This window comes from Glossina fuscipes, unplaced genomic scaffold, assembly GCF_014805625.2.
Source record: "Glossina fuscipes isolate IAEA_lab_2018 unplaced genomic scaffold, Yale_Gfus_2 88, whole genome shotgun sequence".
Classification (NCBI taxonomy): Eukaryota; Metazoa; Arthropoda; class Insecta; order Diptera; family Glossinidae; genus Glossina; species Glossina fuscipes.
In genome coordinates, this window is record NW_023998442.1 from 338917 (window position 1) to 407916 (window position 69000).

The following is a 69000-nucleotide window of genomic DNA, read 5'->3' on the forward strand; positions in this document are numbered from 1 at the left end:
GACCTTATAAAATTTTGCATCTTCTGAACTTTATAGGACCTTTTCTGATGCCTAATTCTCAATGCATTGCAATAATTCTGCAAAAAGAGAAGTATCTTGGATAAATACAAATTAAGATAACTTCTAAATTCCAATTTCTATGAGAGAAGGAGATTGAGAAAATAAACCTTAATAAAACATCTCAGGGACTGACTATAATCGGTCTACAAATCGTAACAGAGGTTAAAACTTCACAGCTGCTTGAAAATTAATTCCGATGGCAACGGTAGGATAAAAGTGCAAGTCACGTGTTCCGATAAGCTTGTATAGGGCTTATTTTAACCATTAGAAATGAAGAAAACAATATACTAAAATAATTAGAAAGAAAAAAAGAGAAGGGAATAGTATAACGGTGCGCCAAGAAATCTGCCTTGTAGAAAAATCTTCCCATGAAAACAATATTTTCTTGTCAAAAAATGTTAGCATTTAGTAGTTGTCCAAAGGGCAAACACAATCATATTCTTGGGCATATGGAAAACGTTTGTTGTTAGCTCAATTTTCAAGAGTTAGTCATGAAAAATTTGCCAATTTAAAACTCGAAACTTCATTAGCCAAGCTCACTTGAGAACATACACGTCATTACATATTTATCCGAGCACGTAACAATTTTTTAATTAAAGCGATAGATATGATATAATCTCTATCAATAATTTCCATTTCTTTCAAAGCTTTCAAGCCTGACTAATCTTTCTCTTTGAACGTTGTACTTATTATCATTATTATTATTGTAAATAGTTTAAAAATAACGTTGCCTATTCAGTCCCAATTCCTACTATTATATTAACTAATTAAAAGACAACCAAGTCTTCATCTGTTCTCAGCAATTGAAGCCGGTCTCGCTAAAAAGGATTCGCTAATATTAAACTTGCGGATGAATCGTCATTTTTAAATTCTATAAAGCCACAGAGATTTTGAGATATTGCATGCTCTGCCCATGAATCTTCCTTCATACACATCAGTCAAGGCCATAATTCTGTCTGGTTATCTGATGATAAAAGATTTTAAATCTCACAGCCCTATTCTGGCACTGCCCTCTGCCGACGTAAAATATGTGCTTGTGTTTGTTTCCTCGTCACTCTTTATTTTGTTTCAAATTTGTTGCTCCGAAACAAAAATAACAACGAAACTCTCTAATGTCAATATTACGCTAACGCAGAGTTGTTGGTTTATACAAATCGCAAATTGTAGTGCAGAAAAAAGCAAACCGCGGGTTTACAAAATGAAGCGAATTGAAGATAAATTATTAATACAATATATTGGTATAATAATTCTTATTCTATTGTTTAAGTGATACATTGTAATGTAATAAAACTGCCTAATATATAAGAACGTAATAAAAAAATATTGTTGTTTACGCTTACTTTTACTTATTTTCCACAAAAATGTGTATGAAACCATTGTAATTCCTTTTTCTTCTCATTTTTATACTTCCTTTAAACTTTGAAAAATTTTCCCCTTTATACCGTTGCAATACATTCTGATATGATAAAATATACTCAGTGGTCGGTCTGCTTAAGAGTAGAGCATTAAATATGTCGTATTCTTTGTAGGCTACAAATTTATGCTTAAACGTCAGCATACCAAAAACGCACTAAAAGGTGACAAAACCGATTTTAGCGTCGCTCAAAACCTATGATAATGTATCATTTTGATTGTGCACAGAATGAGGCCATATACCTTGAATGATCATGTGGCTAACCATTTTGCAGTTCATGATCATGGTAAAAATTTTTTTTAATTAACGAGAAGTGTCTGATTTACTAGTTTTCGTTTTTTTTACAAAGTTCAACTTAATATAAAATAAATATAATTGACATGATATTGAAAAAATCGCTGCAGCTAATAACGCAATTCAATTGAAAAAAATGCTAAATCGGCAACATTGGCATTTTGCAGCTGTCTTGCAATAAACAAGAGGGAATGTTTTCAATTAGTTAAAGCTAGCAAAACAATTGAAAACCAAAATATCCGGTGCATCTTTGCCACTTAACAAAGGGCAATTTCTACGTTTCTTTTTACTGGTGCATAGGTCTACGAATTTACATGCCTTAGCCATTGTGCTTTTACGAAATGAATGAATGAAAAAAAGAACAAAAATATGCAAACGGTAATAGCATAACATAAAAAAATAAAGCAGCAGAAGTAATACCATCGAGAATCGGTGTTAATAAAAGTAAATCAACATGAACGCAAATGAACGAGAGAAAATTTTCAAGTCATGGTCTGGCGTTAGCGAGGTGGCTCTTATTAAAGAAGTCGCCACCAAAGGTGAAAACATAGATCTCTGCATACAATATTGGGCTCGCAAACGTAAAATGCCTGCAACAGAATATGAATTATTCTTTCATGATGTAGTGCAAACATATGTGCAACGTTTACTAACGGAGCGATTGGTTTGTAAAGCTGAGAGTGTGTTAAGTAATGTTCAACGTGATGTGCGTTATTTCTACTATCAATTTGCTTGCGAATGTGATGACCCAGAATTAAAGGAAATCGTGTTAGATCACTTGAAAAAGAGGGAATCTTATGATTACAACAAGCTAATTCAAAATCTAGAATATTACTGGCAATTGTTACTGCAACTAAAGCAATCGGATCATATTATGGTCAATATAAAAAAGCATATGCGACGTATTAATCTGGAAACGTTAGTGAAATTAGATACAAATACATTACAACGATTGCAGGTGGAATTATATTTTGAAACTCGGCGACACGAAATATTGGAATATATCGATAAAGGCATTCTTTGGCGTTATTTAGTTGAAATTAAAAATGTTTCCGATATTATACGCTGGTGCCTGCTGCAAAACATTCCCAAAGGTTTTTGCTCAACACCGCCAAGCACGGAATTAGAAAATAAATATGCCGAATGGTCTATAGAACCAGAAATGTTTGACTATGCTCTCGATTGTTTCCAGGATATAAACGATGATTCGCTACGTAATTGTTTTGCGGCAGCCGGTTACTTTTTCCCCGCAGAAATTTCAAATGTTGAAATAATTTTGCGACGTATTTCTGTGACCCAAAGTTTTGGACAAAATAATAATCATTGGGAAAAACTTCAGTTGGGACAATTAATATGGCAAAAAAAGCTTTATTATTTGTTGTTGCAAGATTTTATAAAACCAAATGAACTCAAAGGCTTGATAGTCGGTAACAATCCTTTGATGGAGTTTATAATAGCACTGAAAACACATTCACTAAAAGAAGCTGATGAATTTAAAAAGGTAAGTAGAAGATTTTGATACACTCTCTGGTTTTAAAACGTAAAAATGCGCATCAAAGACTTTATTATTATATATGTGCATTTGATATAATTTAATTACCATTACGAAGAAAAAACAAAAAAACTGAACACATTACATGCTTGGGATCTGTTTTTGGTATAGAAAGTCACGTGATTGATTAAATTATTTTCATCAAATTAATAATATTTTATAAATATCGGAGATACTAGCACTAGTCGAAGTAACCGTTTCATTTGGACAATTTCTACACAATTATTACGCAGTTATAGTACAATATCAAAAAATAAAACATTAATATATTTTTGAATAACCAAAACAAAGGCTCAACTTCTAAAACGCCTTCAATGCTCTCTTCTGAAGTAGATTTGATGGTCGAAAAAAGGCGGAGTCAGTAAATGGTGTTCCGGCAAAGTCAATTTTGTCTCGAGCGAAACTTTTGTATGGGTTTAAAGAAACTTCGCTTAAACCAATAATTTCCGGTTTCGTAAAGTTGATTAGAGACTGTATTCTGGAAAATCATATTATTTATTATTATTTATTATTTTAATTTTAGACTAATGAATTGAATTCTTAGACTAAAAAAAGAGACATTGAGCACTAGCAACACAGGCTATCGGCTCTAATTTAGAAAAATGGATATTAGATAATAAGCTTAGTAGTATTAATAAAGTAAAATATTGAATTGATATTCTGTTCTGAAGCTGATTGTAGAATGTTCAAAGGGTTAATCGTTCCAAATGCAATACTTCTAACCAAGGAAAAGTTGAAGCAGTCGCAGAGAATGTGCTTTATAGTAAGAGTTTGTCCACAACAGCAGATTGGGGGAGAAGACTTCTTTAGGATCCATTGGTGAGTTGCAATTGTATGACCAAGGCGAATTCTCGAAAATGTTTGGATCTTGGTTTTCTCAACATTTGTTGGATATAAAGGTGGAGTTAATTGAGGGTTAATGCAAGAGTAGTGTTGATGATGGTATTGTAAATATCCTTCTGCAATTTTCTCTTTAACTTTTCTTCCAATGTATCTTTGAAGATCCAACTTTTCCATGACATCATCCATAATTAGAGGAGCAGAAGCAGCATACTTTGCCGCTTGATCAGCCTGCTCATTTCCCAGTAAACCGATGTGACTTGGTACCCATAACATTTTAATTTTTCCGCCGGGTGTAGTAATTATATTCCTTAATTTGTTGATGGTGCTCCATCTCGAAGTCGAAGGGTTCCGGGTAGCTTGTAATACAGACAAACTGTCAGTAACAATCACGGTTTTGAGTTTGTTTTTATGGGCAAGGTTGGCAGCGTGAAGGATAGCTCTGGCTTCGGTTATGAAAGTTGAAGTGCTTTCGTGAAATATATGGTTGAACCCGTCCTGTAGCATCTACCACCGCACAAGCAGGAGGCAAACCAGGAGATTTTGAGCCGTCTGTGTACAAAAGACTCCAACCAGTATTGTCCAATTGGGTTTTCTCAGCTATTAGATTCCTGAAGACGTAATTTGGAGTACCTTCTTTCTTGTGCATAGACAGTGAGAGCAGTCTTTCAAAATCCAGGGAGGTTTAACACCAAAAGAGCGGGAAATTTTTTAAGGGAATGTTCAATTCCTTTGCGATGCACAAACAATGGTCAATTGCAGATGGTGACTTTGGAACTTTCTTTGCAATAATAATCTTTCTTACGTCATCAGCGAGAATGGATTTGTTTGAATTAAGAAGATTAGGGACTATTTTAGCTTTTAACTCATACAGTCTATTTTCTAAGGTTGGGAGACCAGTTTCAATTATAATATTATTTATGGGCGTCGTCCGAAAAGCATAACAACTTGCTCTAACGGCTTGGTGATAGACCGGGTTAAGGATGTTGATATTAGATTTGCAGCTATTGCCATAAATTATCAAAGCATAGTCAATCTTGCTTAACACAAGCATTTTGGTAAGATAAGCGATAGTGTTAATATGCGCATGGCTTCTCCAAGCAACGTACTGTATGAAATTTACCCTTGTTAAAAGGGAGTTTTTTAAACGAAGGCAGTGTGCTTTCCAACGATAATTGTTTGAAAACGTGAGCCCGAGAACATGGAGCGTCTGCACATTTAGTACTGGTAAGCCGTTAATATGCATCAGTAGTTTTCCTGCATCGCACATTTGTTTTCGACAAATGTGCATTTTTTTTGATTTTTGTATAGAGATTATAGCTCCTGACGAGTTTGCCCATGTGGAGATCTCACATGCAATAGATTCGAGGATGTTGATTGCTTTCGTGTTGTCTTTTTCTTTTGTAAAAATGTATACATCGTCCGCGTAGAGACAATGTTCCACTCTTGGTACACGGCAAAGAATTTCGCTAATTTCGTTGAAAGCGATCTGGAAAAGCGTGACAGAGAGAGGAGATATTGCGGAATGCCATTCTTTAGCGGAAAGGAATCAGAAAGATGATTGTTGATTCTAACTTTGAACCGCCGATGCGACATGAATGATTTGATGTAGTTGAAGAATTTGGGTCCAACATTCCATGATTTCAAGAGTCTTAAGATAACATGAAGACCAACTCTGTCAAATGCTTTTTCGAAATCAATTGAGAGAATTGTTACGTGATTTCGTTCGGAAATTGCTTTGCTTGTGAAATAATCAATATGTAACAGAGCGTCGATGCATCCTCTACCCCGCTTGAAACCAACTTGTTGCTTTGTTATCAGGTTCTTGGATTCAAGAAACCAAGATAATCTAGATGCCATAATCTTCCCTAAAACCTTAGAGAGGCAAGATAAAAGAGAAATTGGGCGATAATCAGATGCGATGGAGACATTTTTTGAATTTGGAATTGGAACAACTGTTGCCATTTTTCACATGTAGGGTATATGGCCAGTCATAAATACCGTATTATATAGGTCCAGTAATTTCTTTTTACTAGACTTAGACATAGCACTGATCATTTGGTATGAGATGCGGTCTAGACCAGGTGTCTTCCCCTTCAAATTGGAGAGACAACTTCCAAGTTCTGAGGTAGATACGCTATTTTCCAGGAACATGGCACGTCTATCGATATTATTTGAAGGAGATATTGGAGTCCTTTTATTTTCAATGAAAGCACTGGAGAAGTAGCTGTCAGAGGAGTATTCGCACCACACTTTTCCAAAGTAATTAGAAATCTCATCTGCGTCAGTTAAAGTTTCATTGGGAGTGCAGATGGCAGAAATTTGGTTCAGGTTTGAAGTCCCATTAAGTCTGTTGATTTTGTTCCAGACAACTTTCATCGATGTATTTCTGTGAATTCGTCTCGAGAAAAGTTCGAAACTAAGTGTCTTTGATTTCCGTAATTCCTTCCTGAATAGAGCATTGGCCTTTTTGTATAATAACAAGTGATTCTGATCAGGACATCTCTTAAAGCGGTGCCATAGATCCATTTTATTTTTCCTCAAAAACGAAAGCGTGTTGTTCCACCATGGAACCCTAGCTCGTTTAAAAGAGGTGTTGGATTGAGGAATAGAAAGATGAGCAGCCGTGCGAATCGATTTAGACATAATAGCAGCATCATGGTTGCAGTTTCCGTTAAATGGCTTTGAGTTCAAAAATGACTCCACCTGTTTATAGTAATTGATCCAATCCGCTTTATCTAGGAGGAATTTGGCCTGTTTTGCTGGAGTAGCAGAGGACGTTGAAAGTTTAAGATCGATTATGATTGGAAAGTGATCACTATTATGTAGATCATCAGAAATAGACCAGGACACCAAAGGAAGAAGTGATGGAGAGCAACATGTTAAATCAATATGTGAAAAAGTATGATGAGTTGAGAAGTGCGTTGCTTTTCCATCATTTAAAACGCAAAGGTTGCTTTGAAAAAAGGCCTTTTCTAAAACAGTACCGCGAGTGTTGTTCACTGTTGAGCCCCAGATGGTATTCCAGCTGTTGAAATCGCCGCATATAATTAATGGGGGGGAAAGTACGGAGAATAAACTGTAGAGTTCTTGCTGAGAAAACGATTGCGAAGGTGGAATATAGAGCGAAAGCACTGTAAATTTTATATTTAACATTATTTGTATCGCTACGGCTTGTATATTTGAGCTTAAATTTATGCGTTTGTGAGGTATACTTGATTTTATAAAAACACCTACTCCCTGTTTGGAATATGAATTTTGATCAGCATTCGTGAAGTATCCAGTATATGATTTGGGTGGAATAGGATTAAAAGAGCTTCTACAATGGGTTTCTTGAAGCGATAAAAAGGTTGGATTAAAATCATTTATGAGTGTACGGAGTTCATCAAAATTATTAATAAGTCCCTTAATGTTCTATTGTAGAATTTTAAAAACTTTATTGAATTGTAATGACATGTAAGCAGAGTGGAGGGAGGGTTAAGTTGACATGTCAGCGTCTCCGTCGAGAAGGTCACTATAGAAATTTTTCGTGAATGATTTATTCTTACCAGCAGAATAATCTGTATTTAGGTGATTTGGTACATTTGAAGCGCAACGGGTTGGCGCACGTGAATAATTTGAAATTGAAGGTTGATTGAGGGATGAAAGAATGGATTCATTACCACTTGTGATATGTTGAGTAAAGTTGAGAGCTGGAGATTCTGGAGAATTTGGTATATTAGATTTTAGCATATGTGTTGTTGTTTTAATTTTTTCAATATTTGCAGCTGCTTTGGTTTTTTCAATATTATCTTTGGCAAGTGATGTAACTGGTTTCGCAATATAATTTTTGGTTAATGGTGGAACAGGTTTTTCATTGGAAGCAGTTGCAGTTAAAGTCTTACTAGGCTCGATTTGCGAGGCAACAGCAGCATAGGTATTACTTTTGCCAATTCCATGGGCTACAGATGGATTTCTTTCCCGGTATGTGCGTCGCGCTTCGCCCATGCTACAGTAATTTTCTGTTTTGATTTTTAATATTTCACGCATCTGTACAAAACGTGGGCATTGTTTGTCTAACGCTGAGTGTTGATCATTGCAATTTATGCAGAAACTACGGGTACAGCTTTCAGTTTGTGGAGGATGACCACAGTTAGCACAAGATTCAGCATTAGTGCATCTTTTTGCCGTATGACCCAGGCGTTGGCAATTTTTACACCTCATAGGATTTGGGATGTATAGTTCTACTTTACATTTATACCACGCCACATCAACTGTTCGCGGTAATCGATAGCGATCAAAAGTTAAAATAATCCTTCCTGTAGGAGAGCGTGTTTTTCCGTCATCATTCAGTTTGGTTAATTTATATGCTTCAGTCACTCCTCCAAAATTTTCAATCATATTTTCGGGAAATTTCCGAATTGGTTCTCTAGATGCAAAGTTATGATTTGCAAAGATACGAGAAAGCAAGAAAAGCGTTGTTGTTGTTTAAGAGCTGTAATGCCTTAAGAAAGACTTTTTTAAGAGTTTTTTCCCACAGTTGTTTCAAATAAATTTCAAAGAGCGACATAGGGTGATATTGTCTTTTATATACTCGCTTAAGATCATACATGTAAGTTTTGCTCTTAATTCTTGCTTCACTAGGTGTTTGAACGGAATGGACGAACAGATGAAACGGTAGACTGTAGGTAGGCTGTATTGATGCTTCGCGAGTTAGACAATTTAGGATGTTTTCGTTCGTAACCGAAGCGACAAAGCTGATATAAACTTTCCTTCCCTTATATAATGTGACAGATGCCAAACATTTATTCGCATTTCAAGGAGAATTTTACATGTCCAACGACTGGATTGAAAATAAGTTTTGGGAGAAAAATGAAAAAAAATGTTCCTTTGTACAATGTACATAGAGAATAACTCAAATTATCGGCAGACTTTCTTCCTGCATCCATCGGGTATCACTACGTCTTATTGGCTCTATTCGCTTATAATAGTTTTAAATAATTTAATTTTGTCTCTTACCCTCGGAAAACTGTAGAATCTAAATAGAATATCCAACTTTGAAAATTAAACATACCGTTATCAATTCCCCTCTCAAACGATATCTTCTCCTTCATTCATGCTTTCTCATAATTGTCCCATTTATCTAAAATTCAGATTGCTTATCTACCTCAATAAACTCATTCAAACCCAATCCCCACGCCCTTTTAATTGAACGAATGCATTTCTCTAAATCGAGTAGAAACTCGTTTGTCTAACTCATCTTTAGCCTTACGTTCTGAATTGAATATAAATGTGCTACACCCTTTGAAATGCTTTACAGTCTCTGGAGATAACTAAATTGATTCATTGTGATTTTGGAAATAAATAACATTAATTATTGTTTTTTTCATCACCACACTCGACGGCTTCAATGTAAGTACGCCACCAAATCTACATTGAAAAGACAGTGCAGCTTGGTTTTGAAAAACGAGTCATATCGCTCTATTTATTTTCTTTTTTTACTTTTAGAGATGGGCTTGATTGGCTCCTAAATAGTCAGAGAAAAAAAAACAGCCTTACAGCAAACTGAAGTAGATAATTTATCGTCACATTTTTTGCTTCTCAATGATTTAACCATTAAATTTAAATAATTCCTGTCATTTAACAAGGCAAAAACATGTGGGACCACGTTAAAACGACTTATGATTATATAGTCTTGTATTTGAATTCAAATCGGATATTTTTCAAGAGTTATTCTCCGTTTCCCTCTCCGTACGAGTGTTCCGACCGTATTTATGTCTTTAATTAAAAAAAAAAAAATGTTTTGAAGCCAAGTTCATATAAATTTGATGTATGTAATATGATACAATGTGGTCATCAATGAGTGAGAAATATGAGTAACATTATTGTTATCACCAGTCAGTTGACTCTTTGTTATTATTTTCTTAGTAGTTTGTTTGCTGAAATGTAATGCATTAAGCTTTCAACTTGACACAAGACGAAAGTATGCGATAAAGGCTTTGTTATTGTGATGACATTAAAAACGTAAAATCAAATATCAAATTGAAAATGTTAGTTTGCCAACACACCACCTGTATGTTGATATGTTGATATCCATTCAAATACTGTAATGTGTTAATTGTAACTACAATAGAATAATTTGTTATGAGAACAGAAGGGCCTCAAAGAATTTTTAAATTTAAGCTGACATTGAAAATCTTGTAAGAGAATCATAATGAATTTAACTCTTTTTTTCCTTTTTCACAATGAGACCTTAAAGGAATTATGATTTTCCCATGGTCTAAAGGAATTGTCTGAAGTAATCGCAAAGATATTGTCGGTGTACGTTCCCTAAAAGTCAGTTATGTTAATCACTTAAACGGAAATAGTCATGTGTAGTCCCCGAATAAGCGTTTTTTTGAATTTGTAATAAAAATTAAACGGCAAAAAATGTCAACATGAATTATTTTTTTTATTTTAGATGTTGATTCATGCCATTTTTAGTTAAAAATGAGTCGATGTAAATGACCCCCTCTGCACGTCTGTAGAAATACAAAACGGGAACATCAATCATCTCCTCTTTAGTCGCCAATATTACAAATAATGTTGATGAATATGTGATTGAGAGCCCATGTTTTATTTGAGTAAGTCAATGCCCCGATATAATCCCATACTTAACGATCCAATAGAGTTATATTGCATGATATTTATGGCAAGTTTACATCGAATTTTTCTCGTAATATATTGACGGTGGCTCGAAATCTGTCGCTTATGGCAACATTTTATTAAAACCACATATCCTTCAAGTCGAAATCATACAATTCGTGTGTAGCGTCTTTCGTTGAGATTCACTGTAGTGATAATTTCATATTGAAATATAATACTTTTCGCCCACAAACCACACCCAAGGGTTAACTTTTGTGGACGTACAACGGACGTTTTAGGAATGATTGGTTTATTCTCTATCCACTAAAGAGACAAGACATTCCTTGTTTACAAACTCGTTGATGCTTCCGCCACATACGGCTTTCACAGCACATTAATATTTTATAACTTGAATCTGCAAGCATGGCATTATAGAAACATTCAGAAACATTCAGATATAACATTATTTTTTGAAACCACAAAATGAATGATTATATATTAAGGAACTCAATTGATGGAACAGATGGAACGCTTGCATAGTTCTAGTAAATTAAAGCAAATCAAAAATGAGAATTCTTCAAATGGTAAGCAATCCTTCTGCAAGTTTTAGCCTGAATTAGTGGTGAATAGCAGTCGCGTGTAGGCATATATATGACTTTCGTTTTCAAAAATTGATATCAAAAATTTTAAAATATCTTAGGTGTTTGCAGACTTCTCCAGGTAAAAATGATAAAGAAGTGGCAAATACCAGTGTGTGTATATAACGATTAACTTCGATGATTTCGACCATCTTCCTCTACATGAAATACCAGTCTTCCATTTAATATTATTGATTTATTCAGCGTACGCCAACGCCAATCATATCGCACTTCCGACATTCATTTTGGTTGTTATTTGATTTGAAGATATCCGTTGCCGAAACCCCGCAAACACGTTCAGAAGCTTATGGTGATGCTGCGCCATCATATCTCAACTATCGATTTTGGTTTTAACGGTTCAAGTAGCAGTGATTTTGATGCCAATGACAAACAACAGCCTGGAGACCCAAAATAGTTCGAAGGCCATGAAATGCAAGACTTATTGGCCGAAAACCCAGCACAAAGTCTCGAAGGACTTTCGAACAGCTAAACAGTTGACTAATCAAGTGTTTCTAGACGTTTACATGCAATGAGAGAGGTCCAAAAGGACGGAAACGACTACCTTGCAACACTGAAAATGTCATTTTGGCCACTTGTTGCAAATGTTGTCCAGGATACGCTGTAGCAGCACGAATGAGAAGTTTTGCCACACCCAGCACATATACCAGATATAACGCCTACTGATTACCACTTGTTCAGGTTGGTGCAGCATGGTCGGCACGCTGGGAAGCAAATTTGAAGGAGTTTAAAAAAAAGGGTCTTTCAACATGACATCGCCATGTTTCGAAAATATTGTAAAATGTTATAGAAAATGCTGGAAGCTATTTTGCTTAACACACATTGTACCAATATTTCTTAATAAATGCCTTTTTCAAGTGAAACAACTGAGAAAGTTAAATTCAACGGTGCCCCAATCTCATGCTTATCGCATTCTACTCTCCAAGTTCTCTTGTTTGATACCCATGTCGCCCGCATTATTAAGAAAAAATTAAACCGCGGTGTCTACCATATTTATTTTAAAATTAACCGATTTCAAGGCAAAATAAACTCGTAACTTTGTGTGGGCATGGCCGATTATTTTGGGACATAAAGAGCAGAGTGTCTCGTAAAGTAAATGTGGACGGTTTCAGTCTTCTAACTTTAACCAATATTTGTTAAAGAAAACGTAATTGTGTTCATTTTACGCTCCACTGCGTGCTTCTGCTCTGACCAATTTAGCCCATTTTCAATACTCATTTTCAACTTACGTGCAAAAACTTGCAATGTTTCTATCAAATTTGAAGCTGACATTTCTTTTCGACCAGGAGAGTGCCGACAACACACACCACACCGAAATACAGACGGACAGATATTTTTTAAATCAACTCAGAATTGCGGGAAGATCAAGAATATTTATACTTTATAGGGTCTCTGAAACTTCCTTTTGGGTGTTACATCCATTATCGAACAAAAAAAAAACAAAGTGAGTATATCCCCATCTAACAGTGGTGGGTATAAATAAAAGTATGCAAAATCTTTGCTAACAACCAATATATTTCTTTAGTTCGTAATTATAAGATCCGTTAACAGTACAACTCAAAGAGATGAAATCTATTTTATAATTAAATTGAAATCCCAAGTGTAGTAGAGTTTTCAATAAAGCCGATAGCCTTAGATGCTAGATGCTAGGTAGTGCTTTAGGACTTTGGTGCTTGAATTTGTTTCTATGGCTAAAAAAGAAAAACAAAAAAAAAACATAATAATTAATTAATTAATTATTTTGTATTTGAATTTTTCTTTTTTTTTTGTTTTCTTTTAAATATTTATAGGTTTCCCTGTGTGCAACAAAATATTTAAAAAGTCTGGATATTGATCTGTATCAGCAGCAGCCGTTAATCCGTGTCTTCGAATTGCTTAATGAAACTCCAAGCATTACGAAATTACAACAGAGTCTAAAGGAAGATCTGTTGCCACATCTTAATTATTTGAAATTGCATTACCAACCAGAAGATGAGAATTCTACTGGGAGGACTTTACCAACGCCTTATGATCTCTTAAAAGTTTTTAAAGACTTGGATTTTAATATAATTAATAACGAGCGAATAACTTTTTTAAATACCTCGGATAATAAGCATATCAAAGAGAAGGATGATCCAACAATGCAACTCACTTATATACATTATATTAAGCAATCTCGCAGTGCATACGCCGTCTATCGTTTGATTATCGATCATTTGAAGAACTACGCGCAAATATCAAAATCACAATTTTTCATGGCATGTGAGTGTGTTTACAAACTAGCACTGCAAACAACTTTGGATACTGACTTGACTATACATTGCATTGCTTTTGCCGAAATGCTAGGTTTCGACACAAAGGAGTTACGTTGTTTGTTCAAATTAATGCATTCGTTAAAAGCAAATCAAAAACAATCGTGCACATATTCAATTTCACTTATGCAAGATGCCGAAAACAATTTAATAAAAATTTTGAAAGACAAAGAACAATTCCCATTAGATGATTTCAAAGCTATAATGGTTGTTGAAATGGGCCAACTATTCGATCAAGTGGACCAGGCTCCGCATGTATCGTTAGTATTGAAACGTTACGCGAACTCCAATCAATACTGGCAATTACTGGTGCTCTTAGATTATTTTGACATTCCATTGGATTATGTGAAACGATTAGTCAAGTCTTTCGGTATAGTAGAAATGGGAAATCATTTGTTGCGAGCCCTATCTCAAAATCAGATGTTTTCGGGCGAACGAGACCGTTTAAAAAGACGTTCAAGCGTTACGCGACGCCAGATAAAGCAAAAAGGAAAAAAAGTAAAAGATAAACCACAACATACGACGACCTCTGTAGAAACCATTACGTCATCAATGACATCGTGCAATGAATCGACAACAATTGCGAGCCAAATGCAAGCATCAGCTTTTAATAATGCTTGCGTGCTAAACGAATGCACAACCGATACTCCTTTGGATGTTTTTGCTCTTATTCTTTTGAATACGAATAGTGCTTTGACAGATGAGCGAGTCGTTGATGCTAAAACTTTCCTAGAATATATGCAAAATTCGCGTAGGGAAAAGCTTACGAGAAGTACGACGATAAATTTTCTACATTGTGCCATCGAATACCGTCTACCCATATTGGCTGTACTCGCTGCCTCTTTAGATACCGAAATGTGTGCAAATCCTAATTGGTGTTGGCTGGTATGGCTATCTGTAACAACTGGTCGATGGCTTAATACGATTGAAATTTTAACTAATAATGTTCAATATTTTCCTTGGAATTTTTTTGAAATCCTCATACAACACCGTCAGATTCAAGCTTTAGTGCGTAGCTTTCGCATTTTTTATGCAGAAAATCCGTTGAAACATCTTTTCAGTTTTTTCGAATTAACGGCAATAAAGAATGAATTTGATGAAGCAGCTGTACATGAGTTAAGATTATATTGCCTAGCTTTGAGTAACAATGAGGTAAAAGCTCCGCTTAGCCCTTTGGCAAGACGCGAGAAGCTGATGGTGCGTTCGGTTCGTTTAATTCTTTTGCATTTGCAACACAATTTTGATTCTGCCCAGGAGCAAAAAAATTTTTTAAATTGCGTTTGCAGGTCCGGCTTAAGCGACATTACGGGCCAATTGGATTTCTGTTTTTTAAAGGATTTCTGTGAAATATTACAAGCAAGTAGAACGCGATTTAATCTGAATTTCATTGAGCTACTCCAGGGAGATTGCACAAACGAGTATGAACGTGTATTGTCAAAAGTACTCGAAGCTAAAGAATATAATGTAGCGATACGTTTAGCCTCACGTTTACAAAAACCGATTAGCGATATTATCTACAATAAATGGATAAACTCCTTAGAGCTACAATTACAGGCATCTCCTCCCCTAAGTAATTTCGATAATTTCATATTACAGTTTGATCAGCACGAACAAGAAATAATTACTTATTCCTTACCGCCTGAGACACTAGTAAATTTTCTCCTTTTTGCAACGTCTCGTTTGCCAATGGAAGAAGCCTCGCGTACACGGTACCTTCTACTGCAGAAGGCTCTCAATGTTATTAAACGTCATCATTTGTTTCCCAATGAATCATTTGATCGGGATAACATTGAATACGATATGATAATCGCGTATTTATCGCTGAACGATGAAAGCAAAGAAAATATGTTGCCTTTATATCATTCCGAATACTATGAGCAAATTATGTTGCAAGAACGTTGTGTGCTCTATAAATCCTTCTTGGAATTGAAAGAGCTGGCTGGCATTGAAGATCTTAACATTGGCAAGAAAATAACTTTAAGCGAGAAACAGCGTAAATGTTTAGAGAATTTATTGAATCGGCTTTTAGACGAGGGTGATATCGTGGAAGCTTTACGCTTACAAGAGTTGTTTGAAGTGAGACCTTTAGATTTGCGTTTCATTGTATTCTGTATGGCTTTGGCTGAAGGCCTATCGAATGTGTATGTAATGTCGGCAGATGAACGACAACTCTTTGGCGAAATTGAAAAAACTGCTTTCTCCAAATTCAATAAGCGCACGTTATGCACAACACACGGCCATATGTCAGACAGTTGCTCTACGCTGGAATTTGAAGAAATACCCTCGAAAGAAAAGCAAGAAACTTTGGCCATATTGCAGGGCATTGCTTCAAAGCTTCAACACGGCGAGAATTTAGCAAAACGCATAATATGCGCTTATCGTGCTGCCATGTATCTGGATAAGGAATATATAGATATTTTACGCACTAAAGACATTCAAGTCTTATTGCGCAGCGTGGCTGACGAGGATTGCATACATCGCCTAATGGTTGTAAGTGATATACTCACAAGTACAGATATGAACTCACAGGATATCGCAGAACTATTGGCATTTGAGATAACAACAGCCGTGGTACGACCACGATTTTATATCTTTAGTCCAGATCAACAGGCAAAAACTTCATTTCGTAATGCCGATCTCTGGGGCTACAACATTGATCGGGATCTTCATTTATTTTTGGAATTAACACCTGACCGAACTAAATTAGGTGTCTGTCTATTGGAATATTGTGATGCTCTTAAAATTTACCGCAAATATCAGGATAATAAGCCTTATGCAAGCAATATTTATTTTGAACATTTAGTAGAGATGATTACACGTTATGGCATACCGTCCAATAATGCAATGGCAACGGAACGCACTACAATGATCGCAAACGAGTCTCCGCCTTCTCAAGTTCTTTCCCATAAAAAACAAAATATTATTTATGTTGAACTTTTAATAAAAGCACACCAATGCTTTGTACACGAGTGTTCTATGGAAGGTATAGCAAATGTTCTCAATCGTGCCAAGACTCTAAATACGGTACTCGCCCAGGCTAAATCCTGGTCTCTAATTGTAAGAATGCTGACTGGCATTGCCCGCTACCGTGAGATGTACTTTTGCTTTGATACTCTCATTGAAAACGAACAATTTGAATCACTTTTGGGACAATTCGACGAACACAAATCTGTCGGATTACGTCAAGCAATTTTGGCATATTTACGAGAATATTGCACTCCGCAACAATGCAAAGAATTATTTAAGCTGTCGGCTTTGCACTTCATGATGTATAAAGATTTAGCCAAATTTTGGGAACAAGATGCTCAGACCCTATTAACTCAAATTTATACAACAGCGCACGTACCCGAAGTTAATAGCTCAGAAATAACTAAACTAAACGCATCTTCAGATGTCTTGACGCAGTTAAATCAATCGCTTGAATACTATATACATGCCACAGAGAATTACTTGCTCGATAATAAGCTGTTATTGGCTCAAAGAAGCTCTTACCAAGCGGAATTGACGGCTATGCAAATCGACTTGGTCAACAAGGCTTTGGAACAATCATCCATGGGCAATCGTATCACTTGCGTCTGTGTCATCAGATTAAAATCTCGCGAACATTTTAAAAATTTAATCTGCTACGAGCTAAGGTTCGTCTTCAATGATTTCTTTGACATTTTAAATTATTATTACTTTTGAAATATGCTTTCAGCGTACCGCAGTCATTGATAATAAGTCGGGCATTTGGCTATGACATTAACTGGTCCGAAGGGCTTCTTAATCAGTTTGTCATAAAAACGAAACGTTCTTATCTCACTGAATTTTTGCAACACGTTGAAGTAAGCGATGACATCATCGAAAATGTGATTAAAGGGTAAATCAATTCACACAATGCTCATTAAGGATTATAAAATAATTATGTCCTACGCCATTTGTGGTATAAGGTACATTAAGTTAGTGCGAAATTATATAACACACAGAAGAGCTTAAGATAAATCCTCATTTTATTATACCGATCGATTTAGAATCATTTAGAATCTGAATTGATCTAAACCTGTCTGTCCGTCTAATGTCTGTCCATGCAAATTTATGTTCAAGCTTGAACTCGCAATTTTTCGAGATATTTTGATGAAAATTAGTATAGTGGCGTATTTTGAGCCAAGAAAGAACGTTATTGAAAATGGTTCCGATCGGTACGTTCTTTCGACCATTCTTCCTATAACGCCCTATTCCGAAAAGTCGTTATATGGAAAAAAATTACAAAATTTCTCGGCAAAAGTGGTTAAATAGTAGCATTTCGCCATTTTCAAATTGGTATGAAAATTTCGGACCCGCTGGGGAAATTTTCGAATTTCCTCCCATATAATGAATGACATAGGACAAAAAGATATAATTTTCAATGCTTTATCATGAAAATTATATGATAGTAAGTAATTTAACATAAAAAGAATTAAGTGTGCTAAATTTGGACCATCTCGGTCTATTTTTTCGATTTTGATGAAAATTGACCCTTTGCAGAGCAGAAAATTCTTAAGTTTCACACATAATGATGAAAATTGATCCATATTTTAATTTTATAAAAATCCCTTTACATAGAAACAATATATAATTTTTGTATTCTATGATAAAAACAATATTATGGTATTAGGATATTGTAGTGTAGGGTATTTAAAGCTTGGTCTTATCCCACTATAACGTTCTTCATTGTTTTGTTGTTTTCTTCATTCACAGCTTTCAGGTCTATAGTCAACATGCAAATAAAATCACCCATAATATGGAAGAGCACTTAACTGAGCTCATCGATCTGGTTAGATCTGTGACTCTAAAGTATAAGCTCGCTTCCGTTATAAATTTGAAATCAACAGTAATGTCATTGATCAATGACCAAACCATTCATTACCTAAGAGACATGAACTTTAGTCGGCGAGACGATAATCGCAATGCATAACAATTGAATTGAAGTGTTTAATGTTTTTATTTATTTTTTTTTTTTTATAAATGTTAATATGCATGTATAAATTACAATGAAACAATTTGTTCTAACTTTTTTAGCTACGTTATAATATTAATGGGTGAGTATGGTGTATGTATGCTTTTGAATATATTGTAAATGTTCGTAAGTCTGTTAAGTATCCAATAATGGATCTGCTTGTATGTACTTTGTATTACTTTTGATTACTTTTGATTTCGTCCGCATAGAATGACGGCAACTCCGATTGCAAACGCAACAAACGTACATAAGTAAGCAACCGCCAATCTTGCGGATCCGCAGACTGTACAAATGTTGACGTGTATGATACCAACTCCTCTGAGCCATCTTGATCCAAGTCAGCGATAAGCATTGAATTCTCTTGATTGTTTAAATCAGGTTGACAGACCACTTCAGCGCGATCGCTGCGACAAAATTGTACGATATTACTTTGCGAGGTGTTTTCGGTACGTGTTTCCGTGCCTATAAACAGCATTAGAATAACTGACTCGGTTATAATTTGCATTTGATAATTATCCATAAGCAAAGATTTTTTATTTGTTACATTATTTGAAGCGTGACTGCGCTTCAAGCGTACCGGATTCAAGCGAATATCATAAGAGTTGCACTTATGTACAACGTGATGAAACATATCGAATTCATTTATCGAGGAATCAAATGCATTAGCATGACGACGTTTACGTTTGTTCTGCTGACTTTTGAATCCTCCGTAAGAATTATTGCCCTCAATTCGATTGTGTTTGTGTGGTTTGGTATTATTTTTCGTCCAATTTGGAATGCTCTTTGCTTTCGCGTAGCTGCTCTTTTGAAATGAATCGTTGCCACGAATCTTTTTACCTTCCATTAACGTTGATTGAATATTATGCGAGTGTCCGCTATCACCGGTCCATTTCCAGAATTTCATAACGAATCCAGACATATTTGGTTTTATATTTTTAAAATGCCACTGAACTGGAGCCATACCGTACATGGCACTATTAGTAAAACTATGTAATACTTTTACTTTCCCATTGCGATTTTCACTAAGGATAACCGTAACATTGCAGTCGTCAGGACACGTTCCACTATTCTCCACTACCAATTCGCGTCCGCTAAGTGAATAAACGTCTCGCTGAGATTCAACACCTTTACGTTGACCGTAATGTCGATGTTGAGATATTTTTGCAGCGGATTTTAATTTTTGACCCATCAATGATTTATTTGTGATTAGAGCAAATAATTCTGTTAAAGTTTTTAGGCGTTGCGCTTCCGTATTATTACGTATGCAAGTGAATGTCACAGCTTTTGGACTTTCTAATTGCAATCTGCGTATGGTATCGCATTCGTGTATCTTAAAACCTTCCCCAATTGGCCGGCCATTACGGCCCGAAAGTATACGCAGGCAATTGCGTTGTTCCAACTGCGTAGTATGACTGGGGATATCACCTTGACGCATGTAATGCTTAGTACGTTGCTCCAGTGATACACTGGTTACTACCAGTATTTCCATGACCCCGTCATTATCCAAGTCTGGTAATATAACAGGAAAATCTGAAGAGTCCACCTTGCAAGCAGAACGCTCTTTAAACCGCCAATGCCACTGCCCAGATATTGGATTAATTGTGCCCAACTCTCCATACTCATCGATAATTAAGCAATCTGGCCGTCCGTTACGATCCACATCAATTAGCGTACAATCCATCGCTACGGGCTCATCAGTCATCTCATCAAACCAAGCTACCGCACCGCTGCTGCTAATTAGAGAAATTACACCATTGCGTTTAGCATTGTCAGGCCGAAATTCGGGAAAGAAGGCGTCACCACGGTACAAAAATATCAAATTAGTTTCCCAGCTGCGAAGTCCGTTGACTATATGAATACCACCTTTTAGCTCGATTTTTGTGTAATTATTTAGCCAATTGTGTGCTTTTAAGCGATCAATCGGAGCCGGACATGTTCCATCTTCATTGCACGGTATAACCCATACAAAAATGATAACGGTAAAGAAACATAACATTAGTGAAGCTACAAAACAGGAACGCCTGGCAGCCGACATAGGTTCGTGTACGTTTTCTTTTGTTAGTTCGCTGCCACCGCCTAAAATGGCAACATTATCCGCGTCGGTGTGATTACGTTCATCATATTCGCTGTTAAAACTGGAGAATGTACTACCAGCATCACAAGTACCAACACTCTCATTTGCACCCATATCAGACATCATAACCGAACGTAGATATGTATTTTGCATTGTGTTGTAATGAACGGTGTTCTGCTTATTGGAACCGTTAACTGATATAAAAATTGAAACAGTTAAAGCAACAATAAAAAGCAATTTAGACAAATTTAATATTTCCAACCTAAGATGGCTTCAATTTGGTGTAACTTTTCGAAATTACTGTTATGCTCGACTTCTAGGTTTCGCTGGTTTTCTACTTTGCTGATTTGCAAATTCAGAGTATTAGGTGGATTAGGCCGGTTTCTTCCATGTATATTCGAGCCTTGTAACCATTGATTTTGTTCACTATTATTAACTTGCTGCTGGTTTTGTTGCTGTTGTTCGTGTGACTGTTGCTGTTGTTGCTGCTGTTGTAGTTGTTGAGGATAATAGTGATAATAATGATGGAATTTTTGGTATTTTATTAAATTATGAATTTCTTCCTCGGACTCGGAATCGGTCATTATCTGACTCAATGGTGCATAAATGCCCTGATGTGGTGGCGGTTCCATTGAGAGCATTGTGCCTATATTGTGTATGTATTTTATAAAATACAGGAAATCGAAATATAGAAATGACCAAAAAAAATCGATATTTATTTCTCCACAAAAAGCTATTTACGAACCAAAAGATTTTTAAAAAAATCGCCAGTATGTAGCAGCATCAACATATTTTAATTATTATGACGTAAAACACTTTGACTTATTAATACATCAAATTATTTCAACTTAATAAAATTAAGAATGATTTTCTTTCCAAGCTTTGTTGATCTGTTGAAACGGAAATGAAGGTATTTAACAGTAATTTTCTTTCGGGGATAACGTTATGCAATCGGTAACCCTAGATAAAAATTGTCTTTACTTAAAAATGCTTAAAAATTGAGATGCAACGAAATACACAATAAAATTTTACTCTGGCAATAACTAACGCGAAAATCGATTATTTACTAAGCAAAGCAAACGGCTCGTCTGCTAAAAACAGATTTGTGGCGTGAAAGTTGTAAAAGTGAAATAAAATTAAAATGGTACGAGGTGGTATACGCGGCGGGCGTCCTATGCGAGGACCTATTAGGTCGCCATTCAAGAAAACTTTTGTACCACGACACCCTTTCGACTTAACTCTTGCTGAAGTTCTTTTTCCAAAAGTATCGCCAGCCGTAGATGACGCTGCATTAACCGCGGTAAGTTAAGTTTCCTAAAAGAACAAGCTTTTGTAAAAAGTTGTTTCTCTGAAATATCAGGCATTGCTTAAAAGAAATCAAGACTTGAGTCCGACTCCACCTGAACAAACCTCTGTCGGAAACTTGGTGAGTAAGGTACAATCAGTATTGGATAACCTTGTTGTAGCCCCCGGCGATTTTAATACATGCGTAAGTTTCTTCTTCTACAAACCAAAGGAAAACTTATTTATTGCAATTTTTGTCCCCTAGCAATTGGAAGAAGTGCGGCAAGTTGGCTCATTCAAAAAGGGGACAATGCTTACTGGGCACAATGTGGCTGATGTTGTAGTTATATTGAAAACTTTGCCGACGAAGGAGGCTTGTGATGCTTTAGCTAAAAAGGTTGAAGCTGATCTTAAAAATGCTATGAAAACTGAAGTGCTTACGAAAGCCGATCAAATCACTACCGTCACCAGTGATCGCGGTTTCGAAATATCAAATTCTCAGGCCAAAGTACGTATACTTATAACAACATTGCCACAAAACATGAGAAAGTTAGAAGCTGATATACATCTCGATTCTAAAATAATGCAAGCTCACTTGGCAGCAATCCGTCATACTCGTTGGTTTGAAGAAAATGCCCATCATTCTTCAATTAAGGTGCTTATACGCATTTTGAAAGATCTTACGAAACGTTTTGAGGCTTTCGCGCCCTTATCACCGTGGATGCTCGATCTGATGGCCCATTTAACTATTATGAATAACCCGTCTAGGCAGGCTCTTCCAATTAATCTTGCTTTCCGGAGAGTATTCCAACTTTTATCGGCCGGCTTATTTTTGCCTGGTTCAGCTGGTATTACGGATCCTTGTGAACCTGGTCACAATCGGGTACACACTGCTATGACTTTAGAGCAACAAGATGCATGCTGTTCGACTGCTCAAACTTTGTTACGCGTTTTGGCTCACGGTGGCTATAAACATATCCTCGGCATGGAGGGTAGTATAGATATTGTACGCCAAATGTCTGTATGGAACGGCGTTGTCGTGTCCCCATTGGAACCGGTTTACGAAAAACCAATCGATAAAAAAGATGAAGAAGGTGTCGAAGACATGGAATCTGTTGAGAACGATAACGTAATGGAAGATGATGAACAAGGAGAATAAAGAAAAAACATAAAGAAAATGTCTTGTTCCTTAATTAATGGATGAGTATTTATTAAATAGAATTATTCCGAATTTTTTGATTTACTTTTTTATATGCCTCCATAATAAAGGAGAATCTTGGTATATGTTCTCGTTCATCTGCGCACCGATAACATTGTAATATTCATCGGCGGAAATTCCGCTGGGCTCGCTAACTTTTATTAAAATGTCAGTTTCATCAAGTATTTCTTCAGCTGATATATACCGCGCTGCCACCAAAGATTTACCTAATTTTGAATGACATTTAAATTCGCAAGGAAACAGGCGTCTCTCCTCGATCGGATTTAAGGCAGCCATGAGCTCTTCATTATCGTGTAGATCGTTTAAAATAAATCCAGAACTTTTGCGGCTCCTTATATAATAAACAAGTTGTTCCATTTCCTGGGGTTCCAGTGAGCATTGATGATCTGAACCCTTTTGCTTTTTATTTAAAGTGAAATGTCTCTCTAGAATGCTAGCCCCCAGGTTTATAGCAGCTTTCGATATTTCGGCTCCTAGCTCATGTCCCGAATAACCAATTAATATATCCGGAAATTTTTGTTTAAATAAAGTTATCATCCGCAATCGGCAATCTTGTGGCTGAGTCGGATATGCAGAAATACAATGCAATAACGCGTAGTCGTATTTGTTATTTTCTCTCATTATTTCTACTATACGGTTAATTGTTTTCATATTTTGCATACCCGTAGAGATAATCAACGGTCGTTTTAATTGCGCCGCTTTTTTTAATAATGGAAAGTTGTTAGCGTCTCCAGAACCAATTTTTATAAACGGAACATCCAAGGCATCTAGCTGATACAATGAGATCTGTAAAACAAACTATTACATATTAACAAAATTGTGTTAAACGGCCCTTTTGTCACCTCATCCATTGCCGATGCTGTAAAATCTAAACCAATCCTCTCACACAGTTCTTTCAATGTTTGGTATTGTGCTATTGAGAATTCTAAATGCATTTTATGTTCTCCATAAGTTTTTCCCCAGGAGTGAGGATCCTCGTATTGCCGTTGCAAAGCCGCGGCAGTAAATTTTGCCTCAAGGCATGATTTTTGAAATTTAACGCAATCGCATCCAATTCTCTATAAGGTTAATATAAGAAATGAAATTTCACTAAATTTTTTCAGTCATCTGGAAATTAATCTCATTCTTATAAAGACTGCCAAAGGATTTTCGCTGCTATCTACAATTCATTAGAAGCATCATAAATTAGAATGATTGCTGATGCTGACAGAGAAAAAGAAAAAATATACAGGACGGTATATATAATAGGAGTACGCAGCATATTAACACCGTTCAATATGCTACTCGGCATATATCCCATCATAAAGTACACAAAAAGGCTCAAGATTAACATTACAATTATTAGATGATTATATTGACTTGGCGGCGGACATAGGACTCGACGTTAAAGCAGTGGTTAGCGACCGAGGCAGTCGAAACAGAAAGATGATGGAATCGTTCAATAATGGCATCTATCGGAAAAAAACCAAAGAAGGACGTATTATTAAAATCCGCCTGATGTACGATTACATCCACCTCGCAAAAAGCTTCTTTAGGCTTATGAAAGAAGGCAAGCAATTCGACTGCAATATAACAGCAAATTTAAAAAAGCGCTATTTCGAAAACATGAACAAAGAAGCATGCGAATATTGGATAAATAGAGGTGTAGTACCAACGGTCGTGCATCCTCTGGATTTCCCCGAATACATCGCCTATTACGCCGACGTGACGCCAGCGTTCATAAAAACGGCGATGAACACTGATGTAATCAAAGGTCCGATAGTGGAACGGACTTACAAATTTATAAAGGCGGCAACAAGATTTGTGAACGTCTTCCGTAGGAAGACCATCAACACGTCCACTTGGCCACACCTGAAAGGCACATTAAAAGAAGCGTACAAATACTTTAATAAGTATTTAACAGCAAATCTGTTGTCCGTCGAGACAAGATTCACGATACTCAACTTTATCAAAATTGTTGACAAATTACTACGGGCTTACCCTGAAATTTCAATTGCAGGGTACAGGGTAAGCCAAGATATAATAGAAAGATTTATCTGCAATATGGCTCCGACTTACAGGAAGAGAAGAAGAACGGAACACGAATTCGAAGTCCTGGTGCAGCGATTAATGGCGAAACAAAGAGAATATTGGAGGCAACAAGATGGAACCATCGGCGACTACGACCTCGTCGAAACATTGGATTACCGAATCCAAAAACAGGCCGAGCAAGAGTTTCGGCCACTCCACCTGGATGGCGCAAAATACAAAAATGTAACAGCTCGCCGACGAACGTTACAGCATACCAGATACTTCAGAGTGATGACAGGGTATGCTGTAGGAAAATACATAAGGGATGAAGTGTCAGGCATGCTTTAATGAATTTACAATAACAAAAAGAAGCGCATGCAAGGGAGTACGCGGCAGAATTGTGACAAAAAACAAGTACGATAACAACATATTATCGTACAAATATCTTAAAGCGGAGTTTTTGAAAGAAAACGTTCAAAAAAATCCGTTTATAAGATGGTGTACGCAATTTGCGAAGAATGCATGCCTGACAAAAATCTTGGGAAGGATATCCAAGTAACCGCCTTAAAAAAACTGCGATTCTTCAAAACGGAAGGATGCTGCCCAAATGGAGTAGAGCACCGAAGAAACCTGCTGGGTTATGCTATAAAATTGGCGCTACGCGGCGAAAACTGGCTAAAGAAGCCGGTTTGTAACGTATCATCATTCTCCAAACAACTGCCGGACAATTCATAAATATATGAAAGACTGCCATAGGCCAACGGTAAGTTCTCGATCAGCTTTATGTATAAAATTTAGTAATTATATTATTTTTCTTTTGCAGATCAAGATCAGCAGCCATCGTATTTACTTTTTATTTAGATCATATATATTTATACGTTTTATGTGTTTATGTATTATGTACGTATATTATGTATAAATGAAGATTTTGTTTATTTATCGTTAATATTGTAAATATTATTATAGTTTTATAACAAGTATATAATGGTGTAGGCCTAAAGGGGAGCCAGCCATTTGAAACAATTGGCAACGCACCTGGCACGGTACCTCAAAGGTGGTGTGGAAAACCGTGAAAAAAAAAATGAATGGATGCGTCAAATTTAGCATCTGTCCGGTTTTCTTAAGTGCTTTAAGCAAATGAAAAATCATTTTGACGTTCTTAAAGAAGATAAATTGGTACAAAAACTGATGGTTGACGAAAGGAAATGCTATTTGTTTGGACGGAATGCACAAATGAATGATTTCTGTATAGATCACGCTTCATGTTCTCGCGTGCACGCTGCTTTTGTTTACCATAAGGTTCAAGTATTTTAATGCATGAGACACGTATGAAAAATTTAATTTTCGCTTGCGAGCTAAATAGTTATCTAAAAAAAAAAGAAAAGGCTTGATTAATATCGTTGAAAAGACTCAAACAAAAAGCTATGATTTGTATGAGGACTGTTACCGAGCTATTGTTTTGTGAATATTTGGATTCGATAATTCGTATGAGTGCTGAAGAGAATTTAAACAAAATATTTCGAGTGCTGGAGCGAACGCGGGTTAATCGCATCTTAATGGATTTATATGGCGAAATTAAAAGAAATGGCAACCAAAGGTGATTTAATTTATATCTAACTTTAATCACTTTTCTCTTAAATTAATATTGCCATTATTCAAATTCAGATTCCTGCGTATATGTTTAAAAATATTTGCATATTACGCGCAAAATATACGGGAACATCATATACACGTAAATTGTTCGAGGTAATGCTTGGCGATTTGAATTTGTAACAATTGGGATAAAATTTAGATTTTCATATTTATTTGTTGGTAAACAAGCCAAAAATAGTTTAAAGATGGAAAGTGAAGATTTTGTTATTTATTGTTTGATCACACATCTTGCACAAGTGCAACTCCGTTTATTATCGTTTTTTTCGGACCATAAGACGCAATTCCGCTTTTTAAGATGATTTTTAGAAAGACATGTATTAATGTCACTTTCGGAACAACATTTTTATTTATTGTTAACATAACTCGTACTACCAATTTGACAAGAAAAATTGGCAAAAAAGCGCCATAATTAATTTTTTTTATAAATTTTTTCAATTCACAAATTTATTACCGAATTCATTTTAAATTTTATTTCAATACGTTCTACTGTTCCCATTGCATTTCCAGTCCAATTCGACCTCAAACCAAGCATGCCTTATTTATTCGTCTTTATTTACCTTTGCTTCCATTCCACCACGCAACAATTTAGTTGCACCACGGTTTTTATCAATTTAATAAAAAAACTTTTCAATACGATTGCTGATTGATAGATGAGATTATCGTTCAACAAGAGAAATGGGAATACCAGGAATCATTTCTTTTTTTCTTTTTATTCATAACGGAGCTATTTTTTTATTTTACCTTTGCTTCCAATATCATTTGCTTGGCCGTTTCCAAATTTCCTTGATGATTTTGTCCTATTTCCGCTATAATATAAACATTACCATCATTTCTTTTAATTGTAGTTTTTCCTAACTTTATTGTTGCAGACATTTTAAAGAATTTAATAAATCAAAACCTAATCCAATTCCAATCAATTTATTTGAATTGGTCATAAATTCTTATTAATTAGCTTCGAATGCTATCAACATTCTTTTTTCTGCAAAAACGCAAAAATGTAGTTAAATCCAAAACGCAACATGAGCATTGAATTTGAGGATAGGATTACGGTAAACCCGATGCACGAGAAAATCTTTTTATTAAAAGTTGGTTACACTTTACATATGCTCGTTCGTTCGTCGAAACACAAACTAGTTTATGCTTCGAATTCGCCTTATCGTGAAAAGTCTTAGAAAATATTAAAAAAAAATACGAAAAACTAGACGAACATATACAATTTTCGGAAAATATAAAAACTGTAAATCCAAAAAGCACATATTTATCGAAGGCGAATCGCGTTCGAGTGACGTAAATAAATTGCAAGTTGAATCGACAAACCCCACCATTTAATCAACCAATCGAACGACTAACCGACCAACCAACCAACAACGCTCGATATATAACGCAAACAGAACAAAAGAAAAAATATGGCTGACATAATAAATATTGACAGCATCATATCGCGGTTGCTGGAAGTACGTGGAGCCAGGCCAGGTAAAAATGTGCAATTATCAGAGAGTGAAATACGTGGCCTGTGCTTGAAGTCTCGCGAGATTTTCTTATCTCAGCCGATACTATTAGAATTGGAAGCGCCATTAAAAATCTGTGGTGACATTCATGGTCAGTACTATGATCTGCTGCGTTTATTCGAGTATGGTGGTTTTCCACCGGAATCGAATTACTTGTTTTTGGGTGATTACGTGGATCGCGGCAAACAATCGCTAGAGACGATATGTCTGCTCTTGGCCTATAAGATCAAGTATTCGGAGAATTTCTTCTTATTGCGTGGCAATCATGAATGCGCTAGCATCAATCGCATCTATGGCTTCTATGATGAATGCAAACGTCGCTACACCATTAAATTATGGAAAACATTTACAGATTGTTTCAATTGTTTGCCAGTGGCCGCAATTGTAGATGAGAAGATCTTTTGCTGTCACGGCGGCCTAAGTCCAGATCTGACATCTATGGAGCAAATACGCCGCATTATGCGCCCAACTGATGTGCCAGATCAGGGTTTGTTATGCGATTTATTATGGTCCGATCCAGATAAAGACACTATGGGCTGGGGTGAAAATGATCGCGGTGTTAGCTTTACCTTCGGCGCTGAAGTTGTTGGCAAATTTTTGCAAAAACATGAGTTCGATTTAATTTGTCGTGCTCATCAGGTCGTTGAAGACGGCTATGAATTTTTCGCCAAACGACAATTGGTTACGTTATTTTCTGCACCAAACTATTGCGGAGAGTTCGACAATGCCGGTGCGATGATGTCGGTTGATGACACTCTGATGTGTTCTTTCCAAATTTTGAAACCGGCAGACAAGCGTAAAAAGTAAAATAATTTCGTTAAATTAAAAAAATTTTTTTCATCCTTCAATTGCCCACATTGTGAACATTCACGCCCTTATTCTGCAAATTTCACCATAATCCATAACGCGTTATTTTTCATTAAAAAAAAGCATAGTAAACGGCATTCATTTTATTGACTACAAGGGATGACTAAAGCAAACAAAATAACAACAAAATAAGGAATGGAAAAATTAGCCTGAGATTAATGACTATACCAAACAGTTTATAACGCGTAATCAAAACGAGATTAGTGAAGTGCCCAAGTTTTCGTCTCGGTTAATTGTAGGCATTAACGCTTTGAATTGTAAAATTTAAGTTAAGAAATGTGTGAAGAAAGCATCAAACACTTAGTGATTAAACCACTAATTCAAGTCCAAAGCTTATTGGCGGTTTTTAAGGCATTCACTTCTTAAGCAGTAGAATTGTTTGAAGCTCTTCTTATTTATTTTGTGTCCTCTTTTGGTATTCTCCCGGCAAACAAGTAATAATTAGTCCAAATATTCAGTTCTTTTTTTTACAGCGAAGTCTTTGTTTTGTTAATTATTTTGGTTTTATACGAGATAACGATATAAGCAATTGCTCTAAATGTCCTGATATTGTATCGCGTGAAGTCTATATATTTTGTTCTTTAGGTTTACTATATAAACTTATACTCCTCCGGTCCGGCTCCCCACCCCTTATTTGCAAACTCCATTTCTTTGTCTTTTTTTTTTTTTTTTGCTTGCTCGATTGCATGAACCACACACACACTTCTAAAAACAACAAATTTTCGAAAAAACTTTTTCTATAATGTAAACTAAAAACTTATCATTAAGATGTGTTTTATATACATTTAAATTAAACACAAACAAACAAATCAGATCATAAAATGAGAAAACAAAAAAGAAAAGTGGAATCCAACAAAACCACAATGAAAATTAAAAAATATATTATGAAAACTATTCAAAATCTCTATTAATATAAACCAGAAGAAGAAATATTCTTTGTATTATTAGTAACAATAAAAAGGAAAAAAAAAGCTGATACATACATAAAATGTATTAAAATGGAACAACTCTTCTTTTAAGACTTGTGTTAAATTAAAAGAAAAAAAAAAATATATACAGAAAACAAGAACCATCTATTTTAGAGGAAATTAAATGTATTTGGTGGCGTAAGGGTACGTAAAAAAATAATTCTATAAATAATGCAAAAAACGAAAAAGTATTGCTAAGCATTTATTAGACTGATTAAAGGTTCCTTGATAAATGGATCATTATTAAAAACGCTGGAAATAAAAAAGCGTTTGTTTCAGTTGTTAAAACGAAAGGTCTTCTTAAGCCCATGAGAAAGTAAGTGGAAAAAAATGAGATTTAACAAGGTCCCATAACGTCAAAGTTATCAAATTTTATGAAATGAATATTTTTGAGAACTTAAATTTCCCGAGAAGAATACAAAAATAATCTGTATAACTGTTATTTGCCTAAGGTTGAGCTGACCAAATTTACTCCTCTTTTATATTACACGTTGCTTGCTGCAAGAGAAATAGATACAATAAGAATACAATGCAGGAGGTTTAAAATGGAGAATACGAATACGAAAAAAGTAAAGCGCTGAAAGCTATGGGGAGCATGGTAAGTCTACGAATGGGAAAAAGTACATGGACATCTTGGCGCGAATATCAGAAGTCTTGTGCCTTATCAGAAAATTCTGTTGGCCGTATTCTCCTTAAGGCCTATGTTAAATATCCAGTGCAAAGCACATAATTTCAGCTTAATCTGCGGGTTAGAGCAAAAGACCCGCATTGCATTTTTGAATCTTACGTCACTCCGTATATGCAAAAAAGAATCCTTTCTAAAATCAAACGGTCAGATAGATCTTATAAAATCTATTCAGGATTTTAATGTCACCAAATACGCATATAGGCAATGACAAGTATATTTCCAATTAGTTAAAGAAGGAAGCCACTATTTTCACGGAAAATCTCCAAATTTTGGAGAATTGATAATGGGTCTCGTCAACTTTTTGGCTTTTATTCGAACTCTTCCAGCAATTACTTTGTATGCTAACAAAACTTAATTTGCAGTATCTTCGGGCTAAAATATGTGACCAATAGTGGGGTCTTTAATAACAAACTTAAATTTTAACAGTACAAGGGATTTCGCGAGTAAAACCAAGACTTTCATTAGGACTTTTCAGTTCAGTTTACAATTTAGCAAAATTGAAATGGTTCGCAAAAAATCTGAAGCGATGAAAATAAAATTGAAAAAAGTATTTCTTCGGAATAACGAAAATTCCTATGCGCGCTTGGGAATTTTTGCTAATCAGCCTAAATTCCTCTTAATCACTAGTAGCGAAGACAAAAAAAAACTTATTTACTTCATGGGGAGTTTTTCTTTTATTTAATTTGAAATAGAAACATACATAGCAGAAAAATCGTATTTGAAAGGTGTGATTAAAATAGCTTATTGCGATTGTGTGTATACTTTTCATTGAGCAGTATTGGTACTTGATACAGCCGTAGCTTCTGCCGATGATGACTCATTTATGTGCACATTAGTGAAGGATTCTTGGACTTCTTTCATTTCAATGTCGTCACGATCTGCTGGTAACGGACCCGATGCACCTTCGTAATCCTGTTCCTCATCTAAATGTTCATTGTTACCGTTTAAACCGACTTCAACTTCGAAAGCCGCATTATTTGTATTTTCATTTAAAAGTTCTGGATCGATGCTACGTATAATATCAGTAAGACGTTGTATTTCATTTTGTGCTTGCTCCAACTCATTTTGCAAATAAGCGACATTGTCGGCTTGTAGCCGAACAACACCCAAATTTTGGGCCAAATACTCGGTGGGATTATCTGGACGTTCTTTGAGTAAGTTAACAAACACTTTAGTTAGAGATTCAATAACGCCGCCACGCTCCAAATATCTGCGATATTCATCGCGTTTGCTATCTATAGGCTGCAAGTAAATTGCTTTCAATGCGTTAATACTTCGAAAAGTAATTACTTCGTACACACATACATACCTTAAATGCCATTTTTGTTAATATTAGATTGTTTGTTTATGTGTTGTACTTGATAAGGACGGTTCGTTTAATAGTAAACTATAGAAATTGTAAGAGCGGATGGATGCTGGCACTTTTCTTTAAAATAAAAGTAAAACAAAGAAATATAATAAACCGAATTTTTAAATCGCCTTCTAAGATTTTTAGCAATGGAATCTAAAAATAAACTGTGTTAAGGATAATTCAATATCACACATTGCAGAGAAATTCTACGAACCCGTTAGAAATGAAGAAAATAGCCGGTTTACAGATTAAAGCAATCCAGCATCGTACACAGAGATGTAATACGTAAGAGTTGCCAAGAGTTTTATTTTATTTAGAAAAAAATTAAATGTTCATCTCTGGTACTTATTGCGAATTGTGATTGAAATTGAATGAGATTTATAAAATTGAAATCAAACGTTACGAAAATTTTCAACCACCGCCTATATAACGGCTTATGTTGATAATTTATTGTATGAAAAAACAGTGCAACTTTGAGAATTTTGACGCAAAAATCGTCTTGTAATAGTGTTCAGGCATTCTAAACGGGTGTGGAAATCTTCGATCGATCGGGACAATTTTTTGCCATATAATCGCTCCTAAGGTGTTTGAATCTCTATACGATAAAAAGCCATAGTTTTCAGTACTTCTTGAGGAACATTCGTTCATAACAATAATTTGATGTAAAAATTAATCTCTCTAATTGCATAGGTCTTTTTTTTGGATCCCAATCCGCACGAGGACTACAATCTGAAATAAGGCTTTGTATGTGCAAAACGACTATTTGTTTATAGTTTACGATGAAAATTGGTGGTTAGCAAATTAATCAAAGGAATAGGTCAGGGAAAAGCGAAGAAGATTGCAATGGGCAGATTATGGCCGCAATCTATTGGGTGTACATCCAATTGGTAGATGCTAAGCCTCTCGCTGATTGAGTACTCATTGTAAATGCGACCAACGTAGACTCTAGTGCTCTTGAGACCTAAACTCGCATGTCCTGATTTGGTAATCGCAATCGTTGTCTACTCGGCTACTTATCCGATTGTTAATGTGATACTTCGGACGTCTACAGCATCCGGTCACGTCTCAAAAGAAAAACCTTATAAAACTTCTCTTTCAGGCAATGGAAATGTAGGGGATGTACCCGCCTTGAATGACATTTTAGCCAATATAAACCATTTGATGAACGGAATCATTCATTTTGAGTTGTAGCCAAACAACGGTCACCTAAATTTTAGAAGCAAGAAGAAAAGTTTAAGAAAAATATCGATTGCACCTGGCCCCAGTTCCCATTTGTAGTTATTCCTTCGGGAGAGATGCATAATACTTATAGTGATAATTAATATCGTGGTGCGTGGACTTCATATCTCTCAATCTTAGGATCGATAAATGAAAAGTTAGATGAGATAATTGATATATAAAACTGAAATACGCGCAATCGATTTTATTAAATTTACATCAAATTTTCCATAATTTTTTTCTTAATTTTACATTGACGGTGTGCTTACAAGAGCGGATTCCTTGCTGCATCAATGTGCTATTTTTCAAACTTTTACAAATAAACTTTTATCATTTCACACTTACGTAAAAAAAAAAAGAAAAGAAATTAACTATAATTGCAACCGCACTTTTTCAATGCATTTGTTACTGAAGTGGATACATTTGCAAGCTTTAAAATATAACCTATGAACTATTAACAGTAAACATCAAGCAACTCTTCATTTGCTTTTGGTTTAACTCAAAAAAGCAACAAAAACATTTCAAAGCTACAGCTAGTGAACACTACTGCAGACTCTTCGCAGTATCTTTAACGAATTATGAGAATGTGGAAAAATATATGATATTTAGTGTATACAGAAGGGATAAAATTCAAGAAAGCGGCTACATTCGATTTTCACAAACCACGTATGTCTAATCTGGACTTCGCATAGCCGAGTACATAGATGAGAGTTGCGAATACAATATCATAGTAATTGAACCGAGTACATAGATGAGAGTAGCGAATACAATATCATAGTAATTGAACAGGACTTGAAAAACACCTATAGATGTTTAATAGTTAGGTAGATGTTAAACAAGTACATATAACAATTAAGAAAATTACATTCGATCGCAAAATCCGCCTGAGTGGTCGAGTAGGCAAGAGTCCCGACTAGCAACTTCAATAGTCGTGGGTTCAAATCTCAAGTGAGAATAGAGTTTTTAATAAAGCCGAAAGCCTTAGATGCTAATGCTTTAAGTCTTTAATCTTAGAATTTATTCTCTGGCTAAATTTATAATAATAATAGTAATAATAACAATAATAATAATATATTCGATCGCGGCTAAATCTTTTATACCCGTCATCATTATTCTGAAAAATACAAAGAAAGTAAAAGCACTAAATTTTCATGCTTCATACATAATACGGAGTGGGCGCGATTGTTTTTTTCTATTTTCAAAATAAAAGTTTTTGTCATATAGGTCTGTGGGGGTTGTAGGCCTGCCTTCTTTTGCCAATTTGTAGGCGATATCTTCATTTTCGCTAATGGGAGCATGTTTACTACAGATACTGCTCCATTGGGCAGATAAACCGATGGACAGATGAACAGGTGGACATGCTTAGTTGCATCCCAAATATGAAATTTGCGAAAAATGTGTATACCTTATGAGAATTTTGGGCATTGTTTCTGCGCGTTAAATAAGTATTAAAGAAATTGTTGGATAGGCGTAATCCATTTTCGTACAGTTGTTACAGAATCGTCCATATCGCCCATCGCGTTCAAATTTTAGTTCATTTATCTACGAATAATGAGCAAAACACCAATTTTTTATTCCTTTGAAACAACAGAAGTGCTCTCAGTTTACTTGGAAGAACTTTCAATGTTTCTGCCAAATTTGAAGTCGATAATTTGTTTTTGGCGGCCAGGAGAATGTGTACAGCAGATATTACGCAGACGGACGGACGGTCATGCTTAAATCAATTTACAGGTTGATGTAAATACTTTATGTATACAGTACAGTTTACTATATCGTATATGTGCGATAGAAAAAGATCATGTAGCTCCCGTTTAATTTGAGATCAAATATTGTTCCCATGCTCCTATAATGGGAATTAAGAGATTTGGATCAAACTGAAAACAACATTTTTCTTTTACGTTTGTCGCAAAGATATATGAAGCTTGTGCGGATGTAGGCAACATCAAGCAGAAGTTGGTGTTGATAGGACTAGGAGGTGTTACATAGGCTTCACCATAGTCAGAGGCAAGAACTTGTCATATAAATGGCCTTATTCTGAAACTGCGAGGTGGGCTTGCTTCCTGGACGGCGTGAATGACGGTTTTTCACTGGTTTATTGTTTTATAATGAAAATTCGTCCTTAGTAGTAATTTAACATAAAAATTAGATGGACCAAAATTTAATCACATCGGTCCACTCTTAGGCACCATTCCACATTTAACTCCTCATGAACAGTAAGCTTTTCACAAAAAATATTAATATTTTATGATGGAAATTGGACCATAGTAGCAATTTCGCACAAAAGTTAACTGTAGGGAACTAGGATCACATAGGTTTTTATTTTAGACTCCAATATATATAGTGGTTACCAAGAAAAGCAAATCTTTATATGAAGAGAATGTCTATTTTCTAGCTTTTTATGACGGAAAGTGTAAAGATATGAAATTTTTGGAAGAAAATAAAGTTTTCTAAATTTGGATCACATTGTAATATACCTTTACATAAAAATAATGTGCAATTTTTTTTGTATTATTCCCAAAACGAGTGAATAACTGTACGAGGCGACGTGATATAAGGTGTCTACTTAGCCTAGGGGTGGCTTAGTCCGCTATAACGTTCTTATTTGTTTAACGTTTGCATTATAGGTTTTTGGTGCAGGTTTGTGTTTTCCGAACGACTTTTTATACGGCTTGATGTGTTCACGTGTTATATTTCTTCCATTGCACTTTTCCTTGGACTTATTTAAGAAATATGATTATAGGTTTTGGTAATCCTTCTTTAATTGTTCTCAGCATGTTTATACACACCGCCGAAGCATGAGTGGTATATTCACTTGCAACTCCAAGAAGGCAGCATCAGAGATCCTGCAAAGTATATATATTCTTGATCAGCATCAACTTCTAAACTGATTTAAGCATGTCTGCTTGTCCGTCTATTTAATGACTGTTATAAACATTCTTCTGGCCGCAAAAAGAAAGTTATCGATTTCAAATTAGGCAGAAGTACTGGAAGTTCTTGCACACAGGTTGGTATTGGAGATGAGCCAAATCGGTCGAAGGACACGCGTGCAGCACCACGCAAACTGAGAACAAATCTGTTTTTCAAAAGGAAAAAAATGTGGCTTTTTGCTCATTACTCATAAACAATCGGAAATAAACGTACAAAAATTTGAACGCGTATTCCATGGGCGGTTTTTTTTCATTTTTGAAAAAAACTAATCACGCCTACCCAGTATAATAGTGCATCAAAATTTAATTGTTTTGCCAATACCTTTTTAACGCGTAGCAACAAGCTTCAAAAGTCCCATAATGTATACAAATTTTTGATCAATTTCAAATTCGGAATGCACATAATCATGGTATCTGTTCGTCCGTCCATCGGTCATTCTGCCTAACTGTGCAGTATCTGTGGTAAATATTCTCCTCATTAGCGAAAATGAAGATATCGCCTACAAATTTGCAAAAGAATTTGAAATTGATCTAAATTTTTCAAAGGACACGCTTACACCGCCCACAAGCTTATGCCACAAAAAGTTTCATTTTAGTAATAGGAAAAATCAGCCGCGCCCACTCCATATTTTAGAGCATGAAAACTTCTTTTACTTTTTTTATCCCTTTTATGATAATGGTGATGGGTATAAAAGATTCGGTCACGACCGAATATAACTTACTTACTTATTTTAGTAGTTAAGGTAAAGCTTTTAATAACGTTTATATTAATAGCTGTAAATGATCGACGTGAATTTACGCAACTGATAACAGATGGAAGTTCTTTAGTTGTCAACACTGGCATATAGATAACAAATCATAATTTTACAAGAATTTATGTCGAATTGATCACATTTATCGGTCTATATGAACAGTGATAATTTCAAATATTACTGAATTTGTTGCATTTGTTCAGTAGCGCCGCCTTCTCAGCTATGTTTATATATGCTTTCTACGTAAAAATACATAACAGTTTGTATGAATATTAAAATGACAAGTCATGGCAGATTTAAGTTTAGACGAGGCGAGAAAGAAGATATGTTTGCAGTTCACGAAATGATTCAAGTAAGTTCAAGCTGAAAAAAATTAACAAAATTGCTTGTCTTTCGCTCTTAACTAACACTTCATGTAATCAAGAACTTTTCAAGCCTTTGAAATGAACGACTTTCTATTTTTGACGAATTTCCCTCAGTTGTTACTAATGTTTCTTAGCAGAGCCATAATCTTTCCAATATCGTAAGTCCTTTGTTTATGAACTTGTCTATAGTTTGTAAGTTCTTTCAAACTTCTTTCTAGCACGCGTTCAGAACGCGTCTATTCAAAAGAGGTGAGAAAATTATATTGGGTCGTGACCAAATCTTTTATATTCATCGCTGTTATCAAAACTAAAAAAGAGGAAAATAAATAAATTTCCATACTTTATAACACTAACTGGGCGCGATTGATTTTCTCTACTTCCACAATAAAAGTGCAAAATTATGTTGTGTATATGTTGTACTTACTATAAGTTCTAGGCGTGTCGTTTGACTGATGTGGGTCATCTTTAAAATCTTTTGAAAATTGGTCAGCGATACTACTATATACTACTGTGTTATACAGTTGTGTAGACGAACAGACGGGTACACAAACAGATGGACACGCTTAGGTGTATTCCGAATTTGAAACCGGCAAAGAAGTTATATACGTTGTGGGGTTTTTGAATGAAATTTCGATTCTCGTGGTCAATTATACCCATTTTTGGGCGGGTACCATAGCATCGTCCATAAAATATACCTTTAAATCTTTGCAGATTTATCTGTTGTAGTTTATGAGTAATTTCTTATTCCTTTTTAAAAAACGAAAGTGTTCTTAGTTTACGTGGTGCTGCACCCGTGTCCTTCGATCGATTTGGTTTATTTTCAATGCCGACCTGATTTGAATGTTTCTGCAAATTTGAAATCGCATATTTCGTTTTGCGGGCGCGAGAATGTTCTCAGCAGATTTTATATAGACAACCAGGTGGGCAGGGCGACATGCTTAAATCAACTCAAAATTTGAGGCCGATCACGAACATTTATAATTTGTGGGATCTCTGACGCTGCCGTCCGGATGTTGCAAACGTGTTGGCAAAATGAATGCACCCCTCATCCTTCGGTGATGGATATAAAGATTTTGCTTGCAAAACTTTGTCCCCCATTTCACCCTACATTGTACGTTTATATGGGAGCTTGTAAATTCCGTCTCAAAAAAGGGACTTTTCTTTCTTTTTAATACAAGTTGGAACCTTATTAAAAGACGTTAACCCAGCGATCAATAAATACCGAGAGTGACATGTAAATGTCGTCTCTAACAAACATTCCACATTATTTTTAGAAAATACCAGCCCTCAATATTTTAGTGCCGCTACGTTTTTAAGATATTTCCAAATTAATAGAAAAGTCCCAATTTCTTACTTTCATACACATACGTGACTTTCATACACATAAAAGATCGAATTCAGTGTTATGACGATACTTCGTCGCCGCTTTTCTTGATCTTAAGCGTTGTAGAAGCGAGTGTGATGCTAAACGCAGTGGACACCCAACGGACGCAGTTACACCAAAAACTACAAAAAAAATCCAGAAAATTATCCGTGGCAATCGAAAAGTGAAATTGCTAGAGACCTCCTAAAGATATTTGGGTATGAGGAAGCATTCTTCAGTCAAACAAAAACATGAACTTGTTACTGAGGACTGTAAAACTTGAATGAGTTGAAGTTTGAATGCCGAGTCCTTCTAATGTATTCCCCATGTCACGCCCCCCGCGGCTATTATCTGTTTGCAAATCCCAACAAGATGCTTCTGAGAAAGAGATTTTAGTCAATTGATTGTGTCATTACGGAAACGGATACGCAAAGGGTGAGGCTTAAAATAATACAGAAGCAGAAGTGATTCGCGATTCGAGCTCGAGTTTTGCGAGTTCAGAAATTTTTTTTTAATTGGCCTCCAATTTTATTGACCGATACATTACGCGATATTGATTAAAAACAAGTGTTTTTTAGAAGGAGTAAAATCTTGTGCATACACGTAAATGGAGGAATGGAAGGGTGACATCTCAGTACCAAAGCCATTTCCTGAATGGATTTTGCGATAATTGGCAGACCGTTTTCACGCTCATAAATCACTTTGTCAAATTTTTTTGCGTATTCTCTCTATAATAACTTGCTCCCTTGCATCGTCTGCTGTAGTTAGCAGTTCGTAGACATGTTTTACAATATATTGAACTAAGCAGATCTATTACATTACGTTGCGGCAGAACAATTGGCCTTGCTCGCCGTGGATTTCAATACTTCGCTAGGTTTGCATTAGGTGCTTGCATTAATTTTGACCAGCGAGTTCTACAGATAAAAATGACAAAGTAATGCGACGTATAACGTACGTCTATTGAATTATGAGAAATGTTATTGTTATCTTCAGTCAGTCGACTCTTTGTTATTGTTTTCTTAGTAGTTTGTTTGCTGAAATATAATTCGTTAGGCATTCAACTTGACACCAGACGGAAGAATGCGATGAAGGCCTTGTTATTGTGATGACATTAAACGCGTAAAATCAAATATCAAATTGAAAATATTAGTTTACCAACACACCACCTGTATGTTGGTATGTGGATATCCATTCGAATACAGTAATGTGTTCATTGTAACTACAATAGAACAATTTGTTATGAGAACAGAAGGGCCTCAAAGAATATTTAAATTTAAGCTGACATTGAAAATCTTGTAAGAGAATCATAATGAATTTAACTCTTTTTCCTTTTTCACAATGAGACCTTAAGAGAATAATGCATTACTTGAGATTTTTCCCATGGTCTAAAGGAATTGTCTGAAGTAATCGCAAAGATATTGTCGGTGTACGTTCCCTAAAAGTCAGTTATGTCAATCACTTAAACGGAAATAGTCATGTGTAGTCCCCGAATAATAAGCGTTTTTTTTGAATTTGTAATAAAAATTAAACGGGAAAAAATGTCAACATGAATTATTTTTTTTATTTTAGATGTTGATTCATACCATTTTTAATTAAAAATGACTCGATGTAAATGACCCCCTCTGCACTTCTGTAGAAATACAATCTGGGAACATCAATCATCTCCTCTTGGGTCGTCAAAGCCGTTAACAGAATTCTGTTAAACGAATTCTCGGAGGGATTTAATTCAAAATACAAGTAAAATAGAACTTTTTGAGAATTTTTTTGCAAATTATTATAAACAAAACATTCAAAGTTCCATAAAAATGTTCTCAGAGCAAAACTTAATATAACCTGCACATCGTTGGAAAGGCTATTAATAGAGGATTCATTATAGTTACATTTTTTCACAGGGGATGGTTTGGCCACAGTAGCTACGCAAACTTTGACATAGTGTAAAAATGTTCTCCTTTCGAATTAATTTACATAAAGTTATCTTTTGTTTATAATAATTTGGAAAAAAATTCTCGAAAAGTTCTATTTTACTGGTATTTTAAGTTAAATCCCTCCGAGACTTCGTTCAATAGGTTTCTGTTAACGGCTTTACAGAGTCTGCAAAAAAAAAAAAAAAATAGTTTCTGTCTTTGCTAGTTATGTTTAAATATAACTTCACACCCTCGGGAATTTAGTATGAATGAGTTGTTCAGTGTATGCAGGCGCTACTCATGGAAGGTTCAAAAATGCGTTTTCGACATTCATTACTCTCATTTGCCAAGCAAACAAAGAAGAGCCTTCCGTGGTGTATTGTAACTGGCGATGAAAAGTGTACGTATTACGACACTCTAAAGCTCAAAAAGTCTTAGGTTAGTTTGAGAGAGTCATTAATACCGACACCGAAGCGTTATATTCATGGCCATACCGTTTTGCTGTGCAAATGATGGGTGTAGTATGTTACGAGCTGCTTGAACTAAATACAACTATTACTGCAGATGTTTACCGACATCAATTGAACAACATTGCAAAAAAAGACCAGGAATAACGGCTAAAATGGCTACCATAAGGATTGACTAAACACGCCATTTTTGCCGCTTATTGCAATTGTTGTCAAGGATGTACAGGTGCGGCTCGAGTGAGAAGCTCTGCCGCACGCAGCGTCATCACTATAGATAGCGCCTTTTGATTATCGTTTTTTCAAAACGATGCAGCACAGTTTGGCTGGCACGTAGCTCCGCAAAGTCGAAGAAGTGCAAAAATGCTTCGATAATTGGATCGCTGTCAAACCAATATAAGTTCTCTCGACACGGTGTCACCATGTTACCAGCAATTTGTTAAAAAATGCTGAAAAATATTTTGATTAATATGTATTATACCAATTTTTCTTAGTAAATGCTTCCTTCGAGTAAAACGTTTGCCAAAATTATTGCAAGCACCTATTATAATAGTTTTTCGAATTTCGAATAAGCATAAAGTATTTTTTCCATATCACTTGTCACCTTTCAGCAGCTTTTCGAATTAAACAGAAAAAGTGATGCTTCCCGTAAACGAAATACTTTTAGAGTATAACCCGACTTATTTAAATGAATTCTTTGGTGGAGACTGCGGCAAAGGGATGTCATTATATTATCCCAGATGAGATTCTTCTTATAAATCTACAAATCCACAAAAAAAAAATTTAAATACTTAAATATTAATAACAGTGGCAAATAGCGATAGAAAGCATTGTAGAATACGATCTGTATAGACGCAACGTGCTAACTAATTCAATGTGAAAATAAATTTTCAGGAATTGGCCGATTATGAGAAAATGAGTGATGGTCCTCAACAAACCTTGGAAGGTAAATGCAAATTTTTAATGTCTCAATTTTAATGGAGTGAAATAAATTTAATTTAATTTGTATTAGATTTAAAACGTGACTGTCACATCGACTATTGTCACATCTATGTTTTGGATTACCTGAAGGATGAAACCGAAAAGTGAGTATTATGTTCATTGATCATGTTCGTTGTCTTTATAAGGAGAAGGATAGCCCGTTTATGCAGCCCTCCACGCAACGCGCACAGCGACCTATTTCCTAAAAAGAAGCGAAAGGTCTTAAAGTCATGAAGTTTTTGCGAACAAAATTCTTGTGACTCTTTGATTTAATTAGTCTTGACCCCTTGCACTTTATCTGTACGTTTTACAATGCGTTTGTTCAAGCGAAAAGATAGGAATATATGACGAAGGGAGTAATTGTTCCTTTTTTATATAGGCACAAGCCAGTAGGTTTTTTTCGACTTTTACCTATCCTGCAGCACCTCGTTCGGTGATGGATATAAAGACAGACATTTAATAAAATTAATGAATCTATCAATACTGGTAGACGAGAGAAATCCCAAAATATTGCCAAATATAATAATAAAAATGGGTGAGGAGTGTTTCGACGCTTTCGCCGAAATACCGAAATAAAAGAAAAAATTATTATGAAAGGAGGAACTATTAAAAAAAATTCTGAGAACGGTTAAGGGCGGATTAACGAAAACTACAATGGTAACCTATTTCCTAAATAAGTCCAAGGGGAGATGTGACTGAGGAAATATAGCATGTAAGCACATCGACCCTCATCCGAAAAGTCGTTCGGAAAAAAGAAATGAGCACCAAAAATCTGTAATATAAACATTAAACAAATAAGAACAATATAGTCAGGCAAGGTCGATCTTTAGACACCCTTCATCACATCGCCTCGTACAATTATTCACTCGTTTTGGTAACAACACATCAAAAATTGCACATTATTTTCAAGTAAAGGCATGCTTTCCATGGTAAATCGCTTAGTAGAGGATGCCCAAAACCTCCCATAGAGTGATCTAAATGTAGAAAGCTTAATTTACTTTTTAAAAATTTTATGATTATGCATAAAAACTTATAAAAACTACAAAATAGGCTTTCTCTCGTTATAAGGGTTTGCTTTTCATGATAATCCCTATATATATTATAATCTAAAAAAAAAACCTATGTGATCCAAGTTCTTTCCCATTAAGTTTTACACTAAATATTAAATAAAATATTAAACATAACATCTTTTTCTGAACAGATTAGTATTCATGGGAAATCTTGTATGGAGTGCGGTCCAAGAAATAGATCTATGTGATTCAAATTTGGTCCACTTCATTTTTATGTCAAACTAATATCAAAAACAAATTTTCATCACAAAACCTTAATAATTGAATATTTTTGTATCCAAGAAATATATCTAGGTGGTCCAAACTCGCTAAGATTGCCTTCTTCATCAATTTACTCTTGCTCTTACTCTTAATTTTTACCCTGAAATAATGAAAATTAGGCCTTTTTCCCTTATAAAGATTCCGTTTTCGTAGAAATGGTTATATGAGAGGTGTTCAAAAAATTGCCCCAACCGAACCAAATTTTACATATCAATTTAGAAATTGAATGCCGAAATACTGTTATTAGGCGATTTTTGCCGTGATATTCTAAAAATTACAATATTTTTTCTAACGGCCTATTAAAAGAAGGCTTTTCATGGTGAGTGTTCGCAAAAGTGAAGTGATCCGAACTATTTCCAATAGCGTTCGTCTTTAGGTCAAAGCACGTTCGTGTTATCTCAAAAACCTGTCTGACATCAGACAGAAACAGAAAACTTAGACCGATTCAGAAAATGATTCTGAATCGATCGGTATAATAAAAGCTTGCTGTATCTTAAGCCCATCTGGGTGTTACATACGCCCGCACAAAGCTAACATACCCTTTACAACAAGTGGTATACCGTGTAAAAATCCATTTAGGGATGTGACAGGTTGCGCAAGTACATTTTTTTAATGTATACAAAGGCATGTAGCCTCCTATCAAGTTATCATAGAAATAGTGTAATTATCATGTGACATTCAGTATATTACTTTGGCGTAAGACAAATAAAGATCATTATGCAAGGTTTTCTCATCTGAAGAGAAGTTAGTTATGAGTAATTAAAAATTCCTATCAAGAGGTTTATTTTTTCCGTTTCGATTGGTTTATATGTGCTTAGAACAAGAAGAGAATGAATTAAATATATTCCACGCTTTGTTTCATACGCCTGCTTACGACATTTGTGAACAGGAGGAAAAAAGCTCAAGTGAGGATCCCTATAAAGTATATAAAGTATTTTTGCTTATTCAAGGAGAATTACGTCAACTTCTGAATTTTAATGAGATTTTTCGTTTTTTTAACCATATTCTCATTGTTGCCAATTTTTACAGAGTAATCATCGGTTATGCAATATGTTATTTTTCGTACTCAACATGGCTAGGGAAGTGTTATTTTCTGGAAGACATCTATGTAAGACCTGCCTATAGACGTTTAGGAGCCGGTTCATTTATGTTTCGACAGATTGCAACTCAAGCACAAGCATATCAATGCAAGCGGATTGATTTTCATGTGCTTTCATGGAATCCAGCAACGGAATTTTATAAAAAACTTGGAGCTTTCGATTTGACAGAGACCGAAGCTTGGCATTATTACCGACTAAACGAGAAAGGAATCAATCAAGTGGTGAAAGGTTTAAACAACATTGATTGAAGTGCTAGATGATGCCTGCAAAGGCAATAAGATTTAACTTGAATTATAAAATAAAATGAAATGGAGAACTCATTTCCATGTGTATATTCGAATACTTCTTTGACTATGCAATTCGTTTGCAGATGGCCGGAGTCGATTAAAAACAAATTTTGTTCAATTTCTTAAATTAAAATTGAAACAAGTGAAAACCGGGCTAGGCTGACTATTCAATAACCTACACCATATTGTCTAACCCAGTTCCTATTTTTGCCATAGAACAAATATACATATATACCTTGTTTTTATAGGACCGTACTCTTATGGGACTGTATATTAAAAATTAGACCTCTTCGTAAATGAAGTCTTGCGTTCCGTTAGAATGGTTATAGCCAACAGGTTCAGGAATTGAGGTACTTTTTATACTATTTTTTATGTCCATTTGTTATTATAAGTTAATTTACATCATAGCATAATAAAATTTACACTTCTCTACCCGAAAAAGTATCAATTTTACGTGAAATTCTCATTTAAGGTAGGATCCAAAAAATAGGCCAAAACGATCCAAATTATTTTTTTTTATGTTAAATTACTATTATAACATAATTTTCATCATGAAGCATTGAATATTGTGCTTCTGTGTCGTATGAACTTCGGTTTTGCTTATATGAAAGGGCTCCAATCGGCCCAAAGTTTTCATAGCAATTTAGAATGCTGAAGTAGCCATTTTTACTGGAAAATTTTGAAAATTGCAATTTTTTCCCTTCCCTTTTTTGAAAAATCGTTATATGGGGAGCGGTCGAAAACGTGGGCTGATCCGAACCATTTTCAATAGCGTTCTCCCTTGGGTCAAAACACTTCAGTGTACCTTATTTAATCAAAATATCTCGAGGATTGCGACTTGTAGCTTTAACACAAATTTACCTGGACTGACATCAGACGGATAGACGGACGGGCAGGCTAAGATCAATTCAGATTATGATTTTGAATCCATTGCTATGACTAAAGGCGGATCTTTTTTAAGCTCTTCTGTATGTTACTTATGTCCGCGGTAACTAAATATACCCTTTCCCACAAGTGGTTTAGGACAGTAGAACGCCAAAGTCGAGCAAGGTCGACCGTTAGATATCCTACACCATTTCGTCTAATATTTTCTTTATAATACGCCCGACCAATACAAGAATTAGTTCTCAAAAAAGTTCTCATGTTGCACGATACTCACTCGTCAACTTGGCCAAAATTTAGCAAAATTCAAAGATTTTATTATCTTCCACTAGCCTCCGTCATAGGACATAATTAGACACATTAGAAGGTTTTCCTTTCACGGGAGCCATTATATATGGTGCCATTTAAAAAAATAGATCAATTTGGGAATTAGGGAAAAAATTCCTTATGATTTATTTAACAACTTTTTCGACCCCGCCCCATAGTAGGCCTTAAATTGAAAATTCGTTAACTATTTTAAGCAAAGTGGTGTAACGGCTGTGTTCCTCTGTAGTTCCAATTGTGACTTGTGAACGAACCAGTTTCACCTCTACTCTTGCAGGCAATCCAAGTTACTGCTCATATTTAACTCAAATTTTTTTAAAAATCTTAATAAAACAGAGAAGAACTTTTTAAATTGCGCATGACTGCTTTGTATCGTTTTGATTAAATACATAATACAAAGCGTGTACAGAAAATTGGAAAATTTCCGTAAGGAGAACAAGTATTAATGCATTTTATTAAAAAAGTAAATATATATATAGAAGCATTTAAATTTAATTGATCTCAATATTTTTCCTTAAGAATTCATCTGAGATATGAAGACCATTGAGAACACATTCGTTAGAGGGCCATCACCTTCGTACTCAGATGATCTTAATTCAGAAAACGCGGCCATGTCAGCTACTTTACCTATTGATAGTATGTCAATGAAAGAACATCAATCTGTAAGGAAGCAGAAGCACTTTCTTAAAGAGTTTTGCAATTTGAGCGTACAGGATGAGAGCAAATCCTCAGTTAAACAGGGACGGCATACATTTGCTTTTTGGGCAGTAGTCTTAGTTTTGCTGGTACTCACCGTTGGAAATCTGATTTTAACATTAACAATAATTGGCGTGTTGCGTTTGGGCAAAGGTATATATGGTATGGAATTAATACCAGAAGAAGATGCGATCAAATTCTTTGGCTGCACCGATCTTGATCGCATTTACTCGAAAAACGTAGGACAATTTGAGGGCTTCATCGATGAACCGCTTACAATAACTGGGGACAACGCAGCGGTTTATGTTCGTATGCATCATCGCAACGGTCAAATTCATAATCGACTTATAGTGGATAAGTCAGGCGTGCAATTTCGCGGTATCAATACTTTTGATATTAAGGATCCAGAAACTGGTGCCGTTATATTTACAACGCATCGGCCTCATTACAATATGCCGAAAGGAGCTAATGTGCTGCTAAGTAAGTCAATCAGCGCTAGTCGTATAGCCAGTGCCATTAATGAGTCATTGGCTATAACGGCACCAGATGATCGCCTATCTATAAGAGGTTCTGAAGGGATTCGCATGGATGCAGCCGCAATGTTTCTGCAAGCTGAACATAATCTTTTAATAAATTCCACTCAAGGTGCTCTCACTTTGGAGGCCAATTCCGGTATATATTTGAATATGGAAAAAATTCCAATAGTTAAAGCTGAAATGGGTCTACGGACAGGGAGCGTTCAGTATAAATTATGCGTGTGTATGCCGCAGGGCATTGTCTTTCGTATCGCTATACCAAGAGTGCATAATGGGCCAAAGGTGTCATGTGCACATTTTAGTGCTAAGCATGACCCTTGCACCATCAACTAAAGCCATTATCACTATTTCAACATTAAATAATGAATCGGTTGATTAAGAATAAAACGAAATGTGTTTTTTTTTTTAATTCAAATTATAAATTTTTTTTTGTTTTTATTATTTTACAGGGACATATGTTGAATTTTTAATAGAAATCGAAAGAATGCTAAGCATTATATAGCTGTTCACTTACTTGGAGAAGAAAACGAAAAAACAAAAACGTTTCGGGTAAAAAATTCAAAACTTATACGAAAAATTATGAATAAAAGTTTGAAAAATTCTCAAACAATATATGATGGTCTTATCTAATCATTATTTGGATCTTAGGGCAAATAAAGTGCTTTACAAAAACGGAAAACTTTTTAAAATTGAAAAAGGAATATAAACTGAAAAATTAAAAGTAGGATATTTCGGTATAAAGATTGGGAAGAAAGCGCCATAACTATTTTTTTTTTTTTTTTTTTTTTTTAATACACGTAAATTCATTAGCATATTCATTAACTCTCAATTCTATTCACACATCCGAAATATTTTTTAGTTGAGTATTTATATTGTGTGCAATTTTATAAATCTAAAATAGTTAATAACTTTAGACACCCGGAGGGGGCGGTTCCTCGTCGTAACTTTCGGGAGCAGGAGTTTTCTCAATTATTATATCATCCGGTACCATACTAAGAAGCTCGGCTTCACTCAATTGAGCTAAACGGCTGGATTTTGAGCTCACATTTGCAGCAGTCGGTTTATCTACATGTCAAAATGCAATACATCGTTTTGTTTCCGTTCTTATCTATTAATATTATTCATAATTTACCGTTTGGCTCAACGTTTTTATTTAAAGTTTCGGTAGGGTTATATTCTTCGATACCGACATCTTCGGCCGAAGCAACAGTTTTCGATTTTATCAATGAACCTATTAGAGGAGGAGGAGGTGGCTGTGGTTCTCCCGCTGCCACAGCTGGTTTTATATTTATACTAGCCAAAATTTGCGATAAATTCGATGGTATTGATATATTAGCCAAGACATTGGAAGTTGCCGAAGTTGCTGCAAATGCCTATCAATTTAAGAAAAAGAAAAGAACTTCTTGTTTATTAACAGAAATCGATGATAAAAAAAGACCAACTTTAACTTACCGTTGGTTCGCCTGTAAGTAAACCGGCAATTTCCATTTCCTGCGCCGCAATTTGTCTATTGATTTCATCCATTTTACGTTTAAGATCATCATCGGATGACGATGGTGCTATCTCACCAGCATTGGCAGTTGGTAATTTAACAGGCATCAGAGGTACGTCATCATCATCTGAACTGCCGCCAGGTGAATAAGGTTCATCAGCATCGTTCGCAGCTACAAACCGTATTAATGAAATTGCTGAAGTTTAAAAGATTAAAAGATTGTCTTTCAATTGTTTATACCTTTTTGCGTTTTGGCTACAATGGGAGCCTTTATTATAGCGTCTATATCAATATCATCCACTTTCTGCACCGTTGATTGTCGACGTTTTTTAACATATTTCGGACTACCAGGCGGCGTGAAAGAATCTGGTTCTCTCTCATTTGATCGTGGAGCAATCTATATTATGAACACAGAACACAGAAATTGAAGACACTTTCAACTTTATCCAAGGCATGTAGTTTTCCTGTATTCATTACCTTGTTAGTCGTCGATGTGCTTGGAGCGACTGCTACCTGCTGAATTCGTTTCCCCACAACTCGTATAATAACGCCCACTAATATATCTGGCCTGCAGGGGTCTTCATAAAACTCGACATGTTCCACTGGTCTAAGAACGGAGGGCATATACTTTCCAGCACCCAATGGGTAAATATAAAAGTCTTTCAGTTGTGACGATGTAGTTTTGATAACGCCGAGACGATTGCGATTTTCTAAATACTGGTAGAGTATTGTGTAGGCCGAAGTTTCCGATTCATTTGCCGGTATTAAACGAATGATGATAATTTCTTTATTAGGACTTTTTTTAATTTTTGAGATGTAATCCCAAACTGTGTCGGGACTAATCCGCCCCACTACATCCAATTCATTTGGCATTATTTTGCTTAAATTTGTGCAGTTACCCAATATTGGTTGGAGAATTATTTGAAATGAAGCCACATCAATCATATTCAAATTTCCAGACCACAAATTCGTATTATATCGCATAATGTTGCCCTGGAAATTTGGCGAATCAGCAGCGTTGAAGCGTATGTAGGGATCGTGTGGCGGTGTGGGTATCGATACCGTACTCGTAGGTTCTTGATCGCTTTCGTTTGTAAGTGAACTGGATAATTTCGCTAGCTGACTTTTTTGGAAAGAATCCATATTGCTACTTGTGATGGATGGACCCGGCAAAGAAGTGGCTGAAGACTTGGAATTATTTTCTCGCTCCTTATCGCTTATTAAATTGGCCGCCTCTTCAACGGTTTTTGTGGATTCTAGTATTTGATCAATTAAGCTAAATCCTCCCAAAGGCTTCGTAACATTTGCATAAGTTGGTTGATAGATTTGCGTTGGGGTCTGTTTTTTTGAAGTACTTACAATTGCCGTCGAGGAGGAGTTCGCAGCAATATCACGATATCTGTCTTTATTGGTTGTGCTGCTGGATACTGGTCTGATCGTGCTGCTTGACCTTTTATCACTAGAGACCCTTTTGTCATGATTGTCGCCATAACTGTCGCGCTCTGTATGGTCTCTGAACCGATCTTTGATAAACCTATCACGTCCCCTCTCCTCACGATCTCGCCTCTCATCTTTATGTGAACTTTTGTGGCGCTTCTCTCTTTCGCGACTACGACTGCGGCTTCGCGAATGACTACGGCTACGTTTACGTGAACGTGATTTATCGCGATGACGATCTTTACTTTTTGGTCGTTTTTCGTGATCGCGTTCTCTAATTTTTTCTTTCTCTTTCTCTTTTTCTTTGCTGTGAGTAGATGGCTTTAATTTTTCATCAACTTTGACTTTATCAAACTGTAGCAGAGGTGAGTTTGATTCAATGCGTGTGGCTAGCGAAGAGTCAACTTCCGACTGTTCTTTTCTCACTGCCGATGGTGATGCTTCTTCAATCGCTTCTATTGAACTGCTTACTGAAGATTGAGTTAAGGCTGAAACTACATCCTCCACAGGTATTGTTAAATCTAAGTTTGTATAACCAGCGGCAGATTTATCTTCTATTACTTCCTCGCCTTTATGAGTTTTTAAAACATAGTTTTTAGCACAAGAAAGTAAATCAAGTTCCGATTTTTTAATCATTTCCAATTGATGCTTAGCTTCATTTTCCCGCCATTGTGCCAGTTCTTGACTTGCCATTTCTTCTGGCGACATTCGTACCAATTGTTTCGGTTCAAGCAACTTCCCACAAATCTTAGCGAACAACGTTTGATTTTTTCGATCCTTAATGTTAAATATAAGCGAACGGTATTTGGCCCTATATTTATTTCCAGTATCGCGACTGAAGTAATTGTACATTTCTATTTCAGTTGCTTTAGCGAATTCGTTAATCTCTTCCGTAGACAGTTTGGGTATTCGGCGAGTTTTATTGGTTTGCTCATTATCACTAAATGCTTTCAATTCTTCATGCATACGCTGCAACAATTGCTCTTTGAGTGTACGTCTTACATTCAGACGTATGGGTTCAGAATCCAATTTGCTGGAGCTCATAGAGGCATTGCTGCTAGTTTCTCCTTGGCTGGATGGTCGTTTCGCAGGTTTTTCTTTCGCTACCTTATCTTCGGGAGTTTTGATAATCTTATCGGGTCTTATCGAAGGGTGTTGCGGATATTTTTGTAACTGCTTCGGCGTGCTTGGGCGCGGACTGGGCGATGATGAAGATGCTTTAATATAATCCGATATTGTTTTCAATGACTTAACTTGCGGAGTTGAAGGTCTCGTTTGAAGCTCTGAAGTAATTGTTGATGTGTCAGGTTTTTGTGCATACATTGTAGATAATTTTAAGGGAGGAGGCGATATGGTATGCGCCGAAGTAGTTTGCAACGATCGCTGCTTTTGTCTCTTCTATTTTATAATAGTAAATGATAATAAGTTCAACGGAAATTGAAATAAATTAAGATAATTACCTCAATATCTAAAGCTTGCGAGCTTCCTGGCTGAACCACTTCAAAAGTGGGATTATCTTGTAGCCATTTCTTCAGATTAAGCGTCGTGGGTGCACTTACTCCTGTTAAAATTCGACCGGATTTACGCTCAAAGACACTCACCTGAAGGAAAAAATTAATTCATTAAAATAAGATGTTCTTGTCTGTAGCAAAAGTACGAACCCTCTCAACTTTTGGTTTACGATCAGCCATTGAGAGAAGGTCTTCGAAGAGACCTTTCGATTTCTTTTTCGTTTTATCGTCGGCTGATTGTTTACTTGAATTACTGCTGCCGCTTGGACCAGGTGGCTCCGCCTGTGTTTTAGCCGTCAGTGTGTTTAAAGCGGATTGTGCATGTTTCCGTATACAATCATCACTGCAGTATATTGAATTAGCTCGCGCTGCCCTCTTGCAGACTATGCAAAATGTCGTTGGTTGTTTTCTAGGCGCTGTTGTGACAATAGTATTTGAGATTCTCGTAGACTGAGTGGCTGAGGTGACAATTGCTTGTATGATTTTTTGTACCCTTATATTATGCTGCTGCGGTTGCGGGAGTGGGTTATTTGACTTCGGTTGTTGTTTAACGGATATGAATCCTTTCAAAGGTGACGTTAACGGACTGACATGTTGACCGCTGCTAGTAACTAATACTTCTTTGGGATTTGTTGCGGGACTTGAGACAATAATGCTTTTCCTAATTCCTCCACTTAAGTCTTTCACGGCTATAAACTGCCTCGCTGGCAAACGTTTGATTTTAGAAGTATCAATGGCCTGAAAAGAAACCTTAGGTTCTCCAATGTTGGCGGAGAATGTCGTCGACGGCGCTGTATTTATGGTTGAGCAAATTACTGACATGTCAGTACTTGTTACAGTGCTAGGCAGTGGTGTAGCAACTGTCTGAATCTGAGGTATCACTTTTTTACTTAACATATCGGTGATTTTTGGTTGCACCTAAAATTTTGAAGACATGTAAAAATGCTTTACAACATAAATCTGTAAAAAATACCCTTTCCTCTTGCTTTTTAATGCATTTCGGGCAAGTCCAATCAATGCCTTTTTGTTCCATCTCCAAACCCATTGCCTTGGTAATGTTAACACAGGTGCCATGAAACCAATCCTCGCATACGTCACAACATATCATAAAACGGTTATTATGCGGTTGACGGCAAATACACCATAGCCTTTGAATGAAGTGAATTTAAATTGAAAATTTGTTAACTCATTCGAAGCGAAGGTATATATATATATATTATGATATTTACTTATTAGGATCGTCATCATCATCGATTTCGGATTCTGTGCTATCAGCTTGTTGCTTATTTGCTTTATTACCCGTCGCCTTTTTAGCACTTCCTTTTCGTGAAGCCCTTTGGTTGGCTCCAATTGTATTTTCTTTAGAGATTCTTTTGCGATTTTGTGTGTCAAGTGCTTTCTTCTCGAACACTGTAGACGTGCTTGATGCGGAAGCGTTCGATTGTTGAGAACCGTCCAAAGACGAGTCATTAATTATAACTGTTGTGGTTGCATTCAAATTTGATCCCTGTGATTGGTACGGCTGAGTTTGAGCACGCCGTTTTGCCCGTGTATTTGGTGCCTCAATAGGAGGTAAAGTTATTACACGACCATTCCCTCTTACGATTTGTATGGGCTCCTTTCGTGCTAAAGGTGACGATTTCGGCGATTGCAAAGCTGCGGAACGCTGAGTTGGTGTCGTGGGCATTGACGAAGTTGGCACATTAGTTATGGCCATTTGTATGATACTCTTAAATGTATTTGGAGTTCCCTAAAAATTTTAGAAAAAATTTAGCATCTTTAACACATTTTACCGCATAAGACGATGGTCAAACAACTTTACTTGCCTGAGTCATGCTGCTATGTATAGCATTGTTATGTTTAAAAGATTGATTAGACGATATCGGAGCCAAAGGTGGCGGATTTGAAACGGGCGTTTTAATATTGCTTATGTCTGCCGAAATGGATTCTTCAACATCCATAACAGCGCTACCAAAGACTTGTTTTTCCACTGCTTCTTGAAGAGACTTGTCATCCTCCATTAACTCAACAACATGCTGCAATATATCATCGGGTAAATCATCGTCAGGGCTGGCCAATAGCGGAGCACTAGAAATATCAATATCCCCAACTGTAGTATCTCCAGACCACATAGTTGTTTTAGTTGCTGGAGTAACGGTAACAGGAGAGACCGGTCGTTTGGTTTGGCTGATGAAGCTGACATTTGGGGTTGTTTGAGGAGTGAGAGTTAATATATGTGAAGAATCCTCATTACTCGCAGTTGTGTTCGCAGTGGTATTGATGGTGGCACAGTTTAACTCACTCGACAACGTAACGATTTGACTAGTAATAAATTTATTATTACTCAATAACGATTTGCTGCAAATGTTTGCGTTTGGCAGTGATGCAGCGCTGACGGTGACCGCAGTTGTCGCAGCGGTTACGCCATCGGCATGCAATATTTTCGCTGGAGTTGAACTTTTAATATTGTTTGTGTTTACCGAAATGGTTTCTTCAGTATCCATAACAGCATTGTCAAAGACTTGCTTTTCAACTGCTTCCTGAAGAGATTTGTCATCCTCCATTAACTCAACAACATGTTGCAATATGTCATCTGGTAGACCATCGTCTGGACTAGTTAATAAGGGAGACTTGGCTGCAACGGCAACCGCAACCAAATCGGTTTGTTTAGTTTGTTCTGCGGTGTTAGTACTGGTGCTTGGTTGAGAAGTTGTAGCAAGTTCAAGTAAATCTCTATCATTGTTTGCATTTGAAGATGTAATGGTATTGGTAGCGACACGTTTTGATTCACTCGGCATGATAGCAGTCTTATTACCTACAAATTTATTATCATCCAATAAGGATTTATTGTCTGCGTTTGGCAGTGCTGTTCCGCTGGTGGTGGCCGTTGTTGTTGTAATAGGTGCGACTTCGCGCTGCAAGACTTCTTCTGGTAATGAACTTTTAATATTGCTTGCGTTTACCGAAATGGGTTCTTCCGCGCCTACAGTAGCGCGCCCAGAAACTTGTTTTTCGACTACGTCCTGGATGGATTTGCTGTCCTCCGCCAATTTAGCAACATGTTGCAATATATCATCGGGTAAAGCATCTTCGGAGCTGGCCAATAAAGGAGTCTTACTTGGAGCAGCAAGAGGAGCGGTCGACTCTTTAATTTGATTATTGCTTGTGTTGATAATTTTTTGAGGATTATTTGTAGATTTGCGTAAAGCGTTAGTATTATTCGCACTTGTGTTCGCAGTGGCATTAGAAGTGGTGCAATTTCCTTCACTCGACAAGGTAACGGTTTTATTAGCGTTAAGTTTATTACCATCCAATAATGAATTGTCGTTACTGCTGACGTTCGACGGCATTGTTGCGCTGCTAGCTGCCGTTGCAGAGGCGGCTGCGCCACTGCTATGCGTTATTTTCGTTGCGGTTGAGCGTATTGTAATGCGAGAGTGATCTGAAATTGTCCTGCTATTATTTGGTTTTAGACGTAGGTTGGGTACAATTGAAACGTGAGTAGGGTTCGATTTAGCCGGGAGTTCTTCCGGATCATCTTGATTATGAAAACGCCTGTGTTTTTGTGCACTTTTAACAACACTTGCATTGCGTTTAGAATTTCTTCCTGGCTTAACTTTACGTTTGCGTCCATTTCGATTGTTAACGTCGAAATCTAGATCACTGTCCCGATCATTATCAGTCTCAGCCGATTCATCGCTTGTAGTAAATTCATTTTCATCGTCAATAACTTCATCGTTGTTCGCTTGCTCGTCATCAGAGGAAAGAGCGCCATCCTCAGTTCTATCAAAATCATCTTCTGTTACTTGTTTTCTATCTTTGAGATCTTTTTTAGATTTGATTGCGCTGGTGGAATTCAACTTTTCCTTTGTACTTATTGCGGACAACGTTTTAAACGACATTCCGTTATTCGCGGTTTTCTTACGTGTGAGAAGCTGTTTCGCTGCTGAAGATTGCGGTCCTCCTGTTTTACGCAGCGACGCCTGCTTTTCATTTTCTAATTTGTCGGCCGCTAGTTTTGCTTTCATTTGCGTAGGCGACGTGAACGGAGTGTAACAGTGATCGTTTTTTATTACCAACAATTGGAATTGATATTCTTCATTGTTACGCTTAAAGGAGCTTAAACCAGCCTTTTCTAAGAATTGGGAAGAATTTAAATTAAATAAAAAGAAAATGTAAAGTAAATTTTACTTAAGGCCTCCTTGATAATTTCACTGGCATCTTCAGGTGGATAGAACTCTTCTACCCGTAATCCCACTATTTCGGGACGCTCACGTTTTGGTGGTTTCGGTCGTAGCTTCTTTAACTTTAAAGCATTTGGTATCCGGCCACGACGTTTTGGTTTCTTTTTAACTTTGTTCTTATTTTCACGTTGTTTCTCATCGCTGCTGCCACCTTCATTATCAGATTCTTCGTTGGTCTGTTTATCTTCTTCTTCGTCGTTAGAATTTTCCGCGACATCCGAATTGCACTTATCCTCGTCTGCATCGTGATTGTTGCCTTCATTCTCTTCGCCTTCAGAACCTTCATCGGATCCAAGCTCCTGCCTTCGTAACATTTCTTCCAATTTCGCTGCTTCGGCTTCCTCATTTTCCATACTAGGAGTTGGGGATGTTAAGCGTATAACACTTATGGATGATATTTTCTTTTCTTCTGCAATTATAAAGAAGAAAACTTAATTATATTATTTTAAATAATCTTATAGATAACGTCTTAACACACGCACCCATTAAATTTTCTAAGCCTCTCTCATCAAAACTAATTCCCTTTTTACCATAGACAACAACCAAATTCGAATCAGCTGAGTGGTAATCATCAACATCCTTGGACAACGCACTGCTTTCAATGAACATAGAACTTGACATTTTTTCTTATTTTCGCTTTTTCTTTTACTAAAATAAATAATAATCTACTTTATTTTCAATTAGCAAAACAATATTTTAAGAAGAAGTAATACAAACTAGAGTAGTAATTAAGCGTCCCGTTAAGTTTTATTATTACGCTCCATGAACTATTGGCCGGTATAACAAAATTTTGATAGTAAATGTCCAAAAACGAATACATAAAACAAAGCAAACGAAGAAAAACAGTGAATTCTTTTTTTCTGACTTTCGTTGGAAATTCTACTTTTCTTTAGATTACGGAATTTTTGTTCGTAAACACTTTGATACACTTTTTATACGTATATTTGAGTACAAATGAAAATAAAGACACTTAATTATATTTTGCAATCAGAAATCACAAATTATTTGCAACATTTTATTAATTTTCTTCTTAGCAATTTACTTATTTTATTCTCTCGTAATGACAGAGATGCCTAAAGCTTTAACTTTTCTCTCTCATTAGGATTTCTTTTCAATGATAAGTTTGTCATGAACTCTGCTACAACAGGGTGTTCGAATAAGAAAAATTTATTTATTCTGCGTGATGTTGTTTACTTCAAACTCACAAATTAAGCAAAAATTTAGAATTGTTTACGCCGTAATTTGTATATTTCAGAAAGAATTTCTAAAAGAAAAACTAAACTAAAATTTGTGAGAAAGCTTTTTAAATTTTCTTACTGTGTGTTAGTAGATGCGATATTGGGAAAGATGCAGAACGATCATGAAGGTTCAGCTTTACGAAAGGCACCGCAAAATGTGGCAAACTATAAAATGAGACCAACGTTGGATGAAGTCTTCAAAACACAGAGTATACGAGATATTGTACGCGAAATTGTTCAGGAGAAATTGCAAGGTACAAATTATTTTGTCATTTAAAAACTTTCTTAATATACATTAAAAACTGAATGCAATTTGATTAAAGGAAAAGTATACAATGTGGATGATGCCGGTCAATGGTCTCGCGATATAGCCGATACTGTCAACGTAACTGTTAAGGAGCGACTTTTAATGCCACGTTATAAATATGTAGTTCAAGTAATGATGGGCCAACAAATGGGAGCTGGGTGCCATTACTTTGCCAAATGTTATTGGGATGTTGAATCCGACTCACATACATCGTTTACCTACACCAATCCTACATTATTTTGTGTTTGTACTGTTTTCGGTGTATATTTGTATTGACTTGTCCTGTAGGCGCAAAGAATCCTAGTCTCTATTTTGTTGCTTTAAATAAATTTTTTACTTTTGCATATAACGTAAATGAAGATCATTACTTACTTAAGGAAAAAGTATTTAGTATAAGAAGATACAAGAATCTCTCAGGTAAGATACTTCTTACATTACCTGCACATACTTAAAAGAATGGTGGTACGTCCAAGGTTTTTAGCTATGAAAGCTTTTATAGCAATTGAAGAGTATATGGACTTGCATTAGGTATGGGTTAGGATTTCTAAAAGGTGTGTATGTTGTTTCTATTACAAATGGACAACCAAATCTGATTCAAGGATGGAGGAAAAAAATGAAAGCATATCACAAGATATTGAAATCTTATCAACTTGTCTTGTCTAACCAATTTATTCTGTAACCCGAATTCGTTAAACGCTGGGCAAAGATAGAAAGATAGAAATCTTAGACCGATCAGGAATGCATCTGAACGTATCTGACAAAGTATTTGAAAAATCTTTTCGGCCACCATATGAAAAAATAGAATATTTAAAATTCTAAAAGAAAAATTAAAAATAGGTATTAGAAAAGTTAGTAAGTAGTTCCAAGCATGTAAATTTCAAATATTTGGTGTTGTTGTTGTGCAGGTATAATAAACCGTTTAGTAAATAATGAAAAATGCCTGCAGGTTTAGAGTTAGCAATTAGTCGCCATGATTACGTAATTTTGAGCTGAATTTGTTTTGTGATGGTAAACAGTATCCTGGAGTTTCTGTTGCTTGGTTTTCCGATAATTATTTTGTCAATTTTTCTGCATCTGTTTAAAAAAAACAACAGAAAAAGAAGAAAGAGAAAACAAGAAAAACGACATAAGCTTTGAGACAAAATCTGAGTAAGCGCCACGATATTATATTTTGCTTATATATAAATAAAGTCCATATATCATCAAACATATGCAGGCAAGAATTTCTAAAATTTTCGTCAATTTTTCGTTTAATTAGAAATTGTTGCTCAGTTCATATGAGTTTTGGGAATTTGTTACCTCCACATTTCTAAATTGAATGGTTTTACCTTCGTTACCATAGCATGAGCATTTTCCTTTTTTTTGGGTATGGAGTTCACACGAATTATGCTTTATACCCCACACCAATTGTGGTGGGATTGATCTAAGCCTGCCTGTCCGTCTGATGACTGTCCGTGTAAATTTATAATGAAGCTAAAGGTCGCAATTTTTGAGATATTGTGATGAAGTTTGGTGCAATGACGTGTTTTGATTCAAGGACGAACGCATGGATTGCTCCAGTTTTTCCGGCATTCCCCATATAACGGTTTATTCTGTAAAGTTGTTATATGGAAAAAAAATTACAATTTATGAAATATCTCGACAAAGGTGGTTAGATAATAACATTTCGGTATTCTAATTTAGTCTGAAGATCTTGGGACGGGTGGGTCAATTTTTCAACACCCTCTCATGTAACGAAAATTGGAGTTCACGTGACAAAAAGGTCTAATTTTCAATGCTTCATGATGAAAATCAGTTCATAATAAAAAAATAGACTTTACCCAATTCGGTCAATTTTTTGGATCCTGCCCTAATAAGAATTTCTACGAAAATTTATCCTTTGTAGGGCAGAAAAGCTTAAGTTTTAATAAGTGGCGATGAGAATTGACCCATAATAGTAACTTCGTACAAATGTAAGAATTGTGTTAGACGATGTGGCGTAGGTTATTTAACAGTCCGCCTTGCCCGACTATAATATTCTTACTCGTTTTCATGTGGATGTGATCATAAGAACTCCTGAACCTGTAGAGCGATTTAATCTCACAGGTACTAAATGGGGAGCGTGATAGTGATATAAAGCCGAGGCGCTTGTGAACTTTGTAGAAAAGTCGAAATCACTCTATATTCATCATTCAGCCATTAAAAAAGATTGCATTTTGATAGTGCGCGAAGTTTCTTTGGAAGTGACATCGTTGTGCTTTGCGTGTATTGAGGTCAGGATTTTCGTTTAGATTGAAAGCGCAGTCACCAAGCAGCCTCTCTATTCCTCTGTGAGGATCTTTTTTGCCTATAAGATGTAAGGCAGATTTGCTGACAGTGAATATAGCACTTGAAGCTTTGTCTACCTGTCTTAACGGCATACAAAAAGATAAGAAGCTTAACAAAGATTGAAGATAGCACCTCAAGCGTCGTGAATCTGAATAATTTATTCGCGCGAGATGTTCAACAATCGATTAACTTGAAACACTCTCACCAACTGATCGAAATCGTTGTTTTATAACAAAGAAAACTTTTCCTAAAAGAAAGAGTTCTTGTAGAGGATTTATCAATCTTTCTTTTCAAGTCAGATGTTGGCAGCAGAATGTTTAATGATAATTTTGTACTTGTTATGTATAAAATGGAATACAGGCATATGGTTAATATTGTCAAAAAACATGGTGAAATTTTTAATAGGATGAGACTACATTGTATAGTTAAGTGACTTCCTGGAAGAACGAACTCCTTGTAACCTTAACTCGGAATCGGTATTAGAGTTGAGTGTGTTAGTCCAGCGTAATATGTAATTATAACGTGTGGAAAAATCGTAGTTTATTTCCAGACGTAAAAAATCAATTGAAAAGTCCAATAAACAATTTTACAAAATTCTTATTAGAATTTATCTGAGAATTTATTTCGCGTTATAAATAATACTTTGAGAAATCAAATTAACTTGCGAAAAATGCAACGTGGAGTTACAATATATATTTGCGAGAAATCAGAATGAAAAAATTTATACGAAGGCCAAAAGAAAAAAGAAATTCATTAGAAAAATTCATTCAAAATATTCGCAAAAAAAATTCGTAGAGTATTGAAAATCATGTTAAAACCAAACAATTCGCGTAAAAAGAGAATTTTTTTTTAGCTCGCCTTAAATCAAATATCGAGTAAAAGAAATCGTGTAAAAATTGCATTATTCGTTACCACTTAAATGAGAAATACATCTGTGGCAGATTTTTAGGGAGTTTACTTCCGAATAATATTTCTTATTTTCTCATTTTTCGAAATTAATCATAATTTATACCGTTTGTAGATGGTATTTTGATCATAATTCATGCAAGTGTGCCGTTTATAAATGGTATTTTGATCATAATTCATTGCAATTTGATTCGGCAACTGAACTGTTCACTTATAATGCGGATAAAATAATTTGGATCACTTTTTCACATTTGAAAAAGTTTAATGTGGAGAGTTGGTGCAATATATATTAATCAACATAGATTCCATCATTTCCTATAAGATTTTACAATATTTCTGACAACAAGGCGATATCATGTCGAAAGAAATTATATTGGTTTTGAAGCGATCTATTCAGCGACCCATTTTCGCACTTCTTCAATTTTGCCAAGCTATGCTGCATCAATCTCAACAAGCGCTAATAAAGAGGCGCCATGTCTGGTGAGTATGCTGGGTATGGCAGAGTTTCCCATTCGAGCTGTACCTGCATATCCTTGACAACAATTGTAATAAGTGACCAAAAAAAAGCATCTGCAGTCAATTCGTTTCAGCGAATTCAACCGTTATGTACGCTAATATTTCTCATATCTTTATTACTTTTACCTGTAGGAGTCGCTGAGCAAAATTTTTGCAAACATCTAGTAAGTTCGAAAACAAGAGAAAAAATGTTTACGAGAGAAATGATTTCCTTCTTAAGTTTTCAGAGAGAAAGATGCGTATGCGCATAACGGTAACGTCGAGCACAAGAAGTCTCAGCAAAACAAATAATAAAAAAAAAAAAAAATTAAAAACTGACAAAATACGATATTTAAGGCCAGACACAGAAGAAAGGAAGTCGTGCGCTAATACCAGACATAGAAAGCGATGATAACGAACGCATAGAAAATTTCAGGCATTTGCGGCATGAAAAGTTGTTTAGGTTTTTGTTCAGTATTTTCGATGATTAGCAAATCATTTAAGTTTTTTTTGCTGAAATGCTCCTATGAATTATTAAGACATCATGAGGTATCTTATACGCAAAGGGGGAAGAACTATTTCCCCACATAGCGCCCACATGGCGCCCACGTGGTTCCAAGTAGGTGCACTTAAATTTTATTTTAATTACTATCATAAAAAAGGTTCATTACAAAAAATTAACAATTGCGCTTTCTTGGTGTAAAAGGGGTTAGCTTTCATGAGAATCCTTATATGCGGTGGTATCTAGAACTACCTGGTCTAAATTCGGTAGGGTAGATTTCTTTGTCAATTTACTATTATGAGCTAATTTTCATCATGAAATGTTGCAAATTCGACCTTTTTACAATATAAAGCTTTAGCTTCCCCAGGAACGGTTATACGAGAGGGTGTTCAAAAAATTTCCCCAGCCACCAATTAGTCACGTATGCTAAGAAATTTTGAAAATTGCAATTTTTCCCCATATGATAACTTTCCGGAACAAGGCACTCTACGGGGAGTGGTCAAAAAAATAGACCGAACGGAACCATTTTCAATAGTGTTCGTCCTTGGGTCGAGATATATCACCGTATCAGATTTCATCAAAATATCTGGAACATAAATTTAGATGGACAGCCGGACGGATTTAGAAAATGATTTTGAATCGATCGTTGTAATAAAGCGTGGATTTATCTTAAGCCTTTCTGGACATTACATACGTTCGCACGCCTATACCATAAGTGGTATAGGGTATAAAGATTTAAAGACGATTTATTGCAAATGCATACAAATTATTTTGGTAATTTTGAGAGACCTTTGAGCCATCAATTTTTATGCTACAGGTAGGTGTTTTTCCATATTAGAATATTTGCATTTATTGAAAACAAGTCTGTGATGAACATAATTAAACAGATAATTATGCTACAGATGTTTTGAGTAAAAAAAAAAAAAAAAATTTCGAGGGAGAATTTTTCAGACTTTTTGTTCACATTTATTAAAAAATATATGTATTTTGTTTTAAAAATGTAAATATAAATATTATTACAAACACTTTGGATTTTATTTTGCTTTTTAATATAAACAAAAAATTTACAAATATATATTAATTCCGGAAAAATATATGAATAATTTGAAAGCTAATTTAATTTAAAATTTAATTCAAAATTTAGTTTTTTTTTGTTAAATTCATTACAATCGTCATGTACAATGTCTTTGAACATATTCATACAATATATGTTATATAAACAGATCAAATGAACTTAAATAATTAAAAAAAAAAAAAACCGATTAATTAAAACTGTGTGTGATACAAAGGGTTTATCCGTTACTTTCTAAATACATTGATGCTTACAAATAGGAAAAATTATATAGATTTTCGTTTGGACATGGAACATTGCTTCAAATTTATATATAATAATAGCTGCAAATCTAATATCAATCTCCTTAAACCGATCTACCATCAAACTCTTACAGCAAGTTGCTATACTTTTCGGACGCAGGCCATCAACAATATTATAATTGAAACTGATCTCTCAGCTTTAGAAAGTATACTTTATGAATTAAAAACTACAATCGTCCCCACGTTTCTTAATTCAGCCAAATCTATTCTCGCTGAAGATGTGAAGAAGATTACTATTGTCAAGATAAATCGTTAGTCACCATCCGCATATGACTACTGTTTGTATGTCGCAAAGGAATTGAACAGTCGCTTAAATATTTTCCGCAATTTTAAAAGACTGCCCTTTTGACAGTTCGCCGTCTATGTACAAGAGAGAAGACAATCGTCTTCGGGAATCTAATTGCTGAAAAAACCCAAGTACTGGAGAGTAAAGGTTGGAATCTTTTATACAAAGATGGTTCAAAATCCTTCGGTCTGTCACCTGCTTGTACCGTGGTAGAAGCTTCGGGACAGATTATTCTTAATCAGATACTTCACGAGAGTGTTTCAACTTTCACAACCGAAACCAGAGCCATCCTTTTTTATATCATATATATTTCATTATAGTACATTATTTTTAAAAATAGCTTTCAAATTATGGAACCATTAATAAAAACACATAAAACTCTTCGGTTTTATCACCATAAAATTTTCTTACATTATAGAGGCAAAGATTAACGAAACAATTTTTGGAATATCAAAATTTCATAAAATAAATAATAATGAACACAAACAGAGAAAAGATTTTTATGAGCGCGATTCTATTTGATTGGATTAAATGTATTTTCTGATTGTATTAAGATATATGGATTAAATTATTGAAAAATTAGATTTGTTTTATTTGAATTACATATATAATGAACTGAATTGATGATAAAAATTTATAAAAATAACAGCTATATATGAAAACTTTACATCACTTTTTAGATTCACTTAAATATAGTTCACATCCATCATTGGTTTTCGGAAAATCCAGTTTGGTGGTAAACAGTTGCCTCTATACTGAGTTGTCAAGGTGCCCCCATCACTTTGGCGATTGCAGTCAATCAAGCATCTGAAAGTGCAACTTGTATACTAGCGTCTAAAGAGGATATACTATAAAATCTTAATTATTTCAGTAAAGACTTACCTTTGTAATTGAAGTAAATAATCATCCAGATTTAAATCTTTGCGATTTATTGTACTGATGACGAAATGAAGAGAGTTCCATAAGTTATTAAAATCGCTAACACTTCTCTTTCGTTCATATATGTCGGAAAGTGTGACATTCCAAAGGAAAATCTACTTTTTAATCTAACGAGCTTGGATTACGGCCTGCTTGTCCCTTAGCCTCCTTATGAAAACAGATAACCTTTATTAGCCTAATTAGCCATTTGAAAAATGTAGATTTAACCTTGATGTTTCGTTTTTAGCTAAACTAATAGATATGTAGTAACGATTCGCCAACATTGCTTTGTGAGATAAACTTCAACGTTTCAATCCATTCTTCTACGAAATTTATTTTCACAAAACTCAGCCAATGTAAATATAATTATGAAATCTTGAAACGATACCTATAATTTAATCTCAATATTCGTATTCATGAAATTCTATCTAAAAATTCTTAAATCGCACGTTTTGCCTCTGTTGTACCTAAGTGCACTTCTCGTCTGAACATTTTCTTATGATTCGAAAATTGAACTACATTTTTTCACTATTATCAGTTGCCAAGTTTCTGCACATTTGCAACGGCTCAAGGCTACACTCGCAACTAGGATCTGTACCGGCTATGGATATAAGGTTTTGATAGGCGTATACATGCTTTTTTCGCATTTATTTTTTTTTACCTTGCTTTTGTAATAGTTTTTAATAATATGTAGCATGCGATTTATTTCCAAGAATTAATTGAATTCGGTTGCTCATTTATTTTAATCGTATTTCACGTATAAATACATAAATCAGTTGTTAAATTTTTCCACAATATTTTACTTTTTTGTTTCATAAAGGATCTTGTGCACAAATTATATTGTATGAAACGGACAGGCACTGCATTCTATCAGTACCACACATGAGTATTTCGGTATGTTCGTGTTCTTAGAGAAGAAAAAGTCTACATTAAATTGAAATTGACGGTTTAGGGATCGACTTTCCAAGAAGTACACATAACAAATCGAAAGTTTCTGAATTCACAGCAAAATATTTTGGATTTTTTCATAGCCGTTGTAGATATATGCTTTCAATTATTGTTGAAAGAACTCCGCGAACTTCAGAACTGGAGGCCAAAATTGTATTGGAACGCTCCTTCGTTTCCCCTAAAAGTTGACAAATGTAAGGTAAAAACGAGGTCAGGGTTACACCTTTTACTTCTATATTATAATAATCTATGCCATCCATACGCACTTTGGATGATCGCGTATTCAAATGTTGCTTTGTGGCTTTGGGAAACCCTATTGGGGCTAATAAAGAAGGTGGGACGCCCGCCCGGCGACCTACCGTGCCTATTGTGCTTTTAGCATTTAACAGAAAACTAAAGAATCCTTGACATTCCGCACGTTCGATAAGCATCAGAGAATTGTCACTGAACTCTTCAGACATTTCTTGAGCTCTCATTTTGCGTTCGTGCGTTGACTGAATTTTCCGAATTTCTATCACATCTACTTCTAAGCTTTCAAGCCACTCTTTCTCCTTTTCTTCACTATTCGCACTATAGCGACTTTCTTCTAACTGCGCAGAGTCACTACTATCTGGTTTTAGCTGGCTACACGTTTTGTCCAACTTCAAAGGCAATGAAAATTCGATACCTTCTTGTCGTAAAGATTGACGCAAACCGTTAGAACGAATTTTCATTGATCAGGACCAATTTTAAGTTAATCTTTTAGATGACTTTATTCTTCAAAAGCACCAGAGACAATTACAAATTAATCTTGTTGGAAACGAACGAGGCGTAATTCCATGCGATTGATGGCTATCATATAAGAATGTATGTGCCGCGTTCCGGTTCTCAACTTTTTCAACGGCGAATATGCAGAAGTTAAGATCTTTCCGCACTTCTTATCTTTCAAATTGTCATCTCGTCCCTGAGCTTTATTCACATGTTGACGATACGATTGCATTCCGCTTAGGATATTTAGGGATTTCTTGGGATTTCTTCCTTTGTTTTTTTTTTGGTTTTTGCGCACCCGTTATAGCGTGTAAGTTTCCATTTCATCATCATTAAAAATTTCGTATTTATTTTTGTGCACATGTATTTTTATGTACGTTAGGTGATGCGGAGAAAGGAGAATAAATATTGCCAATATTTACATTCTAACAAGTGGTCACTCTCTCAAGTTGTGAAATTCGAAGTTCGCTAATTTACTTACTCTCTCAAGTTGTGAAATTCGAAGTTCGCTCATTTACTTACTCTCTCAAGTTGTGAAAGGCACAAAGGCATCGTTTGCAAAATAAAGAATTTCTTAGCATATTTTTTGGCTTAAAGTACTAACACGCCAGCTAAACATTTATTTCGAACTTAATACTGGAAAAGAATACCAATTTCGCTTATTTTGAACTTAATACTGGAAAAGAATACCTATTTCGAACTTAACACTGGAAAAGATATTAAACTATGACATCAATCAGAAAAGTGGGCTTCATTGTGATTATCAAAGTAAGTTCATTGCGATACAAAAGTAAAAGCATATCCAGTTGCTACGATTTTTTCCCACCACTTCTTCTCATTTAACAGAAAGTATTACGTTTTTTCCCACCACTTATTCTCATTAACGATAAGTATTTTGTTCTTTCTGCTACTTCTTTTCATTTAACAGAAAATATTATGTTTTTTCTGTTACTTCTTCTCGTTTAACAGAAAGTATGATGATTTTTCAGGGGCTCTTGCTCAATACATTGTCGTTTTACTCTTATTTTGCGCTGTTCAATAATGTCAGTTAAAATCATCGCATTATTTTTTTTTCTATTATTTTATTTCGCTACACAATCAAATGCATACATTTTTGTACACTGTTTTTCTTATTCTTACCCTTCTTATATTGATTGTTTAGATTTACGTTAGTTTCTTTACTTTTATTTCTCAAGCCATATGTTAATTGTTTATTTATTTTCACTTCTGAAACGTTCTTGTAACGCAGGCGAGTGAGCCGTTTCTAAGTGTTAGCTGTTTGCAATCTGGAATGCTTGATATGCTGATACGATTTGTAGACGGTATTTGTGTGGATTTAAGAGGTTTGTAGACGGTATAGTGTGGATTTAAGAGGTTTGTAGATGGTATTTGTGGGAATTTAAGAAATTTTTAGACAGTATTGCTTTGGTGATTAGCTGTAGCATTAGAAACTAATGCTTTATGTGAAATTCAAAGCAAAAGCAATCATTCAATCATTCATTTATATATATAAATTTTATTTTTATATGCATTTATTTAATATAAAATGAAAATAATTTTTCTAATCTTTTACTTGAACTTTATACTTCTTTAATTGGAGATTTTCTCAAGGTAATTGAATAATTAATATTTTCTAAATGCAAGTTAAATGTTAATTTAACTACAAACTTATTATTTAGATTAATTTAATATGCCTTCGATTTCACTCAGCGTAGAAGCTTTTATCATAAAATTAGTTGTATTTGATTTTTACTACATAATCTCAGGAAATCTTCATGAGCTCCGCAGTGCCTTCTTATGTTTTCGAATATTGTCTCCAGGACATACTGGCTAAATTTTCGAGATAACATATTTGTGGCCTTGTTCGATTGTAATAAGCTTTCATTTAAATCTGATGTGATTTTAACACACTTTGTATTGTTATTTGTCCGATTTCCAGTTTCTTTGTGGAAAGCAATTAATATTTTTTCGGTTTTCCACAGCATTCTAATGCATCCAACACTTCAGATGTCTGTGCATCGTTTGCAACCTAAACGAATAAGGAGAGGAAACAAAAATGGGAAGATTTCTACCTATTATTCTCTTCATACACATAAAGTACTAGAAAGGTACTAAAGTACTAGAAGCAAATATACTTTGTGGTCAATCTCTTCGATTAAAACACAAGTGTTATTGCGTATATTTACTAAAATGAAAAATCAATACATGAGTAAATTCCGATATTTGATCGTAATTCCTAATAGTCATTGTGTGCGTTTTTGCTAAATAACTGAAAACAAAAGCGAAAGCTAAATTTTCCATGCGTGATTATATCCATTATTATAATTTTAATAGTTCGCTCAATTTTGAAAATCTTTAGCATAACTGTCCTCTTAAGTTAAATATTTGGTTAAAGTCTTACATCCATAATTATTGAAAAACGATAACCTTAAACCTTTTTTTTTCAAAATATAGGATCGGCTTACGGTTTTTCGAAAAAATTCGATACGGATCTTGCATTTTGGGCTATTGATTTCCGTTAGAGATCACTCGTTAAGATGAATTCGATTGATGGTTTTCGATAACGTATGAGTATTCGCTTGATAACGAACATAAAATATCATGCGAGTATTATAGCTCGAAAACAAAATAGTTTGCTCATGTTTAAAAGGAAGATTTTGGTTGACGAAAATGTCATGCGAGTATTTTAATTCGAAAGCAAAATAGCTTGCAGGTTCATGTTTAAACGGAAGAATTCGATCGATGATATTCGATAGCTTATGAATGTTTACTTTTTATTGAACGTAAATTTTCATGCGAGTAATTTAGCTAGAAAATAAAATAGCTTGCGAGCTATTAGGAAAATTTCGGT

At 35.3% G+C, this 69000-nt stretch overlaps 13 protein-coding genes and 1 long non-coding RNA gene across 20 annotated transcripts in view; 8 read left to right on the forward strand and 6 right to left on the reverse strand.

Annotated features, from left to right (window-relative positions):
* Window positions 1-1979: 1979 nt before the first annotated feature.
* Window positions 1980-18918, forward strand: LOC119638349 (spatacsin). The gene is made up of 4 exons (XM_038035090.1): window positions 1980-3269; window positions 13210-17345; window positions 17408-17569; window positions 18427-18918. Exons 1-4 carry the CDS (start codon window positions 2223-2225, stop codon window positions 18641-18643), a joined length of 5562 nt encoding a protein of 1853 aa, XP_037891018.1. The 5' UTR covers window positions 1980-2222; the 3' UTR covers window positions 18644-18918.
* Window positions 18761-21671, reverse strand: LOC119638350. Its single transcript, XM_038035091.1, has 3 exons — window positions 21505-21671; window positions 21022-21405; window positions 18761-20953 (listed from the first exon to the last, which is right to left on the reverse strand). Exons 2-3 carry the CDS (start codon window positions 21398-21400, stop codon window positions 18861-18863), a joined length of 2472 nt encoding a protein of 823 aa, XP_037891019.1. The 5' UTR covers window positions 21401-21405; window positions 21505-21671; the 3' UTR covers window positions 18761-18860.
* A 125-nt stretch (window positions 21672-21796) lies between these two features.
* Window positions 21797-23269, forward strand: LOC119638351 (interleukin enhancer-binding factor 2 homolog). The gene is made up of 3 exons (XM_038035092.1): window positions 21797-22059; window positions 22120-22248; window positions 22309-23269. The coding sequence occupies exons 1-3, from the start codon at window positions 21901-21903 to the stop codon at window positions 23200-23202; spliced, it is 1182 nt and encodes a 393-aa protein (XP_037891020.1). The 5' UTR covers window positions 21797-21900; the 3' UTR covers window positions 23203-23269.
* On the reverse strand, window positions 23202-27833 carry LOC119638352 (sialic acid synthase). Of its 2 annotated transcripts, none has more exons than XM_038035093.1 (3): window positions 27667-27833; window positions 24105-24320; window positions 23202-24048 (listed from the first exon to the last, which is right to left on the reverse strand). In XM_038035093.1, the coding sequence occupies exons 1-3, from the start codon at window positions 27796-27798 to the stop codon at window positions 23284-23286; spliced, it is 1113 nt and encodes a 370-aa protein (XP_037891021.1). In that variant the 5' UTR covers window positions 27799-27833; the 3' UTR covers window positions 23202-23283. The 2 variants fall into 2 exon arrangements, with proteins under 2 accessions (XP_037891021.1, XP_037891022.1); XM_038035094.1 differs by lacking the exon at window positions 27667-27833 and adding an exon at window positions 27483-27523.
* Window positions 23974-25644, forward strand: LOC119638353. The gene is made up of 3 exons (XM_038035095.1): window positions 23974-24167; window positions 24226-24327; window positions 24397-25644. The coding sequence occupies exon 3, from the start codon at window positions 24688-24690 to the stop codon at window positions 25618-25620; it is 933 nt and encodes a 310-aa protein (XP_037891023.1). The 5' UTR covers window positions 23974-24167; window positions 24226-24327; window positions 24397-24687; the 3' UTR covers window positions 25621-25644.
* Window positions 27834-28044: 211 nt separating the features above from the next.
* On the forward strand, window positions 28045-29362 carry LOC119638402 (serine/threonine-protein phosphatase alpha-2 isoform). Its single transcript, XM_038035166.1, has one exon. The coding sequence runs from the start codon at window positions 28332-28334 to the stop codon at window positions 29238-29240; it is 909 nt and encodes a 302-aa protein (XP_037891094.1). The 5' UTR covers window positions 28045-28331; the 3' UTR covers window positions 29241-29362.
* A 2244-nt stretch (window positions 29363-31606) lies between these two features.
* Window positions 31607-32579, reverse strand: LOC119638398 (c-Myc-binding protein homolog). Of its 3 annotated transcripts, none has more exons than XM_038035164.1 (3): window positions 32522-32579; window positions 32266-32382; window positions 31607-32198 (listed from the first exon to the last, which is right to left on the reverse strand). In XM_038035164.1, exons 2-3 carry the CDS (start codon window positions 32275-32277, stop codon window positions 31722-31724), a joined length of 489 nt encoding a protein of 162 aa, XP_037891092.1. In that variant the 5' UTR covers window positions 32278-32382; window positions 32522-32579; the 3' UTR covers window positions 31607-31721. The 3 variants fall into 3 exon arrangements, with proteins under 3 accessions (XP_037891092.1, XP_037891090.1, XP_037891091.1); XM_038035162.1 differs by having other exon boundaries at window positions 32266-32460; window positions 32522-32552; XM_038035163.1 differs by lacking the exon at window positions 32522-32579 and having other exon boundaries at window positions 32266-32490.
* A 4709-nt stretch (window positions 32580-37288) lies between these two features.
* Window positions 37289-45086, forward strand: LOC119638383 (thialysine N-epsilon-acetyltransferase). The gene is made up of 4 exons (XM_038035141.1): window positions 37289-37556; window positions 42195-42246; window positions 42313-42385; window positions 44642-45086. Exons 1-4 carry the CDS (start codon window positions 37470-37472, stop codon window positions 44958-44960), a joined length of 531 nt encoding a protein of 176 aa, XP_037891069.1. The 5' UTR covers window positions 37289-37469; the 3' UTR covers window positions 44961-45086.
* A 1466-nt stretch (window positions 45087-46552) lies between these two features.
* Window positions 46553-48011, forward strand: LOC119638360. Of its 2 annotated transcripts, none has more exons than XM_038035106.1 (2): window positions 46553-46631; window positions 46725-48011. In XM_038035106.1, exon 2 carries the CDS (start codon window positions 46739-46741, stop codon window positions 47768-47770), a length of 1032 nt encoding a protein of 343 aa, XP_037891034.1. In that variant the 5' UTR covers window positions 46553-46631; window positions 46725-46738; the 3' UTR covers window positions 47771-48011. The 2 variants fall into 2 exon arrangements, with proteins under 2 accessions (XP_037891034.1, XP_037891033.1); XM_038035105.1 differs by having other exon boundaries at window positions 46556-46668.
* Window positions 48012-48220: 209 nt separating this feature from the next.
* On the reverse strand, window positions 48221-57204 carry LOC119638359. The gene is made up of 13 exons (XM_038035104.1): window positions 56839-57204; window positions 56604-56769; window positions 56069-56530; window positions 53704-56012; window positions 53107-53627; window positions 52851-53025; window positions 52028-52795; window positions 51827-51967; window positions 49407-51764; window positions 49170-49326; window positions 48890-49101; window positions 48570-48810; window positions 48221-48502 (listed from the first exon to the last, which is right to left on the reverse strand). Exons 2-13 carry the CDS (start codon window positions 56740-56742, stop codon window positions 48348-48350), a joined length of 7638 nt encoding a protein of 2545 aa, XP_037891032.1. The 5' UTR covers window positions 56743-56769; window positions 56839-57204; the 3' UTR covers window positions 48221-48347.
* Window positions 57205-57236: 32 nt separating this feature from the next.
* On the forward strand, window positions 57237-58021 carry LOC119638361 (tctex1 domain-containing protein 2-like). The gene is made up of 2 exons (XM_038035108.1): window positions 57237-57613; window positions 57683-58021. Exons 1-2 carry the CDS (start codon window positions 57469-57471, stop codon window positions 57940-57942), a joined length of 405 nt encoding a protein of 134 aa, XP_037891036.1. The 5' UTR covers window positions 57237-57468; the 3' UTR covers window positions 57943-58021.
* Window positions 58022-65199: 7178 nt separating this feature from the next.
* LOC119638393 (protein downstream neighbor of son homolog) lies at window positions 65200-66393 on the reverse strand. The gene has a single exon (XM_038035153.1). It carries the CDS (start codon window positions 66113-66115, stop codon window positions 65480-65482), a length of 636 nt encoding a protein of 211 aa, XP_037891081.1. The 5' UTR covers window positions 66116-66393; the 3' UTR covers window positions 65200-65479.
* A 1260-nt stretch (window positions 66394-67653) lies between these two features.
* LOC119638358 overlaps window positions 67654-69000 on the reverse strand; it is an 11868-nt gene continuing 10521 nt past the window's right edge. Inside the window, exon 4 of the long non-coding RNA XR_005247426.1 lies at window positions 67654-68178. This is a non-coding gene — a long non-coding RNA (uncharacterized LOC119638358). The remainder of the gene's footprint in view (window positions 68179-69000) is intronic.
* The window catches only part of LOC119638357 (transmembrane protein 216), a 10349-nt gene continuing 10005 nt past the window's right edge, over window positions 68657-69000 (forward strand). For all 3 annotated transcript variants that reach the window (XM_038035102.1, XM_038035101.1, XM_038035103.1), the window contains exon 1: window positions 68657-69000. This exon is cut by the window's right edge. The gene's annotated coding sequence lies outside the window, so the exon portion shown is untranslated.

Bases quoted from the DNA above. Each gene is read 5' to 3' on its own strand.
- LOC119638393 (XM_038035153.1), bottom strand. From the start codon at position 66,115: ATGAAAATTCGTTCTAACGGTTTGCGTCAATCTTTACGACAAGAAGGT.
- LOC119638352 (XM_038035093.1), bottom strand. From the start codon at position 27,798: ATGTCTGCAACAATAAAGTTAGGAAAAACTACAATTAAAAGAAATGAT. The intron at 24,321-27,666 runs GTAAAATAAAAA...TTAACCTTATAG, and splicing joins AAATGATATTGGAAGCAAAG to AGAATTGGATGCGATTGCGT. The intron at 24,049-24,104 runs GTGACAAAAGGG...TTTGTTTTACAG, and splicing joins CAGCATCGGCAATGGATGAG to ATCTCATTGTATCAGCTAGA.
- LOC119638350 (XM_038035091.1), bottom strand. From the start codon at position 21,400: ATGCTCTCAATGGAACCGCCACCACATCAGGGCATTTATGCACCATTG. The intron at 20,954-21,021 runs GTTGGAAATATT...TTTTTATATCAG, and splicing joins CCAAATTGAAGCCATCTTAG to TTAACGGTTCCAATAAGCAG.
- LOC119638383 (XM_038035141.1), top strand. From the start codon at position 37,470: ATGAATATTAAAATGACAAGTCATGGCAGATTTAAGTTTAGACGAGGC. The intron at 42,247-42,312 runs GTAAATGCAAAT...AATTTGTATTAG, and splicing joins TCCTCAACAAACCTTGGAAG to ATTTAAAACGTGACTGTCAC. The intron at 42,386-44,641 runs GTGAGTATTATG...CAATTTTTACAG, and splicing joins CTGAAGGATGAAACCGAAAA to AGTAATCATCGGTTATGCAA.
- LOC119638360 (XM_038035106.1), top strand. From the start codon at position 46,739: ATGAAGACCATTGAGAACACATTCGTTAGAGGGCCATCACCTTCGTAC.
- LOC119638361 (XM_038035108.1), top strand. From the start codon at position 57,469: ATGCAGAACGATCATGAAGGTTCAGCTTTACGAAAGGCACCGCAAAAT. The intron at 57,614-57,682 runs GTACAAATTATT...ATTTGATTAAAG, and splicing joins TGTTCAGGAGAAATTGCAAG to GAAAAGTATACAATGTGGAT.
- LOC119638359 (XM_038035104.1), bottom strand. From the start codon at position 56,742: ATGTCAAGTTCTATGTTCATTGAAAGCAGTGCGTTGTCCAAGGATGTT. The intron at 56,531-56,603 runs GTGCGTGTGTTA...TTATAATTGCAG, and splicing joins AGGCTTAGAAAATTTAATGG to AAGAAAAGAAAATATCATCC. The intron at 49,102-49,169 runs GTATAAACAATT...TACGGTTTGTAG, and splicing joins TGTAGCCAAAACGCAAAAAG to CTGCGAACGATGCTGATGAA.
- LOC119638353 (XM_038035095.1), top strand. From the start codon at position 24,688: ATGATGGAATCGTTCAATAATGGCATCTATCGGAAAAAAACCAAAGAA.
- LOC119638351 (XM_038035092.1), top strand. From the start codon at position 21,901: ATGGTACGAGGTGGTATACGCGGCGGGCGTCCTATGCGAGGACCTATT. The intron at 22,060-22,119 runs GTAAGTTAAGTT...CTGAAATATCAG, and splicing joins ATGACGCTGCATTAACCGCG to GCATTGCTTAAAAGAAATCA. The intron at 22,249-22,308 runs GTAAGTTTCTTC...TTTGTCCCCTAG, and splicing joins CCGGCGATTTTAATACATGC to CAATTGGAAGAAGTGCGGCA.
- LOC119638402 (XM_038035166.1), top strand. From the start codon at position 28,332: ATGGCTGACATAATAAATATTGACAGCATCATATCGCGGTTGCTGGAA.
- LOC119638349 (XM_038035090.1), top strand. From the start codon at position 2,223: ATGAACGCAAATGAACGAGAGAAAATTTTCAAGTCATGGTCTGGCGTT. The intron at 3,270-13,209 runs GTAAGTAGAAGA...AAATATTTATAG, and splicing joins AAGCTGATGAATTTAAAAAG to GTTTCCCTGTGTGCAACAAA. The intron at 17,346-17,407 runs GTTCGTCTTCAA...ATATGCTTTCAG, and splicing joins TTAATCTGCTACGAGCTAAG to CGTACCGCAGTCATTGATAA.